The following is a 72,089-nucleotide window of genomic DNA, read 5'->3' as shown; positions in this document are numbered from 1 at the left end:
ATAAATTGGAAGTTTTGTTGTTTTAGTTTTTAATGAAGAGAAAGTGTGACCCGTTAATGGTTTTTATCTTTTTAGTTAACTTAAAACGCCTTTAATTCACCTGGGCCAACACTTGGTAAGGCAAGTGATTTCCGTCCATGGAGATGCACTAGTTTACCCCTTGCGAGCCTTTGGGAGGTGACTTGAAGGTAGGATTTTCTAGAATAGCCAACACTTAGTAAGCTTTTGGACTCCAAGGAGACATCCATTAGTTATCTCTTGCGAGCTTTTGACGGGTAATCCAAGGTTAAAGATCACCTTGAATGGCAAGTGCTAGGTGAGAGGTATGAGCCATTGCAAGTTGCATCAGTGAGAGGGATTTAGTGTTTGAACCCATTAATGGGAAGCATCTGTACAATACCGGTTGGAGAAGGAACTATATGTTAATTCTCTAATGCGAGGAAAAGAAACAAGTGACCGGAACTCTCCTTTTTGTATGAGGAATATGAGCCTAGTGATCTGAAACTCCAAGAAACATCTTTTCTTTATAAGTAAAATCAGTTACTAGTTTTGGTTAGTTTAAAACCAAACCTTTTTCATTCAAACATCTTTATGTTTTCTTTTAAAGCTAACCTTGAAATGAAAAGGCACCAATTCAGCTTTGAATTAATATCATTTGCAAAGTGAAAACCCATCCCAGTGAACGATCCTAGAGCCACTATGCTATAGTAGCTTTGTCTTTGCTACCCTAGTTTATGGTGTAATAGGTTATAAATTTTATTGATTACTCCCTCAATCAAGGAGTACCAGCTGGACACGAATCAGCTGAGACACCAAGTGGGCATGAATCAAATGGCGTCGTTGCCGAGGATCGAACCCCGAATCAGATGGTGCCATTGCCACTGCCGCTGCTAGGGACGAATCAATGATGATGAACTTGCAACAAATGAATATATGATAGATATCCCTAAGGAAATGTTGATTAAATATAGAGATGATGAGAATCTTGAAGAATGTTTGATTAACAACGTATTTCCTTCACTTAAAGATCATGCACACTTAGTTGAATATACCATAGAACGAGCTATCTTTGCAACAATAAATGATAATGTTGATGTGTTAAATGAAAAGCTCATTGAAATGTTTCTAGAGAAATCTAGAACATATTACAATTTCAACTCCGTATGTGATAATTCTCAAAATTATTATCAAGAAGAATTTTTGAATATACTAACACCAAATGGGCTTCCTCCTCAAAATTTAGTCCTAAAGAAGAATTGTCTTATCATGCTCTTATGGAACTTAGATCCATCAAATGGACTTTGCAATGGAATTAGGCTGGTTTGCAAAGGTTTCAAGTCAAATGTAATATCTGTAGAAATTATAATGGGACAATATGTTGGAAAATTCCTTAGAATATTTTTTTAGCCAATAGAAAATGAAGGATATCCTTTTCATTTCAGATGAACCAAACTTTTAATTCAACTTAGTTTTGCAATGACTATAAACAAAACACAAGGCTAAACTATATGTCGACATATATTTACCACAAAATGTTTTCTCACATTGTCAATTATATGTTGCATTATCACGTGACACTATGACAAGAACAAAAGTCCTCATTAAAGAAAACACTTCCAAATGTACTATTGACAAAGGATCTTATACTAAGAATGTGGTATATAAAAAAGTTTTAATTCCAGGAAGGTACTAAACCTATCTATGCTTTATACCTTTTATTATTTTAATTAATTAGTTTCCATTGTTTCATACCGTTGGATTTCTTATCCTAACTCATTTCGTTCTTAATTTTTTTGTAGCCGCAATGTCTGAAGAAATTAATGCCCGAGGCTTTATACCTCTTAGCATGCTTCAACCTTTTCATAGGGATTGGACTATAAAAGTGCTTATTCTTTGTCAAGGATCAATAAAATTGTATAATACTTCAAAAGGATTTGGAAAACTTCAAAAGATAATATCAATGAATGAAAAGGTTTGATAACTTTTCTTATAATTACGTTCATGTTTACTTTGATTTACCTTCTACTTAATTTAAGTGTGCATCTAAATATCTTTTTATGCTCTAATAGGGTACAAGAGTTTAAACGATTTTTTTCACATGCTTGAAAATGAATTCATTAAGGAAAAAACATATTTTATTTCAAATCAATTGGTCAAACAAATTAATGTTAATTTTCCAAGTGTTTATGACACTCTTGAGTTGATGCTATCTATCCATTCTCTAGTGGAGGAGGATATAATTAGCATTGACCCATCAAATGCTATGTACAATTTCATCCAATTTAAAGACATCAACCAACATTTAGAAACCAACGATCTAATAAGTAAGTAGACATATATTGTTTAGAAAATTTCATTTCATTTTTACAATTTTAAGATACTAAAATTTCAATATATATTTTCATATTTCTTTCTAGATTTATTAGTTGTTGGTGTGAAGGTTGATCCTTTTGTTTTCATAAAGAGACATGGAGCTTTTGGTGACAATTCCAAGCGCAATGTTACACTCATAAATTCATTGTGCTTATTTATACTCTTTTAAAATTAATTTTTTTCCCAAGAAAAATAATATTTGGGGTTTTTAGATTCTAATAGTTATAACTTTATAACATATTTTATTCATGTTTATCACAATCATAATACAATTATATTAACAATATGTGGAGATCTGGCAATAAATGAAGGTCATCTATTAGAAGAGAAAATCACTTGTAAACCAATAATTGCATTATCAAAAGCAAAGATCGCAACATATGAAGGAATATAGTACACATTATTTAAAATTTATTTATTTTTTATTTATTGGTGTTGAAAGACAAAATAGTAGAGTGCCCAAAATGTTGCGATACTAATGCAAATTATTGTCCATGGTGATGTCCCTCATTCATGTTGATTATCAAACATTCAAGCAATGTAGATACTTACTAAAATTCCTTCATCTTTATTCATTTTATTGATTAATGGAATTAATATAGGTATATGCTTAGACTTACAATTGCTAATGGAACTCACCATGTTGCCTTAACCTTATTTGGTGCTACGAAAAAAATCATTGGATGTCCTGTAACTAAGTTACTTGAAACAAAAAAATAGGTGCAATATTTTGATCATGATTAGAAAAAACAAAAAACTCTTCTTACCTAATGCCATTAACTTTGTATTTCAAGAAGGAATGAATAGTTTGTTTTATAAAGGTTTCCACTCTTATAGGAAGTCATTAGTTTTCCTCACAAAGATTAATAAAATGAATGACATAACCTGAATGTTAGCAAGGTTCATTGTAGAAGAAGTATATGATGAAGAAGATACAAACATTGTCAATTCAAGCAATGGTGACAACTTACAATCACAAATCAAGATTGCCAAAGGTTAAACTTAGCTTCGCTTCTTATAAATACTTTTGTAATATTAGTATGTTGATATGATAATTTAATTAGCAAAGGTAGAACTAGAGCTAACAAGACATTTTTGTTTTTATTTACATTATCTTCTTATATTACTATTTTATTGATATGAAACATTTTTGGGAACAAATTATCTAGAAAAGTGTTTATGCTTGGTTTATTTTGAAGGAAAGTAGTTATGGAATGGATGTTGATATGTGATATGTCTTCCGATTGTAAAATATTTCATGTCAAGGACGCTTGCATCCATCCTGTACACATTTTTCTGTGCTTTAGATTGTGACTCTAAGACATAGGGTGAAGATCAAATGATAAACTACTTTTAGGTGGATTCAAGTTATAGAAACTAATTTATGTGAAAGTATGTAGACTAAGAGCCATTTCCTTGTAGGTTCCTGAAAATAAGCTTCTTGGGATTTACAAAATCCTCTCCATTTGGGTCAGGATTAGGCTTTCCAACTATAAGCCTGCCTTTATCTTATTGTTTATTTAATATTTAGTTGTTGCTTATGCTACATGTTCTCTTTAAAGTGTGTAAAATACTTGCAGTGGATATAACTTGACAAGGATTTGAGTGTAGGATATGCATGATATGCCCACTATTAAGATATGTGTCCAACTATTGTGTCCCACAAAGAGAGAGGAGAAATTTCTATATCTTTATAGGTAATGTAGGTATTCTCATGATATTTTCTTATGTTTATATTGGATGAACAATGATTTTAGTTTTAATATGAAATCAATGTCCTCTTGGTTGTTGATGTTCTTCTACTTCTTTTTTGTTTTCATCCCTTTTTAATTGTAAAGCTCATTTTAACTTTGATTTTTTTTGTTTTGCAGTAATTACTAATCTTGACTTTTCATAACCCTAATAATTGCTTTGAGACTTAGTGGGATGATGATGTACTTTCTATTCTTATTTTGGATAATTTATTTACATGGAAAAAAAACTGAGCCATACACAACTAAATGTCTTATCACATCATCCCAACAATGCTTCTCATAATACAAAATCAATTAGCCTTAGAAGTACTTCAATTTTAAATTTTTGTTGGTCACTAAATAGATTATTATTAATACCTTTTGGTTTACCAAATTTTGAGGCTTTTGCATTCTTTTTCCATTCCAATATAGTTACTAGATACAACATGCAAGGTATTATTTTTAGTTGTTATGGTATCTGGAAGAGTTAGCTTTGACACACTGATTAAATGCGAGTATAGTGGGTTATAAGGTGTAATTGAGAAAACAATATTTAGATATTTTTTCATATATGTAGAAAAATCATTCCAAAAAACTCCTAGAATTTTTCTAGCTTGCATTGTTACACCAAAGTTGCTTTTATTTAATTTGACCCACTTTAGTTCTTGCAATTGCAATCCTTGGGCTATCAAGAATTTTCTATATCCTAATGCACTTAAGAAGATTTAAATCTTCCAAATGAGCCATAACCCAAGTATTTGTATAGAAGATTTAAATTATAGGCTCTTTACAAGTTGATAATTTTGTTTATGGTTAGTTCATTGAATTAGGCAATCACTTAGAAGTCATAGAGTACTACCTCCTAAATTGGTGAGATAACTTGTTGGTCATCGTTGTGAGTGTGCTATGTTTAGTGTGTTAGGTTATATGATTACACATCGAACAAAACCTACAAAGATTCATGAAACAATGACTATCGAGTTGTCACGGCTACTCTAACCTACTATGTTGCATATGTTTTCAACTTTGAAAAAATATTGCATTAAACTTGAGGTCATCAATCACATTGACCTATAGGTAAGATCTTAGAGTGATCACACATTCCTTATGGATTAGTTGACTGGTGATTTCAAGTGATAATAGATATTCTCAATAAATACACCATGATATTTGATGGGTTTCATATAAAATGTCTTCTTAGATGATTATAATGATTTATGATTATGAAATATATGACCATAGTAATTTCTTTAGTGTCATTTGACATATGTCATTTGTGGACAAAAGTATGTTAGTTAATCATAACATAAGTAGATTTGAACTTAAGGATTGAGAGTTATGTCAGGATAGAGCCTTAAAAGCATGACATGATGTAATAATAAATGGATTTCATTATTATTTATATTATGATTCTAGTTTTCATTCACTATTCTATTTATGCATTATCTAAGTTAAGAATTTAGGTCTACATCACTTGCATTGTGCATGACTTAGGTACATTAGAAGTTGCACGAAAGATCTGAGTCATTGTTTCTTGCAAGTAGATGAGTTTTTCATAGATGTTTCATGGACTTAGGCAATCCATTTGAGATTGTAGTGCGCTACCTCCTAATTGGAGAGATTACTCATCTTAGTCATCATTGGAATGAGGTTCCCATGGTGAGTTCACTAGTATGTATGGTTACACATTGAATAAGACTTATGGTAAGTCATGACATTAGCTATCAAATATTCATGACTTCACCAAGCTACTATGTTGCATGAGCTCTCAACCTTGAGAGAATATCGAGTTAGTGATGAGGTTGTGGCTTTGACTTATGATTGCTAAGGTGATTATATATTCCCTGTGGATTGAGTCATTGTTGATTAAGGTAAGTGGCAATAGGTATTCTTAAGATAGGCACCTTGATATCTCATAGGTTTGACATCATATATCTCATTGGATGATCTTTATGGTTGTAATAATTCCTTAAGTGAAATTTGACATATGCTCTTAGAGAATTAGAGTATGTAAGTTGATTATACAATAGGAGGATTTGAGAATCAAAGATTATAGAGAGAATCTTGAGAGGTTGATAACATTCACCATATTAGATTACAAATATCGGTTATGGGGAGCTTTCATTTAGTGGTTAGTAGGTTATAAACCTGAGTTTTATATCTTGATTTAATATCATAAGATACTGAAGTGTTGATAACTCTCTATAGTGGGATGTTGAGTCAACTTTAAAATTGAATTTTGAAAAATCTAGAATTTTCTTATTTGTCCTAATAGGACTAACTCAAACTTATATTCCTTGGTGGCTCATAGTTTGAGGGATATATGGGTTATTTATTTATATGTGTTCATAAAGGTGTTCTAATAAATACACAAGGGTGCACAAGGGCTTATAAATGGTCTTTTTGGATTGAACTAATTAATTAATTAGAGCCTAATAATGCTACTTAATTAATTAGGACCCAGTGGACTAAATTAAGTGACTCAAGCCTAAAATGGGATCAAGTCACTTAAGCCCACAAAAAGTCTATATAAATCCCCTCAGGGTTTAGGGTTAGACATTTTAGCCATTCTATTTTCCAAAGAGAGAGCTTTAGCGTCCATCTCTATAGAGATAATTCCACCACTCTCATGTGCCAAGGTTTAGGAGAGAGACATCAGGTGGAAGATTGCAAGGTTTTCAAGTTCCATAACATCCTTTCTTCACCAATTGGAATTGATCTAGAATATCTAGATCATAGTTAATGTTTTTTGGGGCATTATTTTTAATGCTTTCATTGCTTAAGATCTAGTATATCCTTAAGAAGTTAGTTGTAGACACCCTAATGATCCAAGGCTTGGAATGAAGTAACATAGAAATCCCAACTATCGGTATCAAAGCCCCAAGTTAGGGAAAAAGCATGTTAAATCCTTTCTTGGGTGTGCTCACCTTTGTTTTGTAGGGTTTCTTGTTTATCGTATAGCCTCAAGGATGGATGCATGATATTCCTATGATTGTTCAAATAAAATGCTTATTATTCTTTTCTCTAGATTTTTATTTGCAATGAAGGCTCTTTTATTATTCTTATCAAATTGTGTGATAGGATCTCTAAGGTAATGAGGGCCATTTTATTTTTTCCATACAAGTTTTTATTTCTTTTTCTTATGGCTGAATGCTTTAGGAAATAAATTATGGCTAAAATAAATAAAATAGTATTTTTTTTGGTATTTCTTATGGAAATAATTTTTTATAAATTTTCCAAATAAGAATATTTATTTAAGTTGGAAAGTGCATGAAATAAGGAAATTTTTTGTTGGAAACATTTTTTTGAAAAAGGTTAAAAGATTTTACTTTCCTTTTCCAAAACTATTCTTAGATCAATTTTTTTCTATTTAGGAAAGATACCATTATTTTCTAAATCTTTATAAAAAATGGTATTTTTATTATCTTACAAGATTCAAATGTAAGAAAATAAATATTATTTTAGAAATTTCATGATAGATAGTTTATCACTAAGAAAGTTATCAAAAATGTCCACAAAGCTTTTTTTCTTCAAAATATTAAGAAATAGAAGGTCTTTGGCAAACCTATAGCTAAGCCCATCTTTATTTTGCTTTATCACCATCTTAAAGATGGGTTGGGCTAAGGGGTATAGACTTTCCATTTTAGGACTAGATCATAAATGTTAATAGTGCGAGTGACCAATCTTAAACATGGAACTCCTTGGTAACATTGATATCAAGGATTTTGGTTATTCACTTAAGTTAAATATAAAGTGGTGGAATCACATAAAGTTGTCCTACTTGCATAATCTAGGGGCCAAACATAGAAACACATGTTTGTTAGGATAGAGCCCTTAAAAGTATGACATGATGTAATAGATTTAGAATTTGTTATTCATTTAATGATATTGCAATTTCACTTTTATCTGTTCTTATTCCATGCATTATACTTTATCATCATTTTGGCTTAACATTCTTGCATTGTACATGACTTAGGTGCATTAGGCGTTGCACAGAAGATCCAAGTCATGAGTTTCTTACAAGTAGATGATTTGTTCACAACTAGTTTGTGGACTCAACCAACCCATTTGAGGATATAGTACAAAATTGGAGGGATGACTGGTCTTGACCATCAGGATGGTGTTCCCATGATGAGTGCACTAGTGTGTATAGTTACACATTGGACTGGACCTACGATGAGTCATGACATAAGGTTATTAGATAGTCATGACTTTGCCAAGTTGCTACACTACACTATCTCTCAACCTTGAGAGAATATTGAACTTGTGCCAAAGTTAGTAGTGGCTTTAACTTACAGGTGAGATCCTAAAGTCATTATATATTCCTTATGAATTAGGTCATTATTGATGGAAGTTGGTAGCAACAAGTATTCTTAATATAGACATCGTGATATCTCATGACTTTGAGATAGAATATCCCTTTGTGTGATCCTAAGGATGTGTGATCATGAAATTTGTGGGCCCGTAGTAATTCCTTTAATGGAATTGGACACATATTCTTAGTGGGTTAGAGTATTGTTAGACAACCTTGGATTGCTTCATTCTCATGCCTTGGATCATTAGCGAATAAGAAAATCTATCCCAGGCTCTCTAAATCTATTGCAGTGGAAAAATTTGGTATTAAAAAAATAATCTAAATACCATAAAAAATATAGATCTAGAGAAAAATGTCACACACCTATGATCTGAATGTTCTCGGATCGATTCCAATTGATGTAGAATACTCTAAAGTTGTAGTGGATCTCGTAAACACAGTAGCCTTCTACTCAATTATTCTTCCTTGAGTCTAGACACTAAGATGGTGGAGATCTCACGGTTAGAGGCTAGGGTTTCCTTTCTATGGATTGAAAGGAGATGTAGCAAGATTAAAGTCCTAACCCCTAAGAGGTTATTTATAGGCCTTCTATTAGGTTTAAGTGATTGAGTTCACTATGGGCTTCACTTAATCCAACCTAAAAAGGTTGCTAATTGATTAATTAACTTAACTAGGCTCCAATTAATCAATTAGCCTAATCCAAAGGTACCATTCACTTATCCTTGTGCAACCTTGCATGATTACCAAAATGCCCTTATGCACATAAGTAAACTAAAAGCCTATCCAACCCTCATAAATCGTGCCATCAAGGAATACGAGCTTGAGTGGAGACCACTAGGACTAGTAGGACCCATAAAATAGTATTGAATCCTTTAGAATCCAATTCTGAAGTTGATTCAATATTCCACTATAGAAAGTTAATTATACTCTAGTACCTTATGTATATTACAACAAGACACCAAGTGCTCGGGTCCGTGACCTACTATCTACTATATACAGTCTCCTCATGAACTAGTCATCCATAATCTAATAAGGTGAAAGCTATTAGCCTTTAAAGACTACTTCTACAATCCTTAAGTTACAGATTCTCCTATTATTTAATCAAATGACATACTCTACCTCATAAAAAGCATATGTCAAATTCCACCAAAGGAACTATGGGCCCATAGATTTAATGTTTACATATCCTTAAAATCATCTAATGGGACACACTATCTCAAAGTCCATGAGATATCATGGTGCCTCTATTAAGAATATACGTTCTTATTGATTTCTATCAATAGTGACCCAATACATAGGGAAGATATGATCAACTTATGATCTTACCCATAGAGGTCAAAACCACTACTTACTTCTACACAAACTCTATATTCTCTCAAGGTTGAGAGACTATATAATATAACAGCTTGGTGAAGTCATGACTACCCAATAGCCTTATGTCATGACTCACCATAGGTCCTGTCCAATATGTAACCATACACACTAGTGTACTCATCATAGGAACCCCATCTCAATGGCTAAGACCAACCATCCCTCCAATTAGGAGATAGTGCCTTATAACCTCAAATGGATTGCCTAATTCCATAAACTGACTATGAACAAATCATTTACTTGCAAGGAACCCATGACTTAGATCTTTTGTGCAACTTATAATGGATTTAAGTCATGTACAATGCAAGAAATGCTAGGCTAGAATGCTCATAAAATATAATGCATTGATTAAGGATAGATAAAAGTTAAGATGGAATATCATTAAATGAATAATGTATTCTAAATTTCTTACATCATGTCATGCTTTCAAGGGCCTTATCCTAACATTCTCTCGCTAGCCCTTAAAGCATTATGCTATCAAAGCATATTAGATACTCATCTAAAACCTATGCTATCCATGTGACTAATAAAGACTCTGCTAGTCAATGCCCTAGTGAGGGGGTTAGCTAGGTTCTCCATAGAAGGTATCTATCCAACTGTCATGTCACCCTTCTAAACTATCTCAACACTCTAAAACACAAACACATAATCCCTCATTCTCTAAAGATACTTAAGTATATGCTTGACAAGTATACAATGTTCTAGACTTGAATTTGAGTGATATCTACTCATAATACCTAAAGTAAAACAAATATCCGGTTTAGTACATAGCCTCACATACATAAGGCTACTTATTACAGAGGCACAATATATCGCCTAAACATGATATTTTCTCCTCAGATGTCTAAAGATATCAATCCTGAGAAGGGTCAACTCCAAACCTAAAAATTAGCAAATCTTTCTTAGAGTCTTGCATCATGCACTTAACTATATGCTTATTAGTGTAGGTGGTATAACATAATTTCCCTATTCTTATAGTCCCAAAAGACTTTAAACTTAAGAATATATTGTGCCCCTTCTAGATTTTCATCTAGAATTGAGTAAACAGATTGAGCTTGATAGATGAGAATATCTTTACATCATTCATAATGAATTGACTATCATCTACCTACAAGATCTTAGAGTACCACCATGCTTCCTAATGCCTTTTTGTACACACAAGGCCCTTTGCTATGAAAATGCTTCCTAATTTCCCCATGTTTGAACTCAAAAAGTTCCATACACGTCAGCATGCACTAACTCGAATTATTCCTTTGTTCCATGTCCTTTAGAAATAAAAGAGTCTCTTGGTCATCTTACCATCTATACATGATCCACAAACTAAAAGATCCTCTCAAATAAAAAAGGTTTAGGCTTGACTAGTCTTTGGATCTTGTTTATATTAATATGACCTAGGCATTAGAAACCAAATGCTTGATTAATGCTAAGTTCATTCTTGAGATCTTATTATTCTCATTTCTTAGCAAAAGACTAATGGAGTCAATATATAAAGATATTACCTCCCACTAACCTGCACAACTAACTTTGCAATTGAAGCTATGGTAAATATAATCCTATCATGTAACCTTCTCACTAGTTAAAAACCTTGTAGAGAACTATAAATAGTGGACCTGGAATCTATTTACTATAATTGGTGAAATCCACCACTAGATATTCAACAAAGAGAAAATCATATATACTTTCATTTTTCCTTAGGTAAATCGGGCATTCCTTTTTAGTATCCCAAAGGGTTACAAAGGAATCACTACCTTTCCCTTGAGCTTGCTTTTTCATTTTTTGTTCTCGAACTTTCCTTATTTGGTGTTGTCATTCTTCTTCTAAGAAGAATAACCTTAAGAACCTTGACTCCCATATGAACATCTTTCCAATCTTTGAGAATCCTCTTACCCATACCAAAGGAATATGATAAGTTCTCTAAGATCATAAGAATCTTAGTGTTCATAATAGTCCTAAGGACAATTGTCTAGTTGACTTACCCTTATCACCAAATAACCCTTACAACTTTAAAGAGAATATAATTGACCATGATAATAGACATGTGTTGTTTTTGAAACACATTATCCAAAGACCCAAGTGTGAGACACTTGGTCTTTTGATTTGTCTTATGCCACCTTTGATATATTTTTCTTTCTTTCTACTAGGTTTGTTCAAAGGAAATAAAAAACTCTACCTAAATTAGCTTATATGCAACTCATACTATGTCCAAATTACTTTCAGTCTATAATTAGATCCAACACATAAATGAGAATAGAGGTGAACAATTTAAAGACATGACATCTTTAAAAAATAACAAAAATTCCATGCATTAATAAAAAGAACTGAACATTCAAGGCAAGTTGGTAAGTAATTTAGTAAAAATATAGTGTTCTCAAACGACATGTCATTTTGCAAGGTATCCTAATATCATAAGAATCAAGCCTACTTTAGGTATGTTATGACTTCTATAACTATGGTAGAGACCTTCTCTAATTGATCAACCTACCTAAAATTTTAAAGTTATCTTAAGGCATTTACCTTTTTGTTTAGCCCTTAGACCTTGCAAGTAGGACTTGTGGACCTGCATTTTTCACGTGATGCGTCCACTCGATGGCAACACTCGTTTATTATTTGTGAAAAAAATGATTTTTCTAAAAAAATTAAAGTCACCACTTACTTTTATTTATTTTTAAAAGGGAAATCAAGTAATAACAAAACCCCTAAAATGACCCCTGACTTTTGGAAAAGTTGTCTACGAAAAACCTGAGTCTAGGTTTAGGGCAGGTTACCTATCGGGAAGGTACCTCCAAAGAGGTAGCACCCTCTAATCCCTAATAATGTCTCTCCTAGCTAAGTTGAGGGAAGTATGACAATTAATTGATTGACTAAGGGTACCAAGAAAGGTTAAGGCGTTTACCTAAATTCTAACAACATATTAAGCATATTAAACAATCATTTTAAAACATAATCATAAAGAAAGGATAGTATGCGTACCTAAATCACAACTTAAGTGCTATCACAAGACATCAAAGTTAGTTTGACAATATAGCATACAACATGCATTTCATCTCATATAAACAATCAAGTAATAATCAAAGCATACAAAGCAATAACATATATCAAAATTTCCATACTTAAAGTTTGCATATTTGTGTAATTAAAGGGATAAAAGGTGTGAGAGACATACCTAGATAGCAAGCATATCTTACAATGTGCTTACATATCTAAAAGAGGGTTAGCTTTCAAACAGTAATAATTAATATAATCAAAACCTCATATTTTGCATAATGTATGTAAAACTTAAATTAAGAATAAGGGAGTTCAAATAATACACAACACCAAGGTAACAATGACTTCTAGATCAAACAAACCAATAAAGATATTAATCAAGAACTAAAAACTAGAATTCAAGAAGCACATGAATTGAGATAAAATCAATCAAGGGCTAGTATCGATGACTTTTAAAACAAAACTAATAACGTGGGACTATCACAAATTATCAACTAAGATTTGAAGAAATAATAAATGTTGTTGGGTCATTAAAACAACATCTAATAATTCAAAGAGCAACATAAACTGACATAGATCATCAAAATTGAAAACTAATAATTCAAAGAACGATGTAAATTAAAATGTATCATTCATACGGAGAATTAGATTCAAAGAAAATAACTAAGATAAAAAAAAAATTATTATTCAAAACTGACATATAAATTTTTATCTTGAGATCATTTATTTAAAGAAATTAAATAAGATAAAAATTATTCACATTTAAACAAATTCTAACTAGAGATTATCAATAACAAGAACATGAGATCCAAAGAAATTAATTAACATAAGAAAATCACTTGAAACTTGACTTCTAAATATATATATATATATATATATATTAAAAATAAAGTCCTAACTTGAGATCATCAAAATTCTTAAACAAACAACCAACTAATGATTTTACAAAAAAAAAACTTAATAGACATATTTGTTTTTTCTAAAAAAATTTCCAAAATGAATGTTTATAATTATTTCTTTTATTTTCATGTTAAAATAAATTTGTAAAGGAATAAAGTAAAATTTTTTATCACAGGATGAAACCTAACAAACTGTGAACACTTTAAATAATAAATAAATAAATAAATAGTTGCTTTCAATCTAAAATACAATAGCCCCATTGAATAGTAACACAATATGATTCATGATCAAAGTACATTGTTGCTTGATACATATTATAATATTACTCATACATGAAATTCCACTATGCAACAACAATTCTTAAAATAATAAAATTAATGAACTTTGGAATATCTTATAACATAATAATAGTAAAACAATCTCAATCTTACATATTTTAATATTATTCATACCTGAAGTTCCACTATGCAACAACAATTTTTAAAATAATAAAATTAATGAACTTTGGAATATCTTATAACATAATAATAATAAAACAATCTCAACCTTATATATTTTAATATTATTTATATATGAAGTTAATAATAATAATAATAATAAAAACAATCTTAACCTTACATATTTTAATACTATTTATACATGAAATTCCATCACTACTATGCAACAACAAATTTTAAAATAATAAAGTTAGTAAACTTTGGAAATAATAATAATAATAATAATAATAAAGACAATCACATACCTCAAAGAATTGGTAATGATGTTATCAATTTAATGATGGTTGTGCATGAGGCTGGTGAGAATATGTGACTGCTACTCTTGTGTGTGCTGGAGATGCCTCAAAGTGGGTGCCACCTCTTGATTTTTCATATGCAGCCATCACTACAAGGAAAAAGATATATGGTGACATTTATAATAAGTCACTATAAACATAGGGTGTCACTACAATATAGCATCACCTTATCCACTGACACCATAGAGGGTATCAATTGGTGACGTATTTGAAAGCGACACCAAAGCAGATAAATGGTGACACATTTAGAAGAGACACCATATATTTTTAGTGATGCTTAATTTGATATAGAGTTGTATGAGATATATATAAGGTGTCATATTAAATGCATCATCTTTGAGTTATGGTGTCACGTTAAATGTATCACCTTTAATTTATGGTATCACATCATTGTAAATGATTATGGAAGATATGGTTGTTTTTTGTTGATTAGTTTGTAGATTTTTGTAATGCTTATTAATAAATAAGACTAACCTGTGTAAATTGTCCATAAATATAATAATCATATTACATTTAACTTATATTTTCATAATGCTTATGAATTGATTTGTAACATATTACATCATCCAATAATATTTGTATATCAAATGTTCACAAAATGATAGTACGTCAAACACATCAAACCCACCAAAACTAAAAAAGAAAAGTGAATGCACATTAAAACATGATTTAGAAATGTTAAGCTTCCCAACATTCATGTATACTTGCATTTCATATGCATAAAACCGGCTAACCATAAAATGACAAGAGTTGCATCCAAAAATCCAAAATTCTCAATTCCAAATAAAGTAACGTTTATGTCCTATAATGTATGACATAAGAGTCATATCTAAAAACCTAAATCTTGTTGCCTCTTTCTCCTTTCTTTTTATTCTTCATATTGTCCTCCCAAGAGTGTATACCTGCATTTCATAGTTTAATGAGTTTTAGAGTTCTTATTGAAAATAAAAATGTGATGTTATACACAATAAACAAATCTAAGTACTAATGTTTTCTTTTTCTTTTTCTTTTTCCTTTTTCTCATTTTGGTATAAAAATAGTTCGTAAAGAATAAGTAATGTTATACAATATTAATGGAAAATTCAATTATATAACAACTAAGGGACTTACCATGAATGATCACGATACATCAATATGATTCATGATTAGTTATAACACAAAAGTAATCCATTCTTCTCTAATTTTATCAAATTCTACTTGAGAATATGTTTTATTTGTCATCAAACTGAAATCAAATGAGAATAACATTAATATCACAATAATTGAAAGTATGAAATTATATACAATTCATTAAATGAGTAAAACCTTTGATGCAATAACTGTAAAATCAACAATTATTTCTTTAATGAATCTCATAACAAAGTAGTCATATTTGAACTTAGCATTATTTTTTTACTCTTAAATTATTTTTAAACAAAATAACAATTATTAATATATTGGTTCATTTTTAAATACTTTCACAAGAATATATTTTAACTACAAGTTATTTTAATTTATCAAAAGATTTTTAGGAAATGAGCTATTATCCATTTATTATTTTCTTATTTTTCAAAAAATATTTTCAGTCATTTCATACACGTTTTCAACTACTAAAATTATTGTTTTTATAGAATAAACAAAAAAACATACACTTCTCCTCCACTCACTAAGTCAACTATTACGATCACCATAATATTTTATTCACCTACCAATATCTCATTCCATTTAGATAACTCTCTCAACAAAATCATTTTTACAATACTTTTTACTCTCCTATGATATTGAATATTTTATTCCATTTAGGTGACTCTCAACACAAAGAAAAGTAGGAATGTCTTCTTAGGTTAACAAAGACTTTTTTTTTTTACTTTACAATATGTATAAAAAAAAATTATTTATTACAAGGAATGTGGTAGAAAGGTCATTTTATATTTAAAGAATTTTTTTAGAATTTCTTAAACATTTACAAAAAATAGAATCTAACAATTTTATTTCTAAAAAAATTGACCAATTCAAAAAAGAAAGAAGAATGTTATTTTTTTAAGAAAAGTCAATAAACCACTTTATTCTTGAATTATCTAAACAAAACTTACTAAAAAATATTTTATCCCAAATTTATTTTCAAAACTTTCTTATTGAAAACTATCTCATATATAAATTATTTTATTATATAGAGAAATTCTTATTTTATTCTTTTTTTAGAGAAAAATTCACTTGTTTTTTAAATATCAAAGAAGTCTATTTTTATGTCTATTATATATATATATATAAATTCTCTTATTTTCATACAAGAAATTTTCATTTATGCCTAAAATACTTTTAGAAAAATCATTGCCAACAAAATTTTATTTTTAAAATTATTTTCAACATTCTTATTTAAAAAAATTATCATTGGATTATTTTCAAAAAAGACAGTCCTAAAAAAATTAACCATTTATAACCCAATTTAAACACAAAAATTATCCCCAATATTATTTTATATTCCTAAATTATTTTCAAACAAAATAACAATTATTAATATTTTGATTCATTTTTAAATACTTTCACAAAAATATATTTAAACCACATATTATTTTAATTTATCAAAATATTTTTAGGAAATGAGCTATTTTCCATTTATTACTATCCTATTTTTCAAAACATATTTTCAGGCATTTCATTCACATTTTAAATTTCAAATACTAAAATTATTGTTTTTATAAAACAACAAAGCATGTAAATTTCAACTACTAAAATTATTGTTTTTATAGAATAAACAAAGCAACATACACTTATCTTCCATTTACTAATTCAACTATTACAATCACTCCAATATTTTGTTCACCTACCAATAATTCATTCCATGTAGGTGACTAAAAAAAAAAGGCATATTTATAATACCCTTTACCACTCTAATACTCAATATTCTATTCCATTTAGGTGACTCAATACAAAGAAAGAGGGGAAAATTTTCTTAGGTTAACCGAAAAAAACCCTAAATAACTTAAGTGCTTTTGGATTAATTGAGCATCATCTTGTAGTAGATGTCAATCTCTATTGTTAGACTTCACCAAAAAGCTCCTAGCACGGTGGAAAAAAGTATCAAATATAGTCAAGTCTTCAATAAAAATTTTTCACATGTGAAAAATTACAACCAATACACTATATAGTCAAGTCTTCAATAAAATATTATTTCATGCGAAAAATTACTACAAACTAGCTAGTGTATCTCTCATTCTCAATTAGACAAAATTTTTAAAAATAATTCATTTTTTTTGTTTTCATTTGTTTTGGGGCTTATTAGCAATGAAACAAAAAATATGTTAGAATGTTAAACCTAGTTTTTACTTCCCTGGAACTCGATAAAAAACAACATTTACAAAACCCACATCATAGATATACTAAATCAAGAGATATAAAACAATTATACTAACAAAGTTTTTTGCATTAATAAAAAAAATGAAGATGATAGATAAGAGATTTTGACTTACCCGAGATTTTACGAAGCAAAGAATATCAATTATGGGTGTGCCGACCATGGGTGTGAGAAGAAGGAGAAGAAAACGATGGTTAGGGTTAAGCAATAAGATCTTTTATATTAGTTAATGTATATATGGAAACAATGGACTTTTCATAAATTGTTCCTACTCACTATTTTTAAAAATGGCCCATTGAGTTATAAAATTTAAAACTTTTTATTTCATATGGTGTCACTTCCAAAAAATGACACCGTAAATCTGAAATTAGCATAATCTAACTATCCTAATTGAAGAATTTTTATATAATGTGTCACCTTTATAAATTTTAAGTTCAATGGTGTCATTATTTTAAATGTGACACCATAAATAGTGACATCATAAATTATTTTTGTAGTAGTGCATGCCCCCTCACATGTGGCACGTGTATTTCAAGTGTCTATCCAAACTAGCATCATGAGATGTTTGTTTATCTCAAAGTGGGTTTTGTGTCCTTTCAAAAGTGCGTGTAGGCTACCCCGAAGATGTTGCAGGCCGAGTATCTCTTTGGTGGAGAATTCTTATCAAGCGGTATGGACTCTCCATGTGCGCAGGTTGAATCTCCAAGTGCATGATCTATATTCTCAAAGTGGCAACCCTTTTTTATGCACGAGTCCCCAAAAAAATTCAAGATGTTGTTTCTATATACCTAATTGTCCTCACCATGCGTGTACTCATCAATTCAACATCAGCTTTCATCTAGAGCATTTAGATGCTCATCATTCATATGCAACTGTGCACCACTACCTCCAAAAACCTCATGGTCTTCATCAACAAACCGTCTACTCATGCAACTCCTAAAATCTGAGGTTCTCCATAACCAAACTGTGTACACCATCAGCACTTCCTAGAAAATCTATTGCCCTCATCTTTAAGAAATCTGATCTGTATTCATCTCCAAAAGAGCTGATCGTTCCCAATACAGTGTGGAGCCTTAAAAAAAATAAATTGACGGTGCCTCTATGATTTTCTTGTGAAAGAACCCTTCCCAATCTCCATGGAGCGTGTCCAGATTGCCTGTTGGTTGTGTGATCCCTTTCGTCATGATGAATTTTTCTTTATGGAAAACAACTATTGTGAACTGATAGTGTGTGTCAAAGCCTTCCCACCGAGTGGTCTGTTTTGTCTTGCTGAATCCCTCACAAAGCCAGAATCATGGTTCGCCCTCACAGTTTGAATTACAAGCAACCTCGATCATCCATGGAAGGAACATAACAATCAGCATATGAAAGCTCCTTGGAAATCCCTTTATGGCAGCTTGCATTAATATTATTCTCTTCAATGGGTAGTCTGTGTCTGCCTGAATCCTAGAGTATTGCTGAAGGTGCACCTTTGATCTTCCCCCTTCCTCGTTCCTATTGAAGTAGAGAGAGGATTATTGAGAAACACTGGCTTGACTTTTCCATTGATTAAGAATGAATATATATACACAAAACCGAAAATACACAAATAGGAAACAATCTACCCAAAACACAAAAATAGGAAACAATCCTAGAATTAGGGAATTACAAAAAATAGGAAGTTACAACTAATTACAAGAATTTATTGTAATGAATTCTCTCATATGCCCCCTCAAGATGGAGCTCCGGAGGAGACGCCAATCTTGACTCATAATTCTTGGAAGCGGTTTCGTGGAAGCGGTTTAGTAAGAGTGTCGACAAGTTGATCTGCTGAGAAAACATGAGTAACACGAAGAGCACTTGATTGAACTTGATCCTGAATAAAGTGATAGTCAATTGCCACATGTTTCATGCGCGAATGAAAGACTGAATTAGAACAGAGATAGGTGGCACCAACATTGTCACAATAGATAACAGGCGGTGTAGGTAGAGTGATGTCGAGCTCTGTGAGAAGGGAACAAATCCAATTGATTTCTGAAGTAGTAGTGGCAACTAATCGCTACTCAGCCTTTGTGGATGATCGAGCAACTGTACGCTGTTTCTTGGATGACCAAGAAATTAGATGACGACCAAGATAGACAATATAGGCACTCATAGATGTATAGTTGTCTTTGTTGCCAGCCTAATCTGCATTTGAGAAGGCATGAAGAGAAAGTGTATTTGCCTTATGAAGAAATAATCCATGAGTCAATGTGCCACATAGATATTGAAGCGGTCATTTTGCAGCATTCCAATGTTCAGACATCGGGCGATGCATGAATTGGGATAGCTTGTTGACATCATATGATACGTCTGGGCAAGTGAGGCAAAGATATTGTAGACTGCTAACAAGGGTTCTATATTCTGTGCAGTTAGTCAAAGCTATACCTAAATGAAGTGTGAGATTTTCATTGGGAACAAGTGGTGTAGCAATAGGTTTTGCACCAAACATTTTTGTCCGGGCAAGAAGATCAGAGATGTAGCGTCTTTGAGTAAGTAACACACTAGATGGAGTGGTAAGAACCTCAATGCCGAGAAAGTATGACAAGACGCCAAGATCCTTGATTGAAAATCTTTGTGCCAGGAGGTCAATGTAGCGCTGAATAATATTGGTGTTGGTACCTGTGATAATAATGTCATCCACATAAACAAGTAGATATATAGTAACGTCACCTGAGTGGAGAATGAATAGAGAAGTGTATGCATGAGAGTTTGTGAACCCAGACTCAATGAAGAACTGACAAAGTTCAAGATACCAAGCTTGTGGGGCTTGCTTGAGTCCATATATAGCCTTCTTTAATTTGCATACATGTGTTGGATTGTCTCTATCAACAAATCTCGGAGGCTGGGCCATGTAGACATCTTTAGAAAGATGGCCTTGTATAAAGGCATTATTAACATCCAATTGGTGCAATTGCCAACCTTTATTGACTGCCAGGCTTAGAACAAGTTATATTGTTGTCGGCTTGACAATCGGACTAAAGGTGTCATGATAATTTACGCCAGGTTGCTGATGAAAACCTTTGGCAACTAATCTGGCTTTGTACCTATCAGTAGAGCCATCAAGAAGCCGTTTAATACCAAAAACCCACTTACATCCAACAAGATTCTGCATAGAAGTAGATGGAACAAGCTCCCAAGTTCCATTCCGAACATGAGCATCAAATCCATCATTCATGGCTTGTCTCCATTTGGGATCGATGAGGGCTTGGCTAATAGTATGAGGTTCAATGTTTGATGGTTGAGAAATGACAACAGTGAGATTCATCTTGGTTAGGGGTTTGTGGATGTTGTTTTTGGCTCTAGTGGTCATGGAATGGATATTTTGATGGGTGAATGGAGCTGTGGTTGAACCAAAAAAGGTCCCAGAATTGTGTGGTTCTGGTGGTAAACGGTCGATTGGTGAGAAGGGGCAGTCGACTGGTTGGGCATTTTGGGACGGATGTTGACACAATGAATTCCTTTGTGGAGGCGTATTAAGTGAGCCATTTGAAATGGTTAGAGTTTGGACTGGTGGAAGCTAGTTGGAAATGAATTATGGGGTCGGACGAGCTAGATGGGATTGGTGAGTGGTAAAGGGAAAAGTGTTTTCAAGAAATTTGACATGATGAGAAATATAGGTTTTAGAGGTGGATAGATCAAGACAGATATAGGCACTTTGTGTTGAAGAGTAACCAAGAAAAACACAAGGAATGGAATGAGAGTCAAGTTTATGTTGAGAATAAGGACGAAGCCACGGACAAGGAGGAAAATGTCGCAAAATCTCGGCTTTGTACCTATCAGTAGAGCCATCAGGAAGCCGTTTAATACCAAAAACCCACTTACATCCAACAAGATTCTGCATAGAAGTAGATGGAACAAGCTCCCAAGTTTCATTCCGAACACGAGCATCAAATTCATCATTCATGGCTTGTCTCCATTTGGGATCGGTGAGGGCTTGGCTAATAGTATGAGGTTCAATGTTTGATGGTTGAGAAATGACAACAGTGAGATTCATCTTGGTTAGGGGTTTGTGGATGTTGTTTTTGGCTCTAGTGGTCATGGAATGGATATTTTGATGGGTGAATGGAGCTGTGGTTGAACCAAAAAAGGTCCCAGAATTGTGTGGTTCTGGTGGTAAACGGTCGATTGGTGAGAAGGGGCAGTCGACTGGTTGGGCATTTTGGGACGGATGTTGACACAATGAATTCCTTTGTGGAGGCGTATTGAGTGAGCCATTTGAAATGGTTAGAGTTTGGACTGGTGGAAGCTAGTTGGAAATGAATTATGGGGTCGGACGAGCTAGATGGGATTGGTGAGTGGTAAAGGGAAAAGTGTTTTCAAGAAATTTGACATGATGAGAAATATAGGTTTTAGAGGTGGATAGATCAAGATAGATATAGGCACTTTGTGTTGAAGAGTAACCAAGAAAAACACAAGGAATGGAATGAGAGTTAAGTTTATGTTGAGAATAAGGACGAAGCCACGGACAAGGAGGAAAATATTGCGAAATGTCGGCGATATATCGTGTATCGGGAGGGGTTGACACGATATTTCATGGAGAAATATTAGTCCGGCGATATTTCGGGAGAAATTCCCCAAAATCGGCGATATCTCGTCGATTTTTCCCAATATATCACATAGTAAACGCGAGTCAACGTGCGGTCAAACGCGCTACAGTGCCCTGAAAAACCCTTTTGTTGGGGAAGGGATTTGAACCCCAAACCTTTTGGTTTGAGGTTCAAGCCACTAACTATCCGGGCAAACTCACCCTTGTTATATAATATGCATTAAACATATATATAGTTAAACTGATTATATAAAGAAAATATTAAAAGAATATTTTAAAGAGCAAATTAATTATAATTATTTTATGATTAAATGCAAAATTTTCTTTTAATTGATTACCAAAAAAATATAAAAATTATATAATTTTCTTCATAATGTTTTTAATATCATTAATAATTAATTAAATATTAAAAAATTATACATATATCATAATTTATTTTATATTGTTTAATACAATTGAATTAAATGGATCATAATTTTAATATTAATATATATTTTAAAATTAGACATATTACAATCAAATATCATAATATTAGATGTAATTTAATAATAAATGTACACTTATAAAATTCATATTTTTATCGATGCATACGATATTATTATCAAATATGATAAATCATATTATACATATATCAAATTATTTAATAAAACAACTTAAAAATATCAATATACTTCTAATTACATTTTTATGAAGTTTTTCTTATATTTTTATAAATTTTGATCAATTTTAGGTTTATCAATATTTTTTTCCAAAATATCTGCCGATATATCTTCGATATATTCAATATATCTGTAAAATCGAAGTACCGATAAATCCGTGATTACCGATATTTTCATCCTTGGCCACGGATAACATAAGCAACCAAACACCCAAAGTTTAGTGTAGTTGGGTGGAGACTCAAAGAGTTTGTCAAAAGGAGACGAGAAATGTAGTGTGAGTGTGGGCATATAGTTGATGAGATATATAGCAATGGCAAAGGCGTAAGTCCAAAAAGTTAGAGACATCAATGCATGAGTGAGAAGAGATAAACTGGTTTTAACAATATGGCGATGACGTCGTTCGGAAAGACCATTGTGTTCAGGTGTATGTGGTGGTGTAGTAAGATGGGATATACCATTGGTGGAGAGAAAATTATCAAGGGCTTGATATTTGCCACCATTATTTGAATAGAGGGTAACCATTTGCTGTTTAAATTGGCTTTCGACTAATGCCTTGAAGCACACAAAGACATCATGCACATGGGATTTCCGTTTAAGTGGATAATACCAAATATATCGTGTATAATGATCAACAAAAATAACATAGTATTGAAAACCATCAACATAAGAAACATGAGAGGTCCATACATCAGAAAAGAGAAGTTCAAGCGGATGAGATGAGGTTAAGATAGAAGAAGAAAATGGAATTTTATGACTTTTATTATATGAACAAACATTACAATGTGTGGAAGAGGATAACGGACTAGACAATGGTAAAGAAAACTTAGAGACAATATTTTTCATAATAGTAAATGATGGATGACCTAGTCCAGAGTGCCACTTGGACGAAGTGGTCTTGACACTAGAAAATGCAAGCAATGGGGAAGAGATAACAGAAGGGAATGTAGTCGGCCATTCATATAAGCCATTCTTAGGTTCACCCATCAAAAGGATTGCTCTTGTGTTTAGATCTTTCACCTGAAAGTAGAGGGTGAGAATTCAACAGAAACATGGTTATTAGTGAAAATTTGATAAATTGAAATTAAGTTCTTTTGCATGGAAGGGGCACAAAGGATGTTTTGTAAAGTAAAGGTGCAAGAGGAAGTAGGTATGGTGGTAGAACCGGTATGTGTGATGGGAAGGGTCGATCCATCGCCGATCATGATATCATCAGATCCTTGATACAGGCTATGAAGAGAGAGATTGTTCAAGTCAAACGTAACGTGGTGAGATGCTCCACTATCCAGCAGCCAAGTAGGAGTAGTGTTGTTGCCGAGAACAACATGATTGGCTCGTGGTTGCCAGGGTGTGGAGGGGCAATATCTCTGAGTGCCTTGAGGACAAGGTGTCGGGGATTGTTGATTAGTGACAAGCCGAAACATCAGGCATCACTTGGTAGTGTGTCCTTGAATATTGCATGCTTGACAACGACCTAAATAAGGTTTGGGTTGGTGTTGATCATGAGGAGAAAACGCAGTGGTAGGGCCTGGTTTTTGTGGAGTGATGGTTGGTGGACGCTAATTTGGACGATTCCGGAAGGTTGTTGGATTTTCCGTTGCTGGTAGTGATAGAGGAGATGGTTGAGCAGTCTAAAAAAATGCTTATTTGTTGAGAAGTTTCGCATGGAGCTCAGCAAAAGAAATTGATGTGTCATGGGTATTAATTGCATCAATGATGGATTTGTACTCATCACTTAGTCCTTCAAGAACCCGATCAATAAGATCCTCATCATCAACTGGCTTCCCCAAAATGGCAAGTTCATCGACACTAGTTTTTATCGCCTACATATATTCACTAATTGATTTTAAGCCCTTGGTACACCGCTTTATTATTCATTCAATTGTTTAATATGACCATGAGGTGGTTTGGCATAGGTATTGGCTAAGGTTTGCCATGCATCAAGGGAAGTGGTGGTGCGGGCAATAAGCGGCTGACGTTTCCAAGTTGTGTATGTCGGATTTAGGGATGCAACACCAGTGATGGTGACGGTGGGTGGTGGTGGAGTATGAGCGCCATCAATGAAGTGATGAAGATCATAACCTTCAAGAAGAGATTGGATTTGAAGGCTCCATGTGAGATAATTGGTGGATGACAATTTGGTGATATTGGAAAGATTGATTATAAGGAGGGGATGTTGAGGATCTTGAGAGTTTTGGATGGTGATAGGATCGTTGGTGGAAGAAAAGGATGCACCGGAAGCCATTGAGGAGAAGGGAAAAAAAAAGGAAGAAAATATGCCCAAGAAGATTAGGCTCTTGATACCATGTTGAAGTAGAGAAAGGATTATTGAGAAACAATGGCCTGACTTTTCCATTGATTAAGAATGAATATATATACACAAAACCTAAAACACAAAAATAGGAAACAATCCTAGAATTAGGGGATTACAACAAAAATAGGAAACAATCCTAGAATTAGGGAATTACAAAAGATAGAAAGTTACAACTAATTACAAGAATTTGAAAATAGAAAGAAAATCTATTGTAATGAATTCTTTAATAGTTCCTTCTTTCCCCTTCAAAGAATCATTTTTCCCTTTCTTTTTCTATTTTTTGTTTTTTTTTTCTTCTGGTTTTTCCACTACTTTTCCTAAAAACAGAACCCCCTCCCCCTAGGCTTCTCCATGTCTCCCCTTATATCCCTCATGTCTCTCTCCTCCCAAAAACTTTTGAATCTCCTCCCGTAATCTACCAGCCTTTCCTTCCGATTGTCCTTCTCCACTTCCCTACCAAAACTCTTTAATTCTCCCAATAATAATAATAATAATAATAATAATAATAATAATAATAGAAATAACAATGACTATATATATTAAAAAAATAGATAAGAAAATGAATAAATAAATAAATAGATAAAAGTACGTGACACATATTCATAAAAAAAACCTAGATGGGTTAGATGTGCCTAATGAGCCTAAATACGTATGAGTAAACTGTCATAAAAGTGTACATGGTGTCTAGAATAGCTCAAAGAGATAAGTCATATGAGTAGCAATGGGCAACCAAGAACTACTGTTGTGGAGTACTAGGAAGAGTACTTAATTAGGGCATGTGCCAAGAGGACAAAATGAAAGGTCTATAGGACCACTTTAGGTGATTTTACCAGTTCATGTGTAAGTTAATTGTATAACCAAGATCCTTGATATCAGTGTTACCCAATGAAAAGTTCCATATTTAGGATTGACCACTCCTACTACAAACATGTATAGTCTCGTCCATAAAGGATAGTTCATATCCCTTTATTCCTTGGGACACCTCATCTTTAGGATGGTAATGTATCCAAAATCAAGATGGGCTCGATCTTAGAGGCTATGGGCTAGCCTGTGCCCCTTTCCCAGTTAATCTTTTGAACTAGTTAAAAGTAATTTAAAATTTTGGCAATTATCTTGAACAAAAAATTATCTTCTTTGAGAATTTTCAAAAATATTTATTTCTTAATTGGAAAGCTAGTCTTATAGGAGAATGTCCAAATGGAAAATTTCAAATTTTCATGAGATTATTTTATCCAAAAATGAATTTTGATAAAATGATCACTCTATAATTTTAAATTTATTTTCATAAAAATTCTCCTTCTTCACATAATTCCAATTAATAAATATTTTATCTAGAAAACATTTTCAAAGAAATTTATCTCCATGAAATTACTAATTATTTTGGCAATATTATTTAATAATAAATTATTTCTAATGAAAATTTCCATACTATTTATTTTCCAAATTGGAAACTTTAGTGTTATAAGGAAACTTCCAATTTATGAAAATTTGAAACTTTGAGAACACCCTATCCAAATAGAAGAACTTTAGTTCTCATATTCAAAATTCTTCATAAATTTAATTTCCTTATTTTTACACATTTCTAATTTAATAAATATTCTTATGGAATCTAATTTTTAGAATAATTTATTCCATTAAAGTTATAAAAAATACCACCTTTAGTAATCCCTTAATGGATAAAATATTATATATGAAAAACTTCAAAAACTGTTTAGTTCCTAAAAGGAATTAAACAATCCATTTTAGAAAGTATTTTCAAAATATTTTATGCTTCCATTAAATTACTAATTTCAAAATATTTGGGTAACCATTCTTATCATAAATGCTCTATCATGAGATTTTTCAAATTTGCTATTTATCTTTTAAATTAGGACTTTTGTATTAAAATAATTGCTCTCTCATTCCTTATCCTTGAACTATCCATTTTCAAAATGTATGGTTTCCTCCTACTCTAGGTCGGGGGAGCCTAGAGGACCACCATTGGTATAGTTTTCCTTTTCTCAAAGGGGAGATCTTGGAGAACCACTCATATCATTGGTATAGTTTTCATTCTCTCAAAGGAGAGATCCTGGATAACCACTCATATCAAAACTAAAAGGATAGTTCCCAAAGGAACAACATTTTTACTAGCAACAACAAGTTTAAATAAATAATCTTGTAAAATTTTTCTCATGATAATTTATAAAAATACCAAAATACTTTGTTTTATAACTCTTATTTTGGTAACCTTCTTAAATATAAATTATTTATCATGAATATTCTAAAATTAACTTATTTTCTTTAAATCAGAATCTTATGCAAAAAGGAAAAATATTATTTTATAAAGATTTGAAAAAAAAAAAAACTCTTACTTAAAAGAAAATTTTTTATTCTTAGAGATCTCAAAGATTTGAGAAAATTTTAACTAAAATTAAAATCTCTAAGAAATATTTTTGAAAGAGATCTTTTGATCATTTTCCAAGTTATCTTTTCTAAAATTAAAATTTCCTTACAATGCGTATTTCAATTTAAATAAATTTTCCAATTTTGAAAAATATATGAAAATTTATTTCCAATTAAGAATACCAAAATATTTTATTTTAGGGCACTTATGCAATATATAAAAGGTATAAAATAAAAAGCAAGAAAATAAATAAATAAATATTTCCCATGGCCTTTGGGATCCTGTTAAATATTTGGTAACATAAATACTTGGATTTCCAATATCCAATGTTTCCAAATCAAACTTGCACCAAAAATTAAGGTTAGTAGCATTATAGACAACCTAAAATACCCTTATAACCCTAAAATAGCCATTGGTGCTGCGTGGAGCGTTGGATGGAGCCCTAGGGCACTTCATGCAACTTTGGGCACTTGAAAGGGCACTTGAGCGCTTGTGGAGCACTGAAAGAGTATCGACTTGTACTTGCTGCTTCAATTGGCCATATCTCCCTCGTTTCCACTCTAATTTACGAACTGCTTGAAGTGTTGGATTTTTTACTTCCTCAACTTCAAAACCATGTTGCTTGTCCCATAAATCCCATACGAGTTTGCCTTGATTTTGAGTCAAAGTAAAACTTAATGCTTAAACACTCTATAAAAAACTTACTTTTTTCACATTAGGGAATCTTTACCATGGGTGTGATTGATTGTTTTTTCTTTGTCTTTTGGGTCATAAAGATGGGAAAAACCATTTTTTTTTCCTTTTTACATAGGAAAAACAAATCTATGTTCCTTTAAACTAGAGCTTACAACCCATCTATGCAAAAAGTAAAAACTTTTACAAATAAAAGGATTCCTATGCTCCTAACCACATAGCTTACAACCCAATCTACACAAAGAAATAATTTTTCATATGCATTTAACATGAACAAATAACAATCAATCACAAAATAACCATTATATTACATTCATTTATCCATCTAGGACATGAGACGAACAAACATACCCTACAAAACAAAGCTTGTATACCCTAGAATGGATCTAACATGAAAGAACCTAACCTAGGGCTTTGATAACAGTTGTTGGGAAACCTCGAATTGCTCTATTCCCATGCCTTGGATTGTTAAGGTGCAAGAAAATCTATCTCAAGCTCTCTAAATATATTGTGTATAAAACTTGGTATTAGAAAACAATCAAAATACCATAGAAAACATAGATATAGAGAAAAATGTCACATACATGCGATTCTAATCGGTGTAGAATACTCCAAAGTTGGAGTAGATCTAGTAAACGCAGTAACCTTCCACCCAATGACTCTTTCTTGAGTCTAAGCACTGAGATGGTGGAGATATTAGGGTTGAGGGCTAAGGTTTCCTTTCTATGGACTAAAAGGAGAGGCAACAAGATTGAAGCCCTACCCCCTAAGGGAGTTCAAGACTATCTCTACTATCATTGAGTTATAAATCCTCCTATTGTGTCTTCAATTAACAGGCTTAGCTCTCAAAGAGCTAATGTCAAGTTCCACTTAAGGAACTACTTTAACCATAGTTTACATGAACACATCTCCTTATAATTACCTAAGGGGACACTCTGTCTCAATACCATGAGATATCATGGTGCCTTTATTGAGAATACTTATTGCTACCAGCTTCCATCAATAGTAACCCAATCAATAGTGACATAATCCATAAGAAATATATGACCAACTTACGATCTCACCCATAGGTCAAAACTAATACTAACTTTAGCACAAACTCAATATTCTCTCGTGATTGAGAGACAACACAATGAAGTAACTTGGTGAGGTCATGACTACTTAATAACCTTAATTCATGACTAATCGTATGTCCTGTCTAATGTGTAACCATACACACTAGTACACTCACCATGGAAAACCCATCCCGATAGCCAAAACCAACCATTCTCCAATTAGGAGGTGGTGTACTACAACCTCCAATGGGTTGCCTAGACTCATGAACTAGTTGTAAACAAATCAACTATTTGCAAGGAACCCGTGATTTGGATTTTCAGTGCAGCTCCTAATGCATCCAAGTCACATACAATGCAAAATATGCAGACTAGAGTGCTTACAAGATATAATGCATGAAAATATGATGGATAAAAGTGAATTGGAACTTTGTTAAATAAATAATAAAAAATCCACATGTTTATTACATCATGTGATGCTTTTAAAGGCTTTATCTTAACAATCTCCCATTAGCCCTCAAAATATCATGCCTCTAAAACATAATAGGTACACATTTGAAACCTATGCTATCCTATGATCATTAAAGAATCTTCTTATCAATGTCTTGGTGAAGGGATAATGCTAGGTTATCTACATAAGCTATCTTCTCAACCAATATATTAACCTTCTGTATTATCTCAGGAATCAAGTGGTACTTTCTCTCAATATGTTTACTTTTCCAATGGTTTCTTGGTTCTTTAGACTATGCCACAGTCCCATTGTTGTCACAAAATAGTATCATGGGTTGTACAACCAAGCATATGACCCCAAGTTCCATGAGAAACTTTCTAAGCCAAATGACTTCCTTTATTGCTTTAGAAGTTGTAACGTATTTAACTTCCATAGTGGAATAAGTAATGTAAGATTGTTTCAAAATTTAACTAATAGTTGTACAACCAAAAGTAAAAACAAACTTAGAGGAAAACTGATAAGAATCCTTATCAGATTAGAAGTCTGAATCTGTGTACCTTTTGGGTAGTAACTTGTCACTTTGGAACACAAGCATATAATCTCTCATTCTTCTAAGTTACTTGAGTATATGTTTGACAAGCATCTAGTGTTCTGAGCCTGGATTAGACTGATATTTACTCACCATTCCTATTGTATAGCAAATATCCAATCTAGTACATAGCATTGCATACATAAGGCTACCCATTTGGAGGTATAAGGTATTGCCTGCATGTGTTCTTTCTCCTTGGGTGTCTTAGGACAATGATCTTGAGAAAGAGGAATTCCATGCTCGAAAGGTAGCAAACCTTTCTTGGAATTCTAAGCTTATTTATGTAAGGTAGCTTGAGCTAAACACAATTTCTTGTTTTTACAGTCTCTAAGGATCTTGATCCTAAGAATATAATATGCTTCTCCCAGATCTTTCATTTAGGACTAAGTAGATTACTAGATCTTGATTGATAACAATAACCTTATATCATTATCATTGAGTATAATGCCATCAAGGTATAAGACCATAAAGACCACCATGTTTTCTTACACATTCTTGCACACACAAGGCCTATCATTGTTTTAATCAAAGTTAAAAGACTTGACTTCCTGATCAAAATGTTTGTTTTATGAGCCCATCTTTCTTTAATCCATAAAATGGATTTATACAACTTGCATACCATATGCTCTTAGCCCTTTGCTACGAAACCGTTTAATAGTATCATATATATATATATATATATATATATATATATATATATATATATATATATCGTTAAGATTATCATTCAAGAATATAGTCTTGACATCTATTTGTCATATCTCATAATCAAGATGTATTGTAACGAAGGAGTATTCAAATGGATTTGAGCATGACTATTGGTGACAAGGTCTCCTCATAGTTGAAACCAAGTTTTTGACTATAACCCTTCACTATAAACCTAAACTTAAAAGTCTTAACATTTCCATCTACTTTTTTTTTTTTTTTTTTTTGTAAATAAACTTGTACCCTATGGGTTTTATCCTTTTAGGTGATTTTACAAGCTACCAAACTTAGTTAGAATACACATTCTAACTCTGACTCCATAACCTTTTTCCAAAGATGTGCATCCATAACACTCTTCATCGTAATATGTGGGATCAATCTCATTTTCCTTTGGAATGACCTCGAAAGACTCTCCTAAATATATGAATTGGTTTGGTTGTATAACAACCCTCCCATTATGACAAGGCATCAATGTACTAGAAATGAGAATGGTTGGCACTAGAATTAAGGCACTATGATGGGTAACCTTATGGAAAGTAAAAGAGGGGAACATGCTTGGATGAGAGCCCCCTAAAGGAAGAAGGGTAAAGTACCTATGGTGAAAGATCCAAAACATTCTCGGGAAGATCCATGCATGGATATCATAGGGAGCATAAACATATAACCTTGGATGAGGGTCCCTAGAAAAATATAGGTATCCTTGATTATAGACAAAGGAAACATTACTTAGTAAGGTATATGAACGCCTTATGAAAGGTATATGAAAAGTGGAAAATAAAATGTCATTGAATGAATTCTAGTGTGTTTCTATTGAAGAATATTGAAATACTATTTTATAAATTTTTTATTATACTCAAACTCTTCTCTATTGAGCTTTAGCTCTCTCTTTTTGAAAAAAACAAAAAATTCAAACCAAGATGAAGTGAAAAAAAATACTTGATCAATTATGTGAAGATTAAGGATATTTTTGTTGGCTATGTTTAGAATGGGTTTCTCATATATTTTTAGGTGTTGCACTAATGAGCTATATATGTACATATATATTATGTGTGTGCATGTCTATATATATATATATAATTTGATTTTAATTATGTGAATTCAAGTTTCGATTATAAATAAGTTTCTAAAGTTTAAAACTCTGCAATGGAAGTTTAAGAATGAATTTCGAGAGTTTCAAGTGTGGAAAATGAGTAACAAGATGAAAAATGAGAAAAAAAAAAAAAACAAAAGACTTTTTATAATAATGTATGCTAGGATGGTGCACCAACCTACTCCTAGGTGCGTTAGCAAAAGGGTACACTAGGTGCATACTTGGTTCCTTAAGTGTGCCATTTGAAGTTGTACTATTTTAAGGTGCACTAGGACTCCCCTGCAAGGTGTGCGACCTCTTTTAGTCCTTAAAGGTGTGACTTATTTCTCATACTTAGTGGAATTTTTGCACAGATAAGTCAATGTAGAGGGTGTATCTAAAAACTCTCAACCTAGTAGACCATATTATCTATTCTCTTAAATGAAAAAAAAAAAAATTAAATTGGAAATGTGTATGTGTGTGTGTGTGTGTGTGTATATATATATATATATAAACTAGAACTTTTGAATATGAAAATAAATAATTAGTATATTATATGATAAGCATTATATTAGATTTTATTACTTTGGATTTTTAGACCATTTATCAACTTATGGGATTATAATAAGTCTATTATGAGATAATAAAAAGAAAGAATCAAGAAAAATTACAAGTTCTTCATACAAAACTTACATTAAAGGAATGAATAAAATACTAGTATCCAAAGAAACCAAAATAATCATGGATGTGATTATGACAAAAAATAGATGAAGAGGTGGGTTCAATTTATCAAAGAATTAAGGAACAAGTCAAAATATTCTTCTTCAAGAAGACATGGAAGAGGGTTCAATTCAAGATAAAATTAAAGTGGAAGGTATGATAAATATCAAATTCAATATTATAATTATCCAAAATTCAATCATTATGTGTATGAGTGTAGAAGTATTATCAATAATGTGGAAGACAAGATCAATTATGTTGAAATAAAAAACAACAAGAAGAACTCACTTTATTTTGGCATATAAAGGAAAAAAAGAGAAAAGAAAATACAAGAGGTATTTTGATACTATAACAAACAATTGCATGTAGATTCAAGAATATATTCACTGAGCTTAAGAAATTGAAAAGTAGTCGTATTACTTTCATAGATGCATCTAATTATGGTAATAAAAGTAGGTAAAATCTTGATTCTTTTGAAAAATCATTTAATTGATTTGAAATATCTAGTATGTGCCAAACAAGGAAAATGATAAATTAAATGTGTGAACTCTTAAAAAAAGGTTGTGATATTTATATGAAATATGAGTCTTAATATCATATGAAATATAAGTCTTTCAATAAGAGGTCAACTCTTAGCTAATGTGTTTATAACAAGAAATAGAATGATCTTGTTAAATATCCAAAATAATGTTTTAAATAATTAAAATATTATGTTAAAAATCACTCTCAGACTTAGCACTTTAGATTTGAGCATTTTAATTTTTTAGGATTGAAATTGTTGAGTAGTAAAAAAGCGTTGAAAGGGTTGCCTTAGACACTTGAATCAATTATGTAAATTATGCTTACTTAAATTGAGCCAAAGTGGTTGATTATGCAGTTTAATTTTCAAACCATTCTCCTAATTGAAGTATATAGATTATAATGCTAAAATAAGCTTTGAATAGAAGAAATCAAGGTATTTCATACTTGTTAGTATTTAGAAGCATTACATAAGCTTATGTGCACGCCAGATTAAAAGCAATCCAAGTTAGATGATAAGAAAAGAAAATATATTTTAATAGATTATAATCCAAGCTTCAAAAGTTACAAGTTTATCGTCCAAATAGTGAAGATGTCATCATTAGTAGGGATGTCAAGTTTAATGAAATACATGGAATTAAAATACCTAAGAAGGCAACTATGATACTTTTCCTTTCTTTGAAGAAAAAAGAAAACAAGAGAAGACTTGCAAAAGGTCATGACTCTACCTCCATATACTCATGATAAAGTTTTAACATTATCTTCATTGAAAAGTTGAAGTGGAAGGACATTGTATTTCAAGACGTGTATAGGAACTTTACAAGGTATAGGAATATAAAAAAATCTGGCTCTCTTTTGTGTTTTTGAAAATTGTGAATCAATATGTTTAAAAAACAATGCAAGATAAATGATGGAAAAATGCTATGGATGAGGAGATAGAAATAATAAGGAAAAATTACAATCTTGAAAAAAAGGAAAAAAGTTATCATACTAGGATGGATATATATACATGTCTAAAAGAAAAGAAAAGAAAAGAAAAGAAAAAAACAAAGATGAAAAACAAACAAAAAGATAAGTTGATAGATGCTAAACAAGATTGGTGGCTAAAGGCTATAAACTAATGTTTTGAAAATCGAATTAGATCGACCAATCTCGTTGACCAATTGCCTCTTTGGTCTGATCTAACCCTTTATACCGTTTGAGCATTGAACCCACACTAAACTAGATGGTTCAAAAGATTTTTTTTTTTTTCAAATTTTTTGTTTGCCAAAAAGATGTTATTTTGCCCCTTATGGTAGCAAAACGATGTCGTTTTCCCCTCTCAGACCTCAATTCACAAAAGGTTCCCAATTCTCACTCCTCTTGGTTTGCTCAAAATCAAATCCCATTCTTTGCCATTTCCGCCAACCCAACTAATCTGCTGTCGACTGCTGCCAATCCATCACCATTGGTATGGAAACTGGAAATAAAACTGCAGACCCTTTTCACCACCTCTCTTTTGCCGTAGCTTGTCGTTACCTGCCGGTTGCACCAACTACCAACCGTCTTTTGTTCCATCATCTGGTATGGAAAGCAAACTTCAATAAACTCACAACCACTGTCGACCCCCTCTTAAACCTCCCCTCCTCCCTGCACAACTACTTCTCAAAGCCCCTCGGTCTAAGCAATAAAACATTATTATAAAAAAACAACACGATATTGATTATGAAAACAAATCAATGATTACATCATCAAAGAATCTAGTGCTCTGTGATCAATCGAAACAAGCAAAATGATATAAAATATCATTTTATTAAAGAGTACGTTAAGAAAAAAGAAGTGTAACAGAAATTTGTAAAATTTTATGTGAACCAAGAAGATTGGAGAAGAAAGATACATCCACAAAAAAGAAAAAAAACTCAAGAGCCTGACTAAACATCTAAACAAGGTGCAATTTATGTTTTCCACAGCAAATATAACCCTGTGTGGAATGCATAACAGCCACTGAATTCCAATATTTGAAGTTGATGAGCTATTAGCTTACACAAATATTATTATCATTGATAGCTTTAAATATATATACCTGCATGAGCACCTACAGCAGGTCATCAATCCAAACCAGAACAATTCAAGGCAATCTTAATTTTTTGAACGGTGGAGCTAATAAGAGTATTGACAGTGGCGACCGACTCCATGTTCAGCTGCTGCTGCGGAGCCGCAGGGCCACAAACCAGTACTTGGAAAGCCACTGTAAGAAGGGAACCGCCCGACCCCATGATATTCCCGTCAGATGTACATCCGGCTCCTGAGTCGGAACGGCCATCTCCAGAGACTATGAACCCAGATGGAAGAATGGGTATGTTTCCAGACTCCTCTCCCCTTATTGCAACGTTGATGGCCGGTATGTCAATGGGGGCATAGACCACCAAGCCTCCCAGAGGCTCCACGCAGCTCTCTTGAAGCATGAGCATGTTGTTCTCGGTGGGGACAAAAGGCTGTTTAAGAGAGAACTGAGGTGAACTTAATCAAACTAATAAATAAAATCAATCAATTAATTATAGTTTAGTCGAAAACAAGAGAGCTTTACATGCAACACCAAAATGGAATCAACTTTTGAAGTCTTTTCATTTATGCCTCACATGGATCTTGCAAAGTGATAGAGAAAGAAAATTTAGGGACAATTGTAAGGAAACAAAAATAAATAAATAAAATAAAATAAAATAAAATAAAGAAAATGATAAATATGTTTAAACTCTATAAATTTCATCAATATGCTTGTCAAAATTTATTTCTCTTTTTTTGTATCTTATATAGAAAATGCATGATTATTAGTGCATTATACATTGTGTTTTGTTCCTTTAATTTTGACATAGAATTTTTTTCAATAGTAACTTATTCTCCATTGAAAATTCGAGGTTGTCGATTGATCAACCAGAACATCACAAATGAGTGTGAAAAGGTTTGGGTAAAGATGAAATAGTTTTGAAACAATAAAGATTGTATCAAAATTTTAAAATTGGGCTAAAATGTTTTTAATTATATTTTTGAAATTGCAAGAGCACTCAAGCACTGGCCAAAGTGCTCAAGCACTAAAGCCAACACTTAAGTGATGGTTTAGTCCATTTGAGTACTCAATTTTGAAATTGCCAAATTCTAATAGTCTACAATTTGGAAAATTGAGATTTTATTTTTAAAGAATATTCTATGTCCAATCCTCTAGGTCTTTGGGCCTATATATATATATATTGTACCTAAATGTGTTTTAAGGTTTGATGTTCTTATTCAGAAAACCTTAACTTACCTTCCCGTGCCTTAAAGCCCTCAAAGAAGATATTGAACTAATTTTGAGTTATTGAAGGAGACCTGCATCCTCTTAGGAGCTGAGGCGACATCTATTAGAGCACATAGGTGTTGCATAGTAGATGTGTATCGTGGTATAGGTTCTAGAGAATAAGTCTTAAGATAGCGTATGCCAGGTGATTTTGTGTACCACGATATCATATAGTGGATTATTGGTTTGAGGTCCTAAACCTCTTGGTTTTTTATCTCAATACTTTGTGTGGGGGTTTTCTATGTAAGAATTCTTTATCTTGTTTGAGGTTGATTGCTTTTAACTATTTTTCATTCTCAAATGATAAATTGAATTGAAAATTTCAACTTTTGTATTAAAATCTTTGAAAAAACACCCATTCACTCCTTTTTGTGTATTACCTTATTGGATATTAGGTTTTTCAATTGGTATTAGAGTAGGCTTATTACTAAAAATCATTTTTTTTTTGGCTCATCCAATATGGAACAACTAAATGTGGGATCTTCCATTAATAATCCACCATATTTTGATGGGAGTAACTATCCCCTTTAGAAGGCTCAAATGAATTTTTTTCCCTAAAAATGCAAGATGAAAAGATTTAGAATGCAGTGGAATTTGGATAAGGACCTCCATTAAAATTAGATGTAACAAGAAGATCGATCAGTGAACTTAAGCTCAAATAAGATTGGAATAAATTGGACAATATGGGTAATGAGGTCAATGCTTAGGCCCTTTATAACATTTTTAATAGGATGATTCCTGAAGAGTTTCATAGGATAGCCACATATAAATGTGCTAAGGAGGCTTGGGATATCCTCTTGGTATCCCATGAGGGCACTTATGTAGTGAAGCTATTCAAGATTCAAATGCTTACTTCAAAATTTGAGAGTATTAGAATGTAAGAGGATCAAACTTTCTCAGCATTCTACTTAGAATTGGTGATATCGTGAATTCATCGTTTATCTTAAGAGAAAGAATCCTTGAGTCTAAAGTGGTTATAAAAATTTGAGGTCTCTTTATGAGAGCTTTAGACTTAAGGTCATAACCATAGAGCAAATCAAGGATGTCGATACTATGAGAGCTAATGAACTTGTTAATTCTCTACGGACCTATGAAATGACTCTTCCTAATTCTCAAAGGCCTAGAGAGTATGCTTTTAAGGCTTCTAAAAATGAGGAGAAATGACCTAAAAATTTTGAAAAAGTAGGATTTGAGGAACTTTCCCTCATTTCAAAATGAATCAAAGAGGTTATGAAATTTTATAAAAAGACTGATAGCAAGCAAGACTTAGGAATTGGCAAAAGAATTGAAAAAACTTTTAAAGAAAAAGATAAGGGATTCTTTAAGATAAAAAGATTGGATGTTCTACTTGTGAAGGACTAGGACATGTATCTTTTTATTGTTTGAGTCCCAAGGATGTTAAGAAATATATGTAGGCTACTTAGAGTGACACGAAGTCTAATGATAGCAATTCCATAACATTTAAGGACCACATGTATGATTAGTGTGATTATCTTACTTTTGTTGCATCTATCGATTATGATCATGATATAAATAATGAGTGTGAATTTGATGATGATGAGAATTCTTTTTTTTTTTTTCTCTCTCTTGAAAATATGACTAATGAATATTAACGTTTTATCCAAAGTCACATTAAACTCACAACTGCCTATGAATCATAAAAATCTAAGATTGGGATCTTAAATGAAGAAAATATAAACTATATTGAAAAAAATTGATTTCTTAAAACCGAGCATTAATCTCTACTTGAAAGAAACAATCCTCTAACACAAAAGATTGAATGCCATAAGAAATCTATTTCTTCAAACAATAAGGTTTTTCATCCTAGGAAAAAAAAATTAAATGATATAATTGATAAGTGTTAAGTTCCATGGAGATAAGAAAGGCCTAGACTACATTAACAAGACTAAGACTCCCACTAGTGGAGAAACGGTCTTTGTTAAGGGTAAGGAGAAAACTCTTAACTAGGTGGCCTCTCCTAGTACAACTCCACATTACAACTATTGCGAGAAATCAAGACACACAAAGGGTAAATGTTTCATTAGACTTTTTGAGAGGTATGAGTTCCATTTAGATAGGCTTATGAGTGAGTCAAAATTTCTAAAAAACAAAAAAATCATATTCTGAATATTAAAAAGGAAAAGAAAGACAACTCTAAGCCTAGGACTATAAAAAACTCCTCTAGCTTTTCACTTAAGGTTAAACATATTTGGCTTAGAAAAAATAGGCCCAAATGCAATGGTGTCTCTATTGCACTTAGAGCTAGAGCTCTTAGTGAGTGGTACTTTGATAATGGGTGCTTTAGGCATATGATGGGAGAAAAGTCATTATTCACCTCCTTTGAAGATTTCGATGGAGGTAATGTAACCTTTAATGATGAAAGTATAGCCCATGTGATAGGTAGGGCTAGTGTATCTATCCTTGGATGCCTTGATTTGAATGAAGTCCTCTTTGTTAATGGACTAAGGGCTAATCTAATAAGCATTAGTCAAATTTATGATAGTGATTCAAGTGTTAAATTCTCTCAAAATGTGTGCAAAGTGTTTAATAAGGAGAGAGAAATCACTCTTACTAGGCATAGAATTATGGATAATTGTTATACAATTAATTCTAGTTCTAAAACATCTCAAGTATGTAGTAGCACCAAGCTTGATGTCACAGAGTTATGACATCGGAGGTTAGGACACATTAACTATTAGGATCTAGCTCATATAACTAATAATGACCTAGTTAGAGGTATCCCTAAGTTAAGTGGACAACTTAATGCTACTTGTGGTGAATGTATGAAAAGTAGGCAAGTTAGAGAGTAACATCAAAGGATTGAGGGGGATACACGTCTAGGCCTTTAGATCTTCTCCACATGGGCCTTATGGGTCCTATGCAATCCAAAGGCAAATGTAGAAAGAAATATGTTCTGGTGGTAGTTAATGCTTTCTCTATATATTTATTCATCTACTTTTTGAGAGAGAACTTAGAGAATATTGAGCAATTGAATCTTTTTGCACTAAAATTCAAGTAGAGAAAGGGCATCCCATTGTGAGAATTAGGAGTAATAGGGGGAGAAAGCTTTATAATGTAGAAATCGATCACTTTTGTGACTTTAAGGGAGTAAAACATGAATTTCCAACCCCTAGAACTCCCTATCAAACTAGAGTGGTTGAGAGAAAGAATTGTGTTCTTTAAGAAATAACCCATGTGATGCTTCACACTCATAACATTCCCACCTATTTTTGGGCCAAAGCTATTAACACAACATGTTACATTGCCAATAAAGTATTTCTTAAGCTTGAGACTAATAAAACTTCCTATGAATTATGGTCAGGAAAGAAACCTGATCTAAAACCTTTAGCAATGAATGTTATATTGTTAAAGATGGAGAAAATCTAGGTAAATTTGACCCCAATTTTGATTTAGGTATTTTCTTAAGTTATTTTTCCAAAAGCAAGGCCTATAGGGTATGTAATCAAAATAGTAAAGTTATTCAGAAATCATATAATTTGATCATTAATGATTCTAGGTATACTCAGGAAGTGGTTAATTATGATATTTTACAAGAAGAATCCATTAGGGGTATCCTTAAAACAATGGATGAGACTAGGGATACCCCTAAACACATCCCTGAAAATGTGGTTGACCCTAACAAAGATATAAAACCACTTGAAGTTGCTAAGCCAAGTGAACCACCTTATCTCACCCTAACACCCTAACCCAAAAATCACCCTATCTCAAATGTAATAGGAAACATGAATGACTCCATGGTGACAAGGAGACAATCAAGACATAATGAGATAAACGTCTTTTGCTATACTTCCCAATTAAAGCAAAAAAAATGTAGAAGAAACTTTAGAAGATGAATCTTAGATTACCACACTACATGAAGAGTTAAATTAGTTTATTAAGAATGATGTGTGGTATTTAGTTGTTGGACCTAAAGATAAACATGTGATAAGTATAAAATGGATTTTTCATAACAAAAAAGATGAAAATGGGATAATTGTGAGGAATAAGGCTAAGCTTGTAGCTCAAGGATACTCCCAAATAGATGGAATTCATTTTAAGGAAACATTCACTTTTGTAGCTAGATTAGAGTTTATTAGAATTCTCCTAGCTATAGCATGGTCATTAAAAATGAAATTATTCCAAATTGATGTAAAAAGTGCTTTCTTAAATGATATACTTAGTAAAGAAGTACATGTGGAGTAACCTAAGGGCTTTGAGGATCCTAAACTACTCGATCATGTATATAGGTTAAGGAAAGCTTTCTATGGACTCAAACAAGCTCATTGAGCTTGGTATAAGAGGCTTACTAATTACTTTTTGGAACAAGGATTTGAGAGAAGGGGAGTTGATAGAACTCTATTTATCCATAGGACTAAAACTAGACTCCTAATAGCCCAAATTTATGTTGATGACATCATTTTTAGAGCCACCTTAAGTGATCATGCCTTTAGTTTTATTGAAAAAATGAAAAAGGAATTTGAAATGAGCATTGTAGGTGAACTCAACTTTTTCCTAAGATTATAGATTAGACAACTTAAGAATGGTATTTTTATCTAAGTCTAAATGTGCAAGGGAATTAGTGAAGAAGTTTGACCTAACATCTACTAAGCACTTTAAGACACATATGAGTACCACTACTAAGCTTTGTAAGGAAAAATCCAAAAAACAAAGTTAAGGAAAAGTTTTATAGGAGTATGTATGATAGGTAGTCTCTTGTATCTCACGATGAGTCATCCTAATGTCTCTTATACCATGTGAGCATGTGTTAGCTAATCTCAAAGACTCATATTTAAATTTAGTAAAAAGAATTATTAGTTATGTGAGTGGGACATTAGATTATGGTTTATGGTATCCCTATGATACTTCACTTATGATCTCTGGTTATTCCAATGTTGACTAGGCTAGAAACAGAGGACAGGAAAAAAACTTCTAGTGCTTGGTTTTTTTCAATGATTGTTTAGTTGCTTGGCTAAGTAAGAAGCAAAACTCGATATATACATCCATTGTGGAAGCAAAGTATATAGTTGTAAGAAGTTGTTGTACTCAATTATTTTGGATGAAGCAAATGCTTAATGGCTATGACATTGAGCAAGGTACTATGGATATTTTTTTATGACAACTCTAATGCAATTAAGATCTAAAAAAAATCTTGTTCTTCATTCCTAAACTAAGCATATTAAAATTCATCATTATTTCATTAGGGATCTTGTAGAGGACAAGGTAATTTCTTTAGAGTTTGTTCTAATAGAGCATCAATTAGTAGACATCTTCACAAAACTCTTAAATTCACTTAGGTTTGAGTTCCTTAGGAAATATTTAGGTATATACTTGATTGACTAAGTTCAAATGATGTAGGCCTAAGGATCTTTACTTTTAATGCCTCTATCATTCTTCCTAGGCTATCTCAATTCATTTTAGGTTAACTCGAGAAACCTTATTTACTTGATTTATTAGTAAATACTTAAATATCTCAAGTTTAAGACTTGAGGTTAATGTACTAGATCCACAAGATTAGATTTTATTCCCTAAAATCTCTTTAATCACTTTTAAGGTAGTGAATCAAGGTAAATAAAAATTTTGGTGTCGTGGGAAATCTAAATTTATTTCTAGTAAGTGGTTAATAAAGAATCTTCTTAAACTTAAAGTAGTTCTTATTTTCTTTGGAAGTAACAAACACCACGCCTAGTCAAATTTAATTCATATATATTGCTTGACCTAGTTCAAATTTTTGTTTCTTGAAGTGATATATGGCATATTGGCTAAAATATAATCAAGATTCTTTCTAAGAATATCATGTCATTTCTTAAAAAATTTAGAAACACTATTCAGGTGGAATAAGACAACCATGGGTGAAAGTATGATGTCCATATATAGTGTACAATGCCTCTACTTTTCAAAATACAATATAAAAAAGAAAAAAAGAAAAAAAATGATATCAAAATGAGGGGGAAAAAAGTTATGTTGTATGTAAATCAACGATTGTCATGTTAAGTAGAAATCTAACGAACTTTGTTCAAATTGACTAAATGTGCATTAATTTGATTAGCATGGTTTAGCATCTTCCAAGAATTCAAATTTGAAATATAGATTCAGACTGTAAGTTGATTCCTTGATAATCAATACCATTGGTTTATTTTAGTCTTAATATGCCTTGATTGGTATTGATCTACTTTCCAAACTAAGATTGCGATTAATGTATTATCTTGCTATAGTAACTCAGTCTTGTTTGATTGGAAAATAAAAATTTGGATCTTTCTACTTGATGTATTTCTTTTCTTTCTAATTTTTCAAGTTTACTCGGTTAATTGAGCCTTAAGTTGAAGTTTTGGAACATCACTATTTTCCAGGCTATTTAGAAGTTAAAATATTGATGTTTTAGAGCTTTTACATTAAATAAGACATTTTAAGCACTAAAGAGGTTGTTGTTTCTAAGATTGGGGTAATTTCGAGTGCTCAAGCACTCACATAACTGCTCGAGCGTAGTTATCGACACTTAAGTGCTCAAAACTAGCGCTCAAGCACTCTTAACCTACATCCAATGTTGTTTCATGCGCTTGAAGCACTCAAGCAGTGCTGATTACTACTCAAAACATGCTATTTTGTAGCTTGTAATTAGCTCTTTTAAACACCCTTGAGTAGTAATTATTACCTTTTAACTCGATTAACATGTTAGGGACCCTTGCAATCAGATTTCTAACAATTGTGTTAAGTTTTGGTGCTTTTTGATAGCTTTATGCTCACCAAAGCAATTTAAGAATGAGGGAGAGCTATTTATAGTTCATGGCAAAGCTTTTGGAAGCTTTGATTTTTGAAGAAATCAAGCTATGGAGCCTCATAATCCTTTGCCTTAGTCGTTCAAAGTTTACAAGGGAGAAACAATGGAGAAGAAGAAAACAGGGGATGAAAACAGGGGACACAGCTGCAGTCTTTTAGTGCACTTTTGGAGCATTTTCCGAAGTCCATTGTTTACATTCTATATACCATTTCGAAGCTCAGAAAGTCAAGAATCCAATGGTTCAAACCATGTATGATTTGGAGCTGGAATGAGGAAGATACAGACTTCGGAAGACAACTGCATCAAGCTGAGGGACAATTTCGCACACCACTGTTTAAGGTGCGAAATCCTCAGTCCACTGTGCGAAAATTTCGCACACCTCAAACCAACATGCGAAATTGGAACTCAGCGTGCGAAAATTGGATATTTTTGCCGACTCTTTTTCTTCTGATATTTTTGTGTTTAAATTTTCATTTTCTCCTTGTATTCAACCACTCATGTAATTCCTTAGCTAGGAAGTATCCAAGGAAGGGTAAAATTACCTTCCTATATAAATTCTCTTGTAATCACTGAAAATGGATCTTTTTGGGGAGCTTTCTCCAGGAGACCAATTTATGTAACTTTGATCTCTTTTGTTTATTTTTTTCTCTCTTCTATTTTCTATTTTCTTGCAAGCCAAACACCCTTTGAGGATGTTTTCCCAGAGGATGAGAGGCTAAACATTTAGTTTCTTGGAGTGAAGGAAGCTAGGTGAAAAGTCCAGATTAAAAGGTGGAAAGTTTCCGTGCATTGAATTCAGGTGGTTGGAGTCCATAAATGGCTTTTAAAGCCAAGGTTTTGCCTTAAATCCCTTAGGATCACTTTGACTGGCCAATACATGGTAAGCTTAAGGTCTCTGTGGATGCTTATTGCTAGATCCATATCAGTCCATTAGTTATCATGTACGAGCCAGTGGAAAGTGATTCAAGGTGATAGTCCATAGTGTCTTAAGTCATTAATGGACCTTGACTACCATCTCTAATGACTTTTTATGGATTAAATCTTCATTGTCAAACCTATACCGGTTCGGGAAATAACTATAGGTTAAATCCCCAATGCGAGGAGAAAAATCCGGAATTTTCCACTTTGCATCTGGCACTTGAACCTAACAACCTTTAGCTCCGGGAGACTTTCTTTCTTCCACTTTTTACTTAGTTCTATGTGAGTTTAGTTTAAATCACCACTTTCAAAACAATTTTATTTTCTTTTAAATTTCAAGTTTGTGCTAAAGGAAATCATCAGAATCAATTTCTAATTTAGAGTCTATCATTGGTAGAGTGAAAACCCATCCCTGAGTTCGACCCTAGAACTGCTATACTATAGTAGCTTTGCTACACCAGTATAAGGTCATAGGTTTTATAAATGTTTTTGATTAGAAGACCCGGCTGGAAAGTCAAGCGCGAATCAAGTGCTTAAGTCACATCCAGCAATGCTTCTCGTGCTCGAAGCGCTTGAGCTCGATTCCATCTTTGAACACTTTGAGCGATTATTTAAGCCTTCTAACACTTTTTTTTTCTACTAGTTTTTTAATTTAGTTGGTCCCTATGCTTTGTTCTCATGTCTTCTTGCTTTCCAACATTATTATGAGTTTTCTTTTTGTTTTTCCTAGTTTGAGGCATGTTCAAGACCATATTTTTAGCCTTTCTAGTGGTTTAGATTTTTTTCGATACCTTTTTTATTTTCGTTTCTTCTCGTATTCTATTTCAGACTTAAGATGTCAGGTTGTAGACATCCTAGGAAGTCGCCCCTCGGACCTCCCTTTATTTCCTATCATGGGCTTTCCTTTTGAGGGTTCTTTCAACCTAGATGATCTCCCAATAGAGTGTATCCACTTTGAGGAGACCCGCAATCACTATTGCTCTCATTTTTATGAGTGTAGTGTCACAACCTACTACAATGACCCTCACTTGAGCTTATATAAGGGAGCAAAAAGCTTTTGGTACCACTTAGAGACATCTACACTTGTCTACTAGTTAAGGAGTGTGGAAGATTCTAGAAAAGTCCATAGATATGGACACATCTCTACACAAGGATGGAAGATAAAGGAAAGGTTTCGGGTAATTTAGAGAGTTCTAGAGATCTCTTGTACATAGATTTTATATAGGGTGTTCTAAATAATTCTAGAGCAGTGACAAACCTTTGTGGGTTATAGAGAATTCTTTGGGTGCATATAAATAGGGAATGGCCTCATTTGGCCAATGCACCTTGCACTTGAGAGCAATCTAGCCTTGTAAAGCATTCTAGTGCAATTCAAGTGCCATTATTCTAAAACTCTCTGAGTGTTGCTTCCTTCGTGCCTTTAGCTTTCGAGTTATGCACATTGCTTAGCATAGATGGTGAAGTATATAGGGAAGTTTAACTTTGCAAAATCAAGTGGCTTGAGTTTTCTAAGTGCCACATGTGAGATTAGGAAAGGCCTAAGTCCATGCCAAGTGGTATCAAAGCATGGTCGCAAAGTGGGCTTTAGAAGGAAGCGTGTTGAGCTCCAACATTGAAGAGATGACTAGCAAGCAAACCTTCGAGAGAGAGACCAGACCAACCACACATGGTGAGTGAAGGAAAGAGAAATCTAGTGATGTCGTTGAAAAGTGGGTTTTAGAAGGAAGCATGTTGAGCTCCAACATTGAAGAGATGACTAGTAAGCAAACCTTCAAGAGAGAGACTAGACCAGCCACACATAGTAAGAAAAGGAAAGAGAAATCTGGTGATGTTGTTGCCAACATGGAGGCAAGGCTAGCAAAGGTGGAGCTAGCCATGGCAAAGCATGGAGAAGTGCATGGAGGATCTAAAGGAAAAAAAAAATCCAAGACCTTCAAAAGGAGGTGCTAGTCTCATAAATTGAACCCATCTCATATGAGGAGTTCATGTCCTTCTAACATAGAGTCATAAGCATGCTCGATGGCCTAAAGTTCAGGGTGGAGGCCTTGGTAACACATATGAAGACTCATGACTAAGAAAATAACCAAGAGTTGGCCATTTACCATACCATAGTGCCAACTCGAGGCATGGCCACTCATGAGGCACCAAGGGTGGAGGTGCCAAAGCCACATGTGTTTAATGGCAAGAGTGATGCTAAGGTACTAGATAATTTTCTATGGCACATGGAGAGGTTCTTTGAGGCTATCACACTCACTGATGAAGCCACTAAGGTATGCGTTACAACCCTCTACCTCACTAATTGCTACTTTATGATGGCATTGAAGGTTTGCCGACATAGAAAAAGACACTTGCACCATAGGCAAATGGGATTCCTTCAAGAGAGAGATTAAAAGGCAATTCTACCTACAAAATGTGGCTTACTTGGTAAAGAAAATCATGAAACTTCTTAAGCACATGGGCTTGATCCATGAGTATGTCATAGAGTTCTCTACAGTTATGCTTGAGATTCCCAACATGACATAGAAAGAGCTATTATTTAACTTCATGGACAACTTACAAAGTTGGGTCGAACAAGAGTTGAGGCAATGTGGTGTCTAAGACCTTGCCACAACCATGGTAATAGTGGAGTCCTTGGTGGAGTATAATAAGGGATACTCCTTTAAGCCAATGCCCCCATCCAAGGATAAACACATTAAAGGTGAGGAAAATAAGAGATCGAGGAGCTATAGTACTGCTAAAGAAGAATCCAACAATACTTCTATTGGCAAGGAAGACAATGACAAGGATAAGCGAAAAGAGTTCATGTCTAGGACCAACTGCTTCTTATGCAATGATCCAAGTTAGGCGTAGGACTGCCCTAAGAGGAAGACCTTTAAAGCCATGATAAAGAAAAAAGATGGTGATGCTCATGTCAGGTCAATGCAACTCTTAAGCGTCTTAAGACTAAGTCGATGCCTAAGATGCTTAAAAGCAAATGTCTTATGTATGTGGAAGCCTTTGTGAATGGTAAGCCCACCAAGGCCATGGTGGATATGGGTTTCACACACAACTTTGTCTCCCTGAAGGAGGCTAAGAGACTAAAGCTTCATGCTTGCAAAAGAGGACAAACCAAAGACTACTTTTGTGACTCAATATGACTCTTATGAGTTCTTATTAATGCCTTTTAAACTCACTAATCGCCAAACATGTTTTGTATATTGATGAACAAGACCTTTCATTCATATTTGGATAAGTTCTTATTAATGCTTGCAAACGTGTACTTAAACAATATAGTTGCCTAAAACAACACCTTAGAGGAGCACATGGAACATCTAAGAAAGGTCTTCAAATTGCTAAAAGTAGAATGAGTTATATGTAAAAAAGAATAAATGCTCATTTGCTAAGGAAGAAGAGAGTTTCCTAGGGCATCGCATCAAGGATGGCAAGTTGATGATGGATGACAACAAAGTTAAGGCCATCCAGGAGTGGGATCCTCCTACAAAGGTACCTCGACTAAGATCTTTCCTTGGTCTAGTTAACTACTATCAATGGTTTATCAAGGGCTATTCATCTAGGATAGCTCCTCTCATCAATCTTCATAAGAAGAACAAGGCATGGGATTAGGATGATAAGTGTTAGCAAGCCTTTGAGGTTCTAAAGAAAGTCATGATAAAGGAACTAGTGTTGGCACTACTAAACCATAATAAGGAGTTTGAGGTAAACACAGATGCCTTTGACTGCACCATTGAAGGGATTCTAATGCAAGATAAGCATCTTATAGCATTTGAGAGTCGCAAGCTCAATAACACTAAGGTGCATTACACGGTGCAAGAGAAAAAGATGACTATTATAGTACATTGCTTGCACCTATAAAGACAATACCCATTGGGGTCTCACTTCATAGTGAAGATCAATAACATCACCACTAACTACTTCTAAACTCAAAAGTAGTTGAGCCCTAAGCAAGGAATATGGCAAGACTTTCTAGCAAAGTTTGACTACAATTGGGGTATAAACTAGGAAGTGTTAATCATATGGTTGACATCGTAAGTTGTAAAAAAGAGTTAGCATGTATGACTAGCCAACCCTAAGAAGAGTTGATGGATCTTTTGAATGAGGGGTTACAACATGATCTGTTAGCTAAGAGTCTCATCATCTTAGCCCATAAGAGGAGAATTAAACGGTTTTGGGTGGATAACAACCTACTATGCACTAAGGGAAACTGGCTCTACGTGCCTAAGTAGGGTAACTTGAGAAGAAATCTAATCAAGTAGTACCATGACACTAGGTAGGTTAGGCACCCTAGAAAGCGATGCACAAGAGCACTATTAGAGTCATCTTACTATTGGCCTTAGATACGAGATGAAGTTGAGGCCTATGTGAGGACTTGTTTTGCATGCTAACAAAGTAAAGTGTGGTAGCAATTGCCTAGAGGCCTCTTGCAGCCACTACCTATAGAAAAGTGCTCATAGGAGAGCATCACCATGAACTTCATCATCAGGTTGCCAAGTTTGAAGGTTACAGTTCTATCATTTTAGTAGTGGATAGGTTCTCTAAATATGTTAACTTCATAACAACCTTTACAAATTACATAGTGAATGAGATGACACGCCTATTCTTGAAGCATGTGGTTAAAATATTAGGGGTTGTTTAAACATATCATGAGTTATTGTGACCTATGCTTCATTGAAAGTTTTGGAAGAAGCTTTTCAAAATGATAGGGTCAAAGCTTCACTTCTCTACTAACTTTAACCCAAAGATGGATGGGCAAATTGAAAGGGTGAACGCTTTGTTGGAGTTATACTTGAGGCATTTTGTGAATGCAAATAAGAAGGATCAGGCTAAGTTGTTGGATGTAGCTTAGTTTTCCTACAACTTGTAAAGAGTGATGTAACAAACAAGAGCCTATTTGAGCTAGCCATAGGGGCAGCAATCATGAACTCTTCACACCTTGGTAATGGGCTACACAAGGAGAAGTCCAGTGGCTTTCAAGTTTGCTAAGAGGTGGTAAGAGTAAACTAACAAAACTCGCTCATACTTGGATACGATTGCTAAGAAAATGAAAAAGTAGGCTAATAAGAAGAGACGACACACTAATTATCAGGTTGGAGACTTAGTGTTTTTCAAGCTACTTTCTCATAAGTTCAAATCCCTATGGCCGATGCACAGAAAGCCTTGTGAGAAGATATGAAGGCCCATTCCTTATACTTGGAAGAGTTTGAAAGATGTCCTACATGGTGGAGCTACTTCTAAGGTTGAATATCTGTCTTATCTTTCATGTGAGCTACTTAAAGCCTTATCATGATGACAAGGATGATCCAAGCTTAGGGATATTAAAAAAGGTGACTAAAACCATTGAACCTCATATGATAAAGAGTTAGAATACACAATTGCAGACCAAGTCATCAAGAGACGAGATGTGCCTCCTACGATAGATTACTTAGTCAAGTGGAAGGTACTACCAGAGAGTGATGCTAGGTGGGAGCTTGTAAATGCGCTATGGTAGTTCTAAGAGAAGATTGAGTGGTTCCATGTAGAAGGAATAATGAGGACTTCTACAACATAAGTAAAGGAGAGGCGTCCACACATCCCTAAGAAAAAAATGGAAAACAAAGGAAAGATATGGGGATATTCTAAAGAGCTTTAGAAATATCTTCTACATATCATGTATCTAACTTTTGTATAGGGTATTCCAGATAATTCTAAAGTAGTAGAGACTCTTTGCGGGTTCTAGAGCATTCCTTTGATGCCTATAAATAGGGAATGTCCTTATTTGGCCAAGACGCTAAACACTTGAGAGAAATCTAGCCTTGTAAAGCATTCTAGTGCAATAAAAGTTTCATTCTTCCAAAACTCTCTAAGTGTTGCTTCTTTCTTATCCCTAGTTTCTGAGTTGTGCCCATTGTACAACATAGATAATTAAGTATGTAGGGAAAACTAACTTAGTAACATTAGGTGGTTTGAGTTGTTTAAGTGTCTTACGTGAGCTTGGGAAATGCCTAAGTCTGTGGTAGTAAGGTTGAGATAGAGAGACATTTATCTTCGCTTCCTTCGTGATATTGACTTTTTTGCCGTCTTCCAAGCTTGGGATTGAAAACCCCTTGCTTTATTCATAGGTAGATTACCCCCATTTACATTGGGATTGAACTCTTAATCTAAGCATTACAGTCATGTGTACGATCCCATTGTTCCATTAGGTGCTACTTTTCAAGGTGTCACTTTGCAAGTGGCCTCTGCTTAAGAGGCTATTGAGGAGGAGTTTGAGATTTGTGCTATGGAGTAGGATCCTCCCTTGGAAGAGCCCACTCCAAGAGGGCATCATGGTAGAAGGCGTTGGGGCTCCTCTCATACATTTACTCATCCTACCCCTCTTTTAGATGCCTTCTAGTTCCAAAGGGTGATGGATTCCATGGATCAACTCCATATTTGGGTGGATGCCTAGACTACTCAGGTAAACTATCACCATTCTGTGACTTCTACTCACCTAGAATTTCATGAGCCTGATATGGTTGCTTGTTTCCAAAGCATTAAGGAATTGCTCAACACTATTACTTCATAGCTTTTGTACCAGGGTCCCTCAAGCTCTACTCATTAATCCCCATCAAATCAAGCCCCTTAGACATCTTTTTTCTGTTTGATCTATTTGTTTTGTACACTAAATCCATGTTGGCTTAGTTTTTTAGTCCATTATTTTTGTTAGGTTTGGATGTATGCTTTTCATTTCATTATTACTTGTATCCAAAATCATGTTTACTATATATGGATATTAGTTCTTTTCTTTCTCCATGCCTATCTTTTCTAATCCTTTTCATATTTTGAGACAAAAAAAAAAAGAACATCTTATTCATTGATATATTTATTTCATTGATATTCATTTGCATGCATGACTTGTATCCTTGGTTTATTTTTTCTCCTATTATCTTGATTTGATTCTATTGCTTATATATCTTCCCACACATTGCTTTACCTTAGATACTTGTGTTTGATGTGTGAAGGTTACAAGATTAGAATATTTTGCACGTTTGGATGCATTATATTGTCCTCTACATGTGATTGAATAAATAGGTTTGGATGAGTGTTATTAAGTATTATGTAAACTCCATTTGAGAGTTTTAGGGGGTTTATATAACCTTTGTTTTATCATAAAAGTGCTAAGGGGAAGATTGTTTGTGCTTTATGCATTGTGTTTTGTTTATTGGAAAATTTGTTTCTTTCATTCTAGTATAAGATCTTTCTAGACAGTGAGTTACTCTCTATTGAAGATTTGAGATTGATGATTGATTAATCGAAACATCACAGTTAAGCTTGAAAAGGTCCAAGTAAAGGCAAATTAGTTTTAAAAGGGTAGAGGTTGGATCATATGTTTACAATTGAGCTAAAATGTTTTTAATTGCATTTTTAAAATTTTAAGAGCACTCAAGCATTAGCCAAGGTGATTTAGTCTATTCGAGCGCTTGATCCTAAAATTGCTAGATTCTAGCAGTCCGCAATTTGGAAAATTAAGATTTTATTTTTTAAAGAAAATCCAATTTATGATCCTTTGGGTCTTTTAATCTATATATACCTTCCTTAAATGTATTTTAAAGTTTGATGTTCTCATTCGGAAAACGCTAACTTGGTTTCCCATCCCTAAAAGGTCTTAAAGAAGATATTGAACTAATTATGGGTTATTAAAGGATACCTACATCCCATTACGAGCTGAGGATCCACTAGAGTACTCAAGGTGCTGCATTGCAAACATGGACCTGGTATAGGTTTTAGAGAGTAAGTCTTAAGATAACATCTGCCAAATATTTTGTGTACTTGTGATATCATATAGTGGATTGTCGATTTGAGGCCCCAGATCTCATGGTTTTTTATCTCCACACTTTGTGTGAGGGTTTTCCATCTAAAAAATCCTGTCTTATTTGTGGTTGATTGCTTTCAATTATTCTTCATTCTCAAGGGATTTATTGAATTAAAATTTTCAATTCTTGTATTAAAATCTTGGAAAAAAATACCCATTTTTACCTTCCCTGGGTGTTACTAAGTGGAAATTAGGTTTTTCAATATTCTTTTATAATTTTTGTTATTTTATGTAGTAAACTAGATAAGACTTAGAAGGGTTTTTTTTCCTATTATTTTAATTGATCCAAACCAAGCCTCAAGGTTTTCAACATTGCGAACTTATCCCTGTCTATTTTCAATGTACACATCATATTTACTACTTTTATTTATTTATTTAGAACTAAAATGGAATTTATGGGGGGATGAATCATCAAAGAAACCATCTATGTAATCTACCCTTCTGATGCCAGTACAAGCTGCAGGGCAGTAAAAGTAGGAAATTGATACATTAGCAGATAACATATATCATTTTTTTTATCCCTCCTTAGCGAGTACCTGGGATATCAACATGGAATGAAGCCAATAATTTTTTCAATAGCATGTGGTTTTGGTTTCCATGAAATGAACATGACAACAGAAAAGAATGAAAAAGACCATTTACCCGAATGATACTTGTACAGTTCCCTGGATTAACTCCATTTGCGATATGTGCAATCTCATGCACTGGATTTCCACTGGACAGAACGTCCCACTGGCAAACAGAAAAGAGAATCCCAACAGTTACTTTCACTAATGTAGCTGACCTTCCAGGAGTTTAAAAAGAAAAACCTTTAAGACTTTTAGATAGAAACCTGAGGTCGCATTTTCTCATCTCTGATGAAATCAAATATAGTCTGACATTGCATGGGGAGCCAAAGGGAGGTCGCAGCGCTGACAATCAGGCCACCAGGTTGGCCGGGTTCTGTGCTCTTGCGAACAGAGACTCTGACACCGCTAGTGTCCACTTCAGATAACTGAGGAAAGTCTAGTTTTCCAGACATGCTTAAAACCCCACAAAAATCTTTCACCATCCTGTGACCAAGCTTCATTATACTTCTCCTCCCTTCAGGCAAGCTAATCACTGGACAGTGGACAACATCATCAGACCACTAGGAATGGATTGAAGTAAAAGCATAAGGCCATAAAGATAAAGGTGATAAAGAGTACCTCCTGCAAGATCACGAGTCGGTGTATTTTCATCTGCCAAGTAAGCGAGCCTCTCGCACATCCTTTGAAGAGTACCGACCATTCTTTCTGCCCCGAAGGCTAAGCTACCGGAGACAAGATCTCTATAGAGCCGATGCGTTAGACTTTTGTCATCCACTTCAACATGTTCTACCCAAGTAACCTATCAAACAACAAGGTGGTTCTCAAACAAATGAACTAACTTCAGATAGAAGGGTACCATTTCTTGGGACAGAACAGAATCAGGAGATACGATGCCTGATAAGGCATGAACATTATAAAAATATTAAGGATTTAAAACACTAAGTACCAAGATAATAAATAAGATAAAATGGACAAGACAAGCACATTGAATTACAAAAATGAGTGCAATTAGGATGACATAATTAAGTATATTTTCAGTTGAATTTTGGATTTCAGACTAACATTACTACAAATAAAATGCATGATAGCAAGTAGAAAATGTACAGGTGAAACAAAGGAAGCACTAGTTTGTATATAATTAACATCTATTGTGCCTGTGGAGACTTCAATGTAAATAATGTTAGTTCAAGAATGTTAATTCAAGAACATAGATAAAAACAATTCACATAAATAGGGGTGTAAATAAGGTTGATTTGATTGGGTTTTGGATAAAAAAAAATGAACCAAATCAATATGATCGGTTTTATATGTGATAAAAACCAAACTGACCAGATTTGAAGTGAAAAAATTGAACCAAACCAAGCCTTTTGAGGCCTGTTTGGTTCAGTTTTTGTAGATCGGTTTTGACCCAACTTAATAAACTTTTTTAGTCCTAAACCTAGATGTAGATTTGTGTTTGTTTTGAACTTAAATACTATTAATTTGAGTTTATATTAGGCCCTAGGTCTATTTAAAAAAAAAATTAATTGAAACTAACTTGGATTTGATGTTAAAAATATATTAAATATATTTAGAATTAACTTGACCATAATATAAAAACAATGAATTGCTTTAATAGAATTTAATATAATTTTTTTTTATCAAATGCCAACAATTATATATAAGTTTTAAATATCGGTTTGGTTCGGTTTTTATTGATTATGAGACATGAAAAAAAGAAAAAAAAACAAACTGACAATATCGATTTTTAAAATTCTCAAACCAAACCAAACTTTTTTATTTTTGAAAAGCGAACCAATATGATCTATTTAGGTTTATTTGGATCAGTTTTTTAGTTTTGGTTGGTTTGGATCAATTTGTCAGTTTTTTCGGTTTTGCTTATACCCTTACACATAAAGGTACACAAGACTTTAACATGATTTAGACAAATTTGTCTACATCTAAGGATGAGAAAAAAAATCATCTCATCATACCATAGAGAATATTACAGAGAATAGAACCAAAATATAACTATTAGGTGCTTTATTTTCTTCGGCTCTTCCAAAAATCTTCAACCCGGGCTCTAATACCATTTTGTTGTGTCAATAGAAGTTTTAATACAAAAAATGTTAGTTTAAGCACACAAAAAAATAAAAAATAAAATAAAAAATCATACAAAGATACATAAGGTTTTAACACGGTTCAATAAAACATGCCTACATCCACAAATAAGAGAGAATAATTTCATTATACCATAGAGAATATTACAAAGGATAAAACCAAATACAATTATTGGATTCCCAAAACATCCATGTTTCCCCACTCTTTACATCTACACCTTAAACCACATGTGCCTCGCTACACCAGGTGTCTTGCTACACCAAGTGCCTTTCATTCTTCCTCATATCTCTATCCACCTCATATAGTTTTTACAAGCTCATTTCCCTCTCGTAACCTTTTTCTCTCATGACCTATAATACTTATAGGGATATTCATAATAACTTTCCTTATTCTATAAGAAAATCTAATATTACAATGACATATGAATGTAGGAAATATTCTATACAATATTCTTTACAAAAAAGAATTTGTACTAATTATAAATTTGATAAACTTTCAAACAATCTCTAACTTGGATCAAATTCAATTAAATCAACATTTCATCTCTCTATGATACACGTTTTTTTAAATCACATTCAAACGAGAGAACAATTAACTCCACCTTTAACTAAAATTCCTTATCACTATCTTGTGTGCTCTATTCTCTTCGACTCTGCCAAAAATCTTCAAATTGAGCTTTGATACCAGTTTTTTTATGCCAATGAAAGCTTTAATACAAATATTATTAGTTCAAGAACATTAATTCAAGAACATAAAGATAAAACAATCAATATAATGGTACATGGGGTTTTAATGTGGTCTAGCCAAACATGCCTACATCGACGGATGAGAGAGAATCATTTCACTATAGAGAATATTATAAATGATATAACCAAATATGATTATTGGATTCCTAAAACATCTCATGTTTTCCTACTCTTTGTATTTACACCCTATAAACCATGAACCCCTCGCTCCACCAAGTGTCTTCCATTCTTCCCCACATTTATATCTACCTCATAGATTCTTTATAAGTTGATCTCTATTTTATAACCTTTTTCCCTTATGACTTAAAATACTCATATAGATATTCCTAGTAACTTTCTTTATTTTATAAGAAAATAAAATATTACAATGGCATATGAATATAGAAAATAGTCTATACAACATTCTTTATAGAAAGGAATCTATACCAATTAGGAATTTGAGATATTTTCAAATAATCTCTACCTTGGATCAAATTCCATTAAGTAAATCTTGTTGTACCAAAGGAAATTTTGATGTAAACAATGTTAGTTCAAGTACACAAAGATAAAACAATTCATACAAAGGCATAGGATTGTTAACGAGGTTCGACCAAACATGCTTATATCTACGGATGAGAAAGAATCATTCCACCATACCATGGAGAATATTATTAGGGCTAGAACCAGATAACACCATTGGATTATCGAAACATCCCATGTTTACCCACTCCTTGTATCTATATCCTAAACCACAAGCCATTTTCTCCACTGGGTCTCTTCCATTTTTCCCCATCTCTATCCACCTCATATAATCTTTATAAAATAATCTCCAATGCATAACCTTTTTTCCCTCATTACCTAGAATACTTATAGAGATATTCCTAATAACTTCTCTTATTCTACGAGAAAATAAAATATTATAATGATATATGAATATAAGAAATATCCTATACAATATATTTTAAAAAAAGGAATCTATAGTAGTTAGGAATTTGAGACACTTTCCAATAATCTCTACCTTGGATCAAATTCCATTAAGTCAATTTTCCATCTCTCTATGATAGATGTTTTCTTATCACATCCCAATGAGAGGACAATTAACTATATCTTCAACTAAAATTCCATGTCATTATCTTTGGTGCTTTATTCTTTTCTGCTCTTCAACCCAAGCTTTAATACCAATTTGTTGTGTCAACAGAAGCTTTAATCCAAACAATGTTAATTTAAGAATACAAAAATAAAATTTTTCACAATGTTAATTTAAGAACACAAAAATAAAATTATTCACACAATGGTTCATGAGATTTTAACGTGATTCAACCAAACATGACAGCTACATTCATGGATGAAAGAGAATCATTTCATTATACCATAAAAAATATGACAAAGGATAGAACTAGATACAACTATTGGATTCTCGAAATATCTCATGTTTACCCACTTCTTGTATCTACATCCTAAACCATGAGCCTTTCGCTCCAATAGGTTTCTATCATTATTCCCCACATCTCTATTCACTTCGTATAGTTTTTATAAGCTCATTTCCATTCTATGTTTCTCCGCTCCTTGTATCTACACCCTAAAACACAAGCCACTTGCTCCAATAAGTGTCTCCCATTGTTCCTCATATCTCTATCTACCTTGTATAGTCTTTTTCAAGTTCATTTTCATCTCATAACCCTTTTCCCTCATGACCTTAAATACTTATAGAGATATTCTGAATATTTTTTTTATAAGAAAATATAATATTACAATGACATATGAATATAAAAAAATATTCTATATAATATTCTTTACAAAAAGGAATTCATATAAATTAGGCATTTCTGACATTTTCCAACAATCTCTACCTTAGGTCAAATTTCATTAAGTCAATCTTTCATCTCTCCTTGATCCATGTTTTTTTTATCACATCCTGACAAGACCTTCAATTAAAATTCTTTGTCATTATCTTGTGTGCTCTATTCTCTTTAGCTCTTCCAAAAAGCTTCAACTCGAGTTTTGATACCAATTTATTGTGCAAATGAAAGCTTTAATGCAGACAATATTAGTTCAAGAATGTTACTTCAAGAACACAAAGATAAAACAATTTACACAAAGGTACACAAAGTTTTAATGTAGTTCAGTCAAACATGGTTACATCCATAGATGAGAAAGAAACTTTCCACTATACAACAGAGAATATTACAAAAGATTGAACTAGATACAATTCTCAAAACACTTCTTGTTTCTACACTCCTTGTATCTATACCTTGAACCATGAGCCCTTCGCTTCACCAAGTGTGTCCCATTGTTCCTCACATTTCTATCCACCTCGTAGAGTCGTTACAAGTTTATTTCTATCTCATAACCTTTTTCCCTTATGACCTAGAATATTTATAGAGACATTCCTAATAAGTTTCTTTATTTTATAAGAAAATCTAATATTCAATGACATAGGAATATAGGAAATATTCTATATAATATTCTTAATAAAACAGAATCTATACTAATTAAGAATTTGAAATACTTGTTAACAATCTCTACCTTTGATCAAATTCCATTAATTCAATCTTCCATCTCTCCATGATACACATTGTTTTTATCACATCCCGATGATAGAACAATTAACTTCATCTTCAACTAAAATTCCTTGTCATTATCTTGTGTGCTCGATTCTCTTTTACTCTTCTAGAAATCTTCAACTTGAGCTTCGATACTAGTTTGTTGTGCCAATGGAAGTTTTAATGCAACAATGTTAATTTAAGAATGTTAGTTCAAAAACACAAAGGTACACAGTGATTTAACATGGTTCAACCAAACATGCCTACATCCATGTATGAGAGAGAATCATTTCACTATACCATAAGGAATATTATAGAGGACAAAACTTGATATAACTATTAGGTTTTCAAAACATCCTATGTTTTTCTACTTCTTGTATCTACATCATGAACCACGAGCCCATCACTCCACCGAGTGACTCCCACTCTTCCTCAATTTTTTGTCCACCTCATATAGTTTTTTATAAGTTCATCTCATTCTCATAACCTTTTTTCCTTCATGACCTAGAATACTTATAGAGACATTCATAATAACTATCCTTATTCTATAAGAAAATCAAACATTACAATGACATATGAATATAGGAAATATTCTATACAATATTGTTTACAAAAAGTAATTTATACTAATTAGGAATTTGAGATACATTTCAACAACATTAATGATCCCTTGCTACTAGTACAACATTTATTTGCCATTATTTCAAAGATGATATGATGTTTAGTAAAGATAAATCTTTAATACAAGCTGTCAATTAGTCTAGTTATTATTGTTTTATCTATGATCTTTTCTAATATTTATAGAGCCAGAAATATCCACCCAAAAACCTCCCTCAACTTGTTTTTACCTTGAATTCTTGTCTAGATTTTTAGTGGAGGTCATTTAATCTCAAGCATTAAGGTCATGTTTGGTACATAGGAATGAGGAATGAAAATGAAAATTTTCTTTCAATTCCTATTTCTCCTTGAATAGGAATGATTTTGGTGTTCTAATTCTTTTGTTTGGATGCATATAGGAATGTAGAGCTGGAATGAATATTTGTTTCTATTTCAATTAGTAGCAATAGAAATGAAAATGAAAATGAAAAAATAAATAAATAAATTGACAATAATATCTGTAAATATAATTTAAAATAATACTTTATATTCATTTAAAAAAAGTCTCACACTTTACATACTTTAAAATAATTTTTTATTTTCATTTAAAAAAAAAAACATCTTTGAGAGTTTTTTTTCTAAATAATAAAAATCTATTTGGGCTTTTGATTTAAAAATAAAATTGCTTTAAAATTTAATACCACTATTTGATTGTTGTTCTTGAGAAATAATTTTTAAAAACTATAAGTTTAATAATTTTAAAAATAGTATTAGCAATTATTGATTTTAAAATATTATTGTTTATTTAAAAAAAATTAATTATGCTTTTATAAGATGTTAATATCCACATCTTATAATATTTATAAAGAAAATATAATTTATGATTTTATCATAATATTACTATTCATATTTTATTAAAAAATTTAATTTATTAATAATTAAAAAATTATTTTTATTTTTAATAAGACTCGATGAAATTTATTTTATATTATATAAATTGAATTTACAATTTGGCTTTTACAAAATCAAAATAAAAAATTTATTTAAAAAACAATTTATCCAAAAAAAATGGTTTTTTCAAAGCATAACTTGCACTAAAGAATCAAAATACCTCGTCTTATAGATGAATTGAAATCTCAATTATAAGTAGGATTTTATTTACTCTGAAATCATTCTTATAGGAATAGATGCAAAAATGAATGGAAAATTCAGTTCTCACTTCTCATTCTCACTTACCAAATATGGCCTAAAATGAAATCCTAGAAGTCAACCACTAACTTGGAGTAGCAATTTGAGAATTTTATGGTTTCTTCAAAGAAAAAAAAAAAAAACACTAAAAGTCTAAAAAAAAATTTTTAAGGTTCCTTAGAGGGGGAAAACAATAGTAGTCAATCACCATGTACCAGGAGAACCACCATTGAAGGCAGCTGCTATAAACCAAAATATAGAAGATATTGTCCAAAGCATTTTTGAGAATGATTTGACGCCAAACTCCAGAATTGTGATCTTCCTGTTCTAAAAGTACCCTCCTCCATTCAATAACAAATTAGAGATCTCAGTCAGTATCTTGATGATTTTGACCACATTTCAGACATTACTACATGATAAGGATTAACTTGTTTCTGATGATAAGGATTCTAGTGATAGGAATCAGTAGTTTGAACTAATAAGGATTCTAGTGTTCAGGTGTGATAAGGATCAAACAGTTTGATACTTATCCTTTATTCAAATTGTGTAATTTTTTTGTTTTTTTACTTTCACTATATATCCCTAGTAGATCCCCCATTGTAATCAGTTTTTCAAGTTAATCAAACTAGCAATTCTCTTCACTACATAATAAAATGCATAGCAAACTAGGCATGCATAAACAGCCAGAAAGGAAGGAAGAAGAAGAAAGGATTAGAAACAACAATGAGGAAAAAAGAAAAGCATCTTTTATACATTCATCTTATGGAGCAATAATTGAAATCAAGTTCTCTCAAGAAAATCCCTGAAAGTGCTCAATTACCAATCTGTTCATGTCCCATCATGATATGCTCAATTATGTGTGTTGGAATTTCATATTCCTTCAACCAAATGTTTCACACTTTCTCAACCAAATAACAAGTTTCATCCTCCATATACAACACTCCATACTAATGTATGGAGAGACTGGTTATGGTATTAACTACTAGTTGCTAAAGTGAAGATTTGTTAATGATGGTAGATCCTGGTAATGATACACAGATTGACGCACCTTGGAGCAGCCATCAGGCAAGTCTTGAATCATGCATCCAGAAGGAAGTTTCCAAAATCGCAAAGAGTTTGGTTGGCCATCTTTGGAGTAATCATAGGACACATCCACCATCACCCACACGCCTAGCTCAATTTGCTGGCAATAACGAAGAAAGTAGAATTCTCTAGGTGCTACAAGAGGTGAAAGAATATGCATCTGTTCATACATCTGCATCAACACCTTCGACTTAGAAAACTTCTTCCCTGGACAAAACTTTCAAGGAAAAATTAAAAAGAAATGGACTCTTGCTATCTACCAATTGCAAGGAACCACTCCGGCTTCCAATTATTCCAGCCTCAAGAACTTGAATTGTGCTTGCTTTGGTAACGATTGTGGGAAAGAGATCGACATATTTATTCTGCAAAACCAAATCACTTTTGAAATCTACACAATTCTAAAAAGATAGTGAACCAAACCTCAGTTTAATTGACAGCATGCAAGATGATGAAAGGGATAGACTGATTAGAACTAACTGGATCCAGAAACATGTTGACCAGCTGCATTCCATTCATGGCCACCACGACTGATTCCTTTGATGATTCAATTCGAGCATTTGAACTTTTGAAGTGAGTAGCCTTGGGGAAAATTCTTTCATAGCTGTCATGGTGAAGAACATATTTTTCATTAGTGGCGGACTTGACCCACAAAGGCTCATTGATACGCACAAGCCTGATTAATTCATCCATGGCACCGGCAGCAGTCTCAGTCATGAGCGTCTTTTCCATATCTGGGAATCCCTTAAATTGATACATCACTGAAGCATTGCAAACATCCACGGGAGCAAGTTCAAGGCCTAGGGCAGGGCCTACTGTGGGGATGGAAAGGCCTCCTGTCTCTTGGCTTGGGAAACTTCCTGGTGAAAAATCCAAAGAAGATCCAAGGGCAGGTGGCAGCAAATGCATTTGTGTAATGGGTTTCCCTATGTACTTGGCAAGAAGATTTGATACCTTTTCATGCTGACAAAAATTGGGTGGGAGACATCAGTTTAGCAATAAATAAATAACTTTAGATGGCAAAAAGAAATGGTGACATTAAGAGAGAGACCTGAGCCAAGTTCCAAGCTTCTTAACTAACCTCTTCTTTCAATTGGGCGTTTTCAAGCTGAAGCTTCTCTATGTTACGCTGCCGTTCTTCTTCCCCGAAGGGTGGACCCCCACACGATGGGCAGATCACATTCTTCAGTGCCTCTCTGATTGCAAGGTTTTCACATTGGATCCTTTCATTCTCGGCCCGAAGGGCAGTGTTATCTGCGCGCTCATGTTGAGTCTGAAACACACAAGAAAAGGTCACTCGCCATTAAGCGTCCAAATGAGAAAACCAAATCTTCCTTTGAATTTAATAAAGAAAAAACTACTGCACCTTTGTTTGAGTACGCTTGTTCTGAAACCAAAACTTGATCTGGCGGGACTCAAGCCCCAATTCCCTGCCCAACTGACGCCTCTGGGCTTCATCTGGATGGGGGCAGTCCTTGAAAAACCTTCATTCCATCCAAAGAAATCAAGAGACAGAAAAGTTGCCATGAATTTTAACAACTTCGTTAAGACATACACGCCAAACAATACAATCAAAGACAATTCCAAGAAATATATATTAACATAAAAGTACATCAGTGGCGGATTGATGGTTTGACTAAACAAAAAGGAAAAGCTAAACAGACTCCCTCTCTCTCACTAACCAAAATCACATATCATCAAAAAAGAAAGAATGAAAAGCCCTCACTTCGCATCAAACAATCAAAGACTAATCTGAGGGAGATTGAAAGAAATGGGCAGGAAATGCATATATATCAGATATAAAAAGATATGGTATATGAACAAAGAACCAATCAAGGATCAAAATGGGTAGAAGGCAGCATTCACGGAATGGCCTTTTTTGGCTATATCTCACATCTAGAAAGCTAAACAAATACAGCAATGTCGTTGTCACTATGAACAATAAAAATAGTGGAAAAACCGAATTGAAACTATCCTCAATAAGCAGTGATCTTACGCTTCAAGGCGCTGAATCTGCTGAGGAGTGTGGCGATTGTACACTTTCCTCCCTCTTCGAGGATTGGGACCATCTTGATCACCACCGGAGCCATTTCCTCCGGTCCGAAACTCCATTTCTAGAAGCAGCAGTGCCAACTCCCAAACCAGTTGTGATATATACAAGGTATACACTTCTTGCACTTCTACACAGGGAGACAGCAAAAGATACGTATAAATATTTTAACGTGTATTGGATGTTTAAGACATATTTTGCTGCTCCTTGATTTTTTTTATTTTTTTATTTCTTCTCTGCCTTCCTCAAGATTATAAACCCTTTTCCCAAAGAAGAATAATGGGGGGTTTTAGGGTAAAATCTCCGTCTTCTTTTATGTTTTTTTTTGGCCTCTCTTGTATCGTTTCCGATCATTTCTGATTTATAACACCCGATGTAACGGATATAGAATCGGGAATTTCGGCAAAAATCATGGGTAATGAGATATACTGTGTGTGAACCCACCAACCATACATGGTAAGATGAAAGGGTTACGTGTACATACCCCAGTATCGGCTTTCCCCATGAAGTCCAACCAGAAATCAGACAAGGAAAAAGAAGAAGAAGGGAGGTATATATACTATAAGATACATTGTCGAATGGGCTGTGGAGCTTTTCTTCTTCTTCTGCACACAGGCTTTTGGCTTTCTGTCTGATGATATCTCACGTTCATCCATGCACTTGGGGGACATTTTTCGACTTTTGCCCTATCTATCAGAATTCAGAAGCGCCTTTCACAAACCATTTGGGACGACTGAGTGGCATTGGGACCCACAAATTCTTACCCGATTTTGCTGAGTCAGGGCATTTATGATACAATTAAGGCTGATTTGGAAGGTCCGCATGTTATTCTGGAATTTGACATATTTTCCAAAATATGAATCACCTTCCATACACATTTTTCGTTGTTGGTTTAATTGGCCTGTATTGAAGAGACTTAAAGAATTTTATCATTTGATTTTAAATGATTGGATTCTAAAATTTCATGCTCTTTATACTTCTATAATCATTGTATACTTAATTTTAATAGACTGAAATCCTTAAAATAAGTAACTATGTTATGCATTTTTCTTTCAATTAAAAATTTTAGATTCTAAGAGTCCGTTTATTAGTAATTTTAAGAAACGTTTTCAATATTTTTAACACTTTGAAATTTTTATTTTTTAAGTATTTCAAAAAGTTAAAAATAATTTCTAGAATCACTTTAATTGACCCATGAAGCATTATTGCTTTCTTTTTTTATAATTCCACTCTTAAAGGCATTAAATTCTTCATGATTAATTTAAAATCTCCAAGAAAATAATCCATTAGTTCAAAATAAAATGAAAAAAATAGAAAAAAATTGAGATTTCCTACTATTAGAAGTGATCTCTATTGTTTAAATAAATTATAATAATTTTGTAATAAAAACAATTAAGTTTTTATATTAAGCTTTGATACATAAAATAAGTTAATCTCTATTAATTAGATATTTTCTTTATTATCACAATAGTCCATCAACCATCATCAATAATTGTCATTAAAAATTCAAAATTTATGATATCATGATGCTATTTGTAAGTCAATTCATTAATACGTACAATATGATCACTCATAAGAAAGGATAACAAAACATGTATCACATTTATAAGCTTCTTAAATAGATTATATATGTAGGCTATGTGGTATAAATACAAATAGGAAAATGCCAACCTTCGTGGAAAGTAAGAAGTTTAAAAATATATATAAATATAAATATAAATAAATAAATAAATAATTGTCTTTTCACCATTGTCATTAAATTCTTTGCTACAAAAATGACAGGAGGAGGTGGCCTATATTTTTATGACATGGACCATGCATATTAAATAATATGAATAAAACAAAAAAGTCAACAACCACGAGTTTTCTCTCTGTCAAATGAGTCAAATGGGCAATTAAAGTAATTATTTGATTAACATAATAAGATACATCACACACTTGGAGCCCGTTTGGCAGTCATAAATCTACCAATTTTGTTTTTTGTTTTTTTTTGTTTTTTTTTTGTTTTTAGTTTAATTATAAGTCATAAATGAATTATATGTAGATTCATGATTAAGTATAATTTAACTTTACCTTAAAAATATCTTATAAATAGTAAATAATAAAAAATAGTGAATTATTTAATTTGATTCATCATAAAATTTTCTTTTAACAAAAATTATTTAGGGTATGTTGGGTTCTTAAAAAATATTAGTAAAAGGGAAATATTGAGGAAAATCATTTTCAAGGAAACTAAGATTAGAAAAAATAAAAATAAAAAGAAAAAGAAAAATAAAAAGAAAAAAATATTATGGAAATTTTAAAAATATGTTCATAAAAAAATTAGGAAATTTTGAGAAATGACATTTATGAAAAATTTAAGTTTATTTCTCTCTCTTTTTTTTTTTTTTATAGATAATGAACTAAAATCTTATATAGCATAAAGTAATATATAATAAGAAATGAAAAAAAAATTACAGAGTAAAAATTGGAAAAAATAGAAGAAAAATCTTATATAGCATAAATAGTTTTTTCTTTTATCAAAATCATTTAAGGAAATATAATTTTATTTTTTCAATTGTTTCATTAGCCCTTTAAATGAAAAATTATTTCTTATAAATAAATTAATTAGAGTTTATTTGGAAATTTATTATATTAAATAATTAAAAAGAAAAGATTTTATTTTAAAAGAAATTCATTTTTAATGTAAATCAATTAAAAATAGAGTGTCATTTAATATAATGCCTACACATCAAGTAAAATAAGTTTATATATATAATTTTGATTTCTTTACATGAATGAATTAATAATAAAAAAGTTGACTTAAAGGAAAACATATTTAAGTATAAATGATAAAAATATTTACTTTACAAAATGATGAACATGAAATAAATATAAAATTTTAAATTTCACTTTGAGTTTTGTCATAAGTGATTAGTTAAGTCTCTTTTACTAAATAAATTAAATGGTTTTAGGGTGGTGCTTAGTAGTGGCATGAAATTCATGTCATCAATGGGATCCACCATTTTTTTCACTTATGATGTTTAACTCTTTCATCAAATAGACCCTAAATTTTATTTAAGTTGAAATTCTATTAGGACAATTAACAAATTGGTCACTTCTACTACAAGAGTTTGAGATAATTTATATTGCTCAAAGAGCTATAAAAGGGTAAGTCTTGTCTGATTTCTTAGCCAATTATCCTATCTTAGTTGATTAGGAACTAACTGAAGATTTTCCCAACAAAGAAGTTATTTTGGTTGAAACTCTATCTCAATGTTGAATGTTCTTTAGTGGAGCCTCTCATAATTATGAGAGAGAAGGTGCTTGTGGACAGGCTTTCTTTATCCTATTTGATGGCAATACTTGCTTTTCATTGTGAAAACTATTTAAAAAAAAATAGAATCACCACTTATTTTTGTTTATTTTTAAAATAGAAAATAAAATAAGAAATAAAACCCTAATATGATTTTTTTTTTTTTAAAAAAAAGAAAAGATATGTCTATGAAAACTAAGTCTAAATCTAAGGATCAAGTTACTTAAGAAGCTCGCAATGGCTTTACCTGGAATGCTCACTCATAACCCCTAGAGTTGTCTTGCTTCCAGCTCCCTTTTCTACTTCTCCTCCTCAGCCAGATCTCCTCTCTGAATTTTCTTCTTCAAGCCTTCACCACTCTCCAACTCTACTGCTCCCCGTTCAGTATAAAAGTCTTTTTTTCAACCACCACCATGGCAAGGTGGTCATGTCTTTGCCACATGTCCCATACAACTCTGAACACTTGTGGAGATCGTCCCCTACTCCTCCAAATGAAAAAAAAAAAACCAGCTCCTCCCTGTCCAAAGAGAGGTCTTCAAATATTTCCTTCTTCGGTAGAGTTCATGAGTACAAGGAATATGAACATTAGAGTGAAAAGGAAGTGTGAATAGTGAGTGGAACAAAGTGAACTCTACTGAAGAAAAAGAAAAACCCCTAAAGGTACACAAATAGAACACAAACTCGCTTAAACCAACAAAGGAACAGAAGGGGCTCTAAAATCCTAAGAGAAATGTAGCTCTTAGGGGTCTCTAAAGTTGCACTATGGATCCAGACTCTCTCCAAGATGTCTTCAGACGTGACTCGAAAATCGATGTCAAAGTTGAGTAGCATTCGAACCACCTAAGAGCATAGAGACGAACACATATAAAAAGAAAACTACATATACATTATACAAGGGTGCAAGGCGAGGGGTACCAATGATACAATCAAGACACATGCTACAAGCTTAAAGAGCTATATCACACACAATAAAAGAGGACAAGCTTTGGAAAATCAAAACTTTGAACGCCTAAAATGTGGCTTTGAACGCCAAGACTGAGATAAAATTTTTTTGAACAACTAAACTATGGCTCTGAACGTTTGCGGCTCTTAATGCCTCTAAAGGAAATGACTCTGAACATCTATGAAAATGGTGGCTTAGAACACCTAAAATTATGGCTTTGAACGCCTATCTAGGACTTGTGGCTTTGAACGCCTGTGGCTTTGAATGCTTATAAAAGAAAATGGTGGCACTGAACACTTGAATCGGTGAAGGTGGCTTCAAACGCCTAAAACTATGGCTCTGAACACCTATGGTTTTGAATGCCTATGAAAGTTATGACTCTGAATGCCAATGTGAGAGTGATGGTGGCTGTAAACGCCTATGAAGGAAAGTGGTGGCTTGGAATGCCTAAACTGGAGAAGAGGCTCCGAACACCTAAGTTGGAGAAGTGGCTCTGAACACCTAAACTGAAAAAAGTGGCTCTGAACGCCTAAACTAAGCAAGGTGGTTTTAAACGCCCATGGCTTTGAATGCCTATGAAAGTGATGACTTTGAACGTCAATGTGAGAGCGATGGTGGCTCTGAACGCCTATGAAGGAAAGTGGTGGCTCTGAATGCCTAAACTAGAGAAGAGGCTTTGAACGTCTAAGCTAAAGAAATGGCTCTAAATGCTTGAACTAAAAGAGGTGGCTCTAAATTCCTAAATTGAGCAAGGTGGCTCTAAATGCTTATGGCTTTGAACGCCTATGAAAGTGATGAATCTGAACGCCAATGTGAGAGCGATCGTGGCTTTGAATGCTTATGAAGAAAAGTGGTGGCTTTAAACGCCTAAACTGGAGAAAAGGCTCTGAACGCCTAAGCTGGAGAAGTGGCTCTGAACACCTGAACTGAAAGAGGTGGATCTAAATGCCTAAACTGAGCAAGATGGCTCTAAACGCCTAAGCTGGAGATGTGGCTCTAAACACCTAAGTGAAAGAAGTGGCTTTGAGCACCTAAACTGAGCAAGGTGGCTCTGAATGCCTATGACTTTGAACGCCTATGAAAGTGATGACTCTGAATGCCAATGTGAAAGTGATGGTGGCTCTAAACGCCTATGAAGGAAAGTGGTGGCTTTGAACGCCTAAACTGGAGAAGAGGCTTTGAACGCCTAAGCTGGAGAAGTGGCTCTGAACCCCTAAACTGTAAAAGGTGGCTTTAAAAACCTAAACTAAGCAAGGTGGCTCTGAACGCCTGAGCTAGAGAAGTGGATTTGAATGCCTAAGTGAGAGAAGTGGCTTTGAATGTCTAAACTGAGCAAGGTGGCTCTGAACGCCCATGGCTTTGAACGCTTATGAAAGTGATGACTCTGAACGTCAATGTGAAAGCGATGGTGGCTCTGAATGCCTATGAAGGAAAGTGGTGGTTGTGAACACCTAAACTGGAGCAAAGGCTTTGAACGCATAAGCTGGAGAAGTGGCTCTAAATGCCTAAACTAAAAGAGGTGGCTTTGAATGCCTAAACTGAGTAAGGTGGCTTTGAATGCCTAAGTGAGAGAAGTGGCTTTGAAGACCTAAACTGAGCATGGTGGCTTTGAACGCCTATGAAAGTGATGACTTTGAACGCCAATGTGAGAGCAATGGTGGCTCTAAACTCCTATGAAGGAAAGTGGCGGTTCTGAACGCCTAAACTAGAGAATAGGCTCTGAATGCCTAAGCTAGAGAAGTGGCTTTGAATGCCTAAGCTGGAAAAGTGGCTCTGAATGCTTGAATTGAAAGAAATGAGCAAGATGGCTCTGATCACCTAAACTAAGTAAGGTGGAGCTAAGCAAATTGGCTTTGAACACCTAAACTGAAAAATGTGGCTCTGAATGCCTAACTGAATAAGGTAGAATTGAGCAAAACGGCTTTGAAAGCCTAAATTGAGTAAAGTGGTTCTGAATGCCTAAACTGATGAAAGTGGCTTTGTATGCCTAAGCTAAGGAAATTGGCTCTAAATGCCTAAACCGAAGGAAGTGGCTCTAAACGCCCAAACCAAAGGAAGTGATGAGGGAAAAATGGCTCTGAATGCCTAAACTGGAGAAGGTGGCTCTAAATGCCTTTGAGAGATAGTGGTTATGAATACTAAACTACAAAAAAGGGCTCTGAATGCAAACTGAGAGAGGCGGCTCTAAACACCAAACTAAAAACTAACAGATCTGAATGTTGTTGGGAATGCGACTCTAAACGCTTAACTGTAAACTAATAGCTCTGAATGTTAGGAATGTGGTTCTGAACGCTGAACTAAAGAAATATGGTGGCTTTGAATGCCAAGCTAACTAATGGCTCTGAATGCCAAACTGAACACATATCTCTAAACGCCAAACTGAAGATATGATGGCTCTGAATACTGAACTGAAGAAATATGGTGGCTCTGAATGCCAAGCTAACCAATGGGTCTGAGTGCCAAATTGAAGACACAACTCTGAACACCAAACTGAAGATATGATGGCTCTGAATGCCGAACCGAAGAAATATGGTGGCTCTGAATGCCAAGCTGACCAATGGCTCTAAATACCAAATTGAAAACACAATTCTGAACACCAAACTGAAGATATGATGACTCTGAATGTCGAACCAAAGAAATACGGTGGCTCTAGATGCCAAACTGAAGACATACTTTTGAACACCAAATTGAAGATATGATGGCTCTGAATGCTGAACCAAAGAAATATGGTGGCTCTGAATGCCAAACTGTGAAAAGATGGTGACTCTGAATGCCAAGATACGAGGAAATGATGAGGGAAAATATGCCTCAATGTGACGTGTCGCCACAACTCTCGATCCACTGAAATGGTCTAAAAGAGACTCTATGAGTCTCAAAAGATGCTCTGTTGACGAGTCAGGATGGTCAAATCAACTATAAAATAAAGTCTCACAACCCATCTTACTAAATCACAAGGCTTAACGAAGTGTTATGATAATTTGGATGTCTCTAACTCGAGATCCCTTGTTGGAGGAATTTGTTGTCGTCTCAAAGGAATGATCCACTAGCATATCTCAAACAAAATAGTCCACTAGAGAAACTATCATCGCCTCAACAGAACGATCTACTGAGAAGTTAAAGGTAGTAGGACGGTCAAAACTCAAAGGTCATGCTCCTCTAAAGGCTCATCTAGACAAAATCACCCAAACTGTGACTAGTAATGCGAATAAGTATCCCTCGGCCGAATAAAGAATATAATAGTTCCATGAGAAAACAATCATCTCCACAATAGAAAATGGGAAATAAGCCCCAGTATAGCAACTAACGCATCCAGCCATGCTAGTAACCAAGGAAAATATGCCCTAGTATAGCAACTAGTGCATCCATGTCATGCAAGTAACCAAGGAAAATATGCTTCAATATAGCAACTAGTACATCCAGTCGACCCTGGTGACTCAACAATGATCCATTAAGGTAACCAACAAGATAAAATTGATCATCAACCCAAATGTTCTACTAAGGATGACGCAAGTAAGCGAGTCTATCAAAGGCTCGAGAATGATTTGCTAGGAAATGAACGAGGAATTTGTCATCGACTCAAGGATACTCCACTATGAATGATGAAAGATGTGCGTGTCTGTCATCAGCTCAAAAATATCCCACTAAAGACGATGAACGTGAGCCTATCTATCGCTGACTCAAGAATACCTCAATGGGGATGTTTAGGAAATATTAAATGTACTCCACTGAAATGATGATATGGAAGTCTATGCGCCTGAGATAACCCCATCAAATAATCACAACAATATTAGAAAGTATGAGCCTAATAGAATGACTCAAGAAAGGCTCCAATAGGGAATCATCAAACAGATCATCATCTCAACATGTATCTCATAAATGGGGATGATTATGCAAATCTGTGAAGATCTATAAATCTCAACCAAAAAGGAAATATGCCCCAATATAACATCAAATGTGTGGTAGATCAAAAAATCGAACAACATCAAATCATCCATTATCAATTATGTAATCCCAGTCATCCATATCCACAACTGAATCGGATCCAAACATCAAAGGGGCGTCTCCCAGGAAAAAAAAAAGCATGATGATATATAAATATCAACCAAATCTCAAACACTTGTCTAAGTAGGGGCTTTCAAAGACGATATCTGATCCAATGGCCTCAGGGTGGTCTTAAGACATAGGGCGTAATGTAGGCTCGGGTGATAAGGTAATAGAAATGAAGGGAAACTAGGCCCAAATACCCAATGATCAAAACCCATGCCCTCATGTATAAAATATAACATGTATAGAAAAGTTCGTGAGCCATGGACCTAAGGACGCTTAATGTGAATATGAAAACAATAATGAGGCAATGAAAAATCGAACTGATAATGAGATGCGTAAGAATGATGCAAAAAAATTATCAAACCTCGAATAGGTCAGTGTAAGAAAAGAACAAGGGGGTGAAGTGAAGGGGATGAATCAAAATCAATTATGAGGATAATGGCGAAACAATAAACATATAGAGAGGAATTATGATCAACTCGAATCAAAATATGAAGTGAAGTCACATCAACAATGAAAGTAATGATGAAATGAACAATGACCCAGAGCCCCTAAGAGAAGGTCACTCATCTCACTCTCTAACAAAAGATGTGACGAAGTGA

The 72,089-nt window shown here is 33.3% G+C and overlaps 1 protein-coding gene across 1 annotated transcript; it reads right to left on the bottom strand.

Moving 5' to 3' along the window:
* Positions 1–35,335: 35,335 nt before the first annotated feature.
* LOC100254711 (homeobox-leucine zipper protein ROC8) lies at positions 35,336–63,264 on the bottom strand. The gene is made up of 10 exons (XM_059736571.1): positions 63,149–63,264; positions 62,519–62,636; positions 62,234–62,425; positions 61,633–62,136; positions 61,416–61,517; positions 61,121–61,327; positions 53,538–53,718; positions 53,183–53,451; positions 52,993–53,082; positions 35,336–35,996 (listed from the first exon to the last, which is right to left on the bottom strand). The coding sequence occupies exons 1-10, from the start codon at positions 63,262–63,264 to the stop codon at positions 35,610–35,612; spliced, it is 2,166 nt and encodes a 721-aa protein (XP_059592554.1). The 3' UTR covers positions 35,336–35,609.
* Positions 63,265–72,089: the final 8,825 nt, after the last annotated feature.

Source organism: Vitis vinifera, chromosome 4 (genome assembly GCF_030704535.1).
Source record: "Vitis vinifera cultivar Pinot Noir 40024 chromosome 4, ASM3070453v1".
In the NCBI taxonomy this organism is placed as follows: Eukaryota; Viridiplantae; Streptophyta; class Magnoliopsida; order Vitales; family Vitaceae; genus Vitis; species Vitis vinifera.
Note: the sequence above shows the minus strand (reverse complement) of the source record. Positions and strands in the feature narration are given on the sequence as shown.

Coding starts and splice junctions, on each gene's coding strand:
- LOC100254711 (XM_059736571.1), bottom strand. CDS start 63,264: ATGGAGTTTCGGACCGGAGGAAATGGCTCCGGTGGTGATCAAGATGGT. Junction 62,137..62,233: donor ACGCCCAATTGAAAGAAGAG/GTTAGTTAAGAA, acceptor CTAAACTGATGT/CTCCCACCCAATTTTTGTCA. Junction 53,083..53,182: donor ATGAGAAAATGCGACCTCAG/GTTTCTATCTAA, acceptor TCTGTTTGCCAG/TGGGACGTTCTGTCCAGTGG.